Raw genomic sequence first — 72,089 nt, 5'->3', positions numbered from 1 at the left:
ATTCTCATTAGAGATGGATTCATGTTGAATCACTACTCATAAAACATGGGTCAATGAGTTTGACTAAAAATCATATAGTTAAATCCTGATAGCAATATCACAATTTGACTTGTTGTGAAAATTATCTTCTACTTATTAATTAACAGAGTCATCAAGACTCACTTCACTTAGGCTCTACAAGGTCACAGTGCAAAAACCTAAGGGATTAATCTTATTAACTTGATAATTTTTCTTTCAAAGATTATTCCCTATAGTAGAAATGGTCAATATTCTTCTATAATTTATTGATAAACATTCTGAGCATAGTAGCTAACTACAACCAAAAAGTAGATGCAAATAAGTGATGACCAACACTTAGGTTCTTGATACATTAAATGGTAAATTTATTTTTTGTTATGAATGTCCTACAATTAAGTGAATCATCAGTGTATTCTTGAACTTTTAAATGGACCGATGTCTTATCCAATGGGATATAGAGTTAGAGATTAGTAGATTTGGACCTTTTTAATCAACTTGTGATTAAAATTGTCAACATTAAACTCTAATTTTAATTTTTATTCTCATCCTTTTCACAAACCCTAAACCTTATCCATTACAGAAAGAAATTACCTAATTCTTTAAATTAGCATCAATCAATAAGAGATATACAACTGTGTAAATTGCATTAAACTGAATGAAACTTGTTCATTTAGTCCCAAGATTATGGATATATGAGAAAGGAGACTAAAATCAAAGATAATGATAATTAAGGGAAAATCCTTCTTGTTCAAATCTTTATACTACTAATAGAAACTCACGGTATAACTCAGAGACAAACCATAGGTACCAAATGTTCATCTTTTTTATATTCAAGTATGAAATAACTAAACTCATTCATATAACTATGAGACACTTGGATGGATTGCAAAATAATACATGATAATAAGAAAATTCTATAGGCAACTGACCTCTACTCTTCATCTTGGAAATCCTTATATTGGATTGCAACAAGCTACAGATGAGAGGAGGAGACATGTCAAAACATTAATGGATACAAAAACTTTGGAAGATGAAAAAGGTATACATAACATTCTTCCAAAAGATCGATTAAAAAAAGATAAGTAGTTGAGGTAGTAAGTGAACATTTGTATCACTAGCTTGATTTTTTCTTCTCTTTCTCCTTCACTATCCTTCATGAAAATATCTCAACTAGCTCTTTTTAGTAGAGCTTTGATCTCTCCTACCACTTCCTAGATATAAATTTCCCTTTTTGTGGGCCACTTTGTAGTTTGTACCTCTTGCAAATCTTGAGTGGCTTTGATCCACTTGGCATCCATGACTACTTTTGATTCAACAATAATTTTTTTCAATTCTATTTCTACCTTAAAAAGGGAATCAATTAACTTATTATATGGAATATCAGAAGTATCTTCAAAAATTAATACTGTAGCTCCCTAAGTTAAAATTATATCAAAAGAACTAGACCACTTTTACCAATCTATCAATGTGCTAGTAGCATCCAAAATTGATGGTATGCAAGGTTGTATTCCCTGAGATAAAACTTTTAACTTCCCTTGCATAGTTTATAATTTCCCAGTGAAGAAACCCATCAATTCTTTTACTATTTCCAGACCTTCCTTCGCTGTGATTATTATATCAAGAAAATTTGGTTTTTTAGCCATTAGTACAATTAGCATCTCCAAAAATTGATTATATGGCCCCCAAAGATTAAAATTGGGTGATAGCCATGAAAGTGCCTCATTGCAAAATTGCTCAACACTTTGTAAAGCAACATAAAAACTATGAGCCTGTTGTGACATGTTTTTCAAAACTTCAATTTTATGACTCATCAAATTACTAAGGACAATTGTCCTTATATCACCTCCCTACTAAGTAGATTGAGCATCAATGCTCATCCTCCTAGGATCTAATGTCTCCTTTTCTCCCAAATCCTTCGTTTGTATTGGGGATTCAATTGTATCCCTAGCTAGCTATTGTTGATCTTCCTATGCATGTTCTGGTCCTACAACAACTACCTGCTTTGCCTGTATAAGTTGCTCTTTAAGAGATGCAACTTTATTTTCTAATGCTTAGACCTTGGCCTCAATCTCTAAAATTCTCTCCTTATACACATGGTTACTCCCAAGCTCATTTTCATAGAGCTTCCTCATATCTATTTAATCATGTATAGATTTAGAAAGTTTGGTTTCTATTTCCTCTGCCTTGGCTTCATTCATAAATGAAAAGTGTTTCAATGCCTTAGAAATATTTGTGCCAAAGGTACCCTATAGGGTCCATACAATCATATTACCTTGCTCAGTGCTCTGTACATCCATTAATTTTGGCTTATTAGAGGAAGGAGCCATACTCTAGATTGCCAAAGATTTGGTATCAATGTTAAGACCAGTTCCTCTTTGCAATCCATCTACACCAAATGCCTCATATGAAATGGTATTTTCCTACCTCCTTATTTGATCAAGCATAAATGCTTGTTCCAAGTCCCATCCAGGCACTGATAGCATGTCACTTCTCTATACAAGATCCCTAGCCTCCTTTAGAGTCATTACTTCACTATCAAGACATAGGCCTATAGCTTCTCCACTAGTTCTGACTTCTGCTCATCAGATTCTCCTGGTTTCATTTGCAATACTAGCTCACTCTTTTATTTTTATAGAAAGCTCTTGAATTTAGTGGGTTTTATGAATTCATCATCTTCTAGGAACAGTTGGGCTTGGATGATCCTATTAACTAGCCTTGTTGCTTCTAATTCCAAGTCTATGGGCATACTCTCAGCTGCATTTATTTTATTCTAGAGGTAATTTTGTCTTAAGTCAGAAAAATATTAACCATTGCCAAGTAAGATTTGTAGTTCCCTCTATTTTACTTTAGCAGGGACGTGGACAACCTTTTGTCTCTTATTTCCTTTTGTCACCCATTATCTTTCAGGGACATCATCTTCTTCTATTCCAAGGGTTACATCAAGCTTAGTGCTATTAGGGCATACCCTATGTTCTTCTCCTATTGGTCCCTTAGGTATCTTAGCCATGATCTCAGCATGGTCAATGACCATCTTGCTAACCCTCTGAGGATAGGGAATATCCATGTAGAATCCCAAAAATTGGGGATCTATTCTTTTCAACTCTCTCTCCACCCTCAAAAAATCATCTAGCTTTGCTAGCTTGTCAGTTGCCTCACCCTTTGCAACTATGTTTGGAATCACATCCTCATGGGGCAATTCCTTGGTGCTAGCTAGTACATAATTTCTCATTTCTTTAAGGGTAACCCTCATCTAGTTGTCAAGGTCATACATTCTATAGGGACCAATAGACAAATTGTAATGATGGAGATAAGAATGGATCTAATCCAATGCTTCTTTTCCAATTGTGAAATCCCCAATTTTAAACCATCTACGCAAGAAGGTTCCCTTATGCACATTAGTTCCCAAGTACTCCCTATTGACCATAAATAATTTTCCATATAAACTCAATTACACCCAATCTAGGAGGGATAAACTTTAGTAGTATGTGGAGTGGTTGAGGAAAACCATAGACTGTCATTAAAGAAAAGGTTGGAAATAAAAAGATGTCCCAATAGTTATGGTCAAGCCTTTTTCCCTCGGGAGGTAGGGCTGGTCTCAAAAGGCCTCTTAAAATATCAAGTGCCCTAAAGTAACATGGATCTATCATTCTCATCATAATAGCACTAAAATTATTAAAGAATGAAATGGAATCAGAAAAATGATAATTGCTATCCCATACCTGTGTCCATAGCTAAACTGGTAGATCTCCATTTGCATCAAAAGTATGGCCAATGAAATAAGAACTTATATACCCTGCATTCTTGTAAAGGATTAGGTGCATCAACAAAGAATAATGATGAAACTTAAACTCCTTTAGTTCTCCACTCTGAGCCCTGGAAATATTATCTTTCATTACCTCTAGAATGTAGTTCACATAATCATACTCTGCACCATGCTAGGAGTCCTATACATCTATGGAAATTGTAAATTTTGCTCCATATACTACATCAGTTACATCCTTGCCAACCACCTTATAGACACCATATACTATCTTTACAAAATAGTTCTTAAATTTGTCTAGTGGCATCAATTTTTTCCACCTTTTTAGGGTAATCACCCACTTCCTTCAAATCCATGGGAATATGTTGTAGCATAGATTTCCAATAATAGGCCTTGGTATTTGTCTCAAATTTTCTCTGCAAATCCTTTAAATCTATAGGTTGGCCCATAGCTACATCCAATTCAAAAGCCTCAATAAATGATTCTCGGTCAACAATGTAGAGGATGGTTCCATCTTTTCTATGAAAGGATTTAGTGGCCGGATTGTAACAATGAAATAGGGCATTCATCAAGTCTACATCTACAAAGACCTCTAGAAATATCAACTTAGCTAAATTCTTCTTCCATGGGTCACACATAGGAATTTTCTTCTCCCTATTATAATAGAAATACTTGAAAATCTTAGAACTAGCAACATCTTTGCAAAGGGCATATGTACCAATGAAGGCTTGATCATCTATGCCATTAGCATTAGAAGAACTAGGGAAAAGTTTCATCCATTCTTCAACAAAGCTATTTGGTTTCTTCTGTCCTGTTTTCCCACCCTTAGAGGTTGAAGGCTCTATAGTTCCCATGTCTAATGCTTGAATTTCCTCCACCTCTTTCTCATACATCTTGAAACTATGCTAGCAAACAAGATATGGAGACTGGGAATCTATTCTCAAAGCTCTAAAAATAATAATCTGTATTGCACTGAAAAATCTAAAACTACTCAAATTCTCTCTCTTTGCAAATGGTGAACTATAATTGTAAAGTAGGAAAATCTTTACAACTTAATATATGAAAATTAATGTTCACTTTGCATTGATTTTAACATGCTTGAAACATAATATCAAATCATTCTGTTAACTCAAACGAGCGTTGCCATTACTGTCCAACCATGCACCTTTTGTACTGTGCTTAAATCTTATTGGTCAAGAAGTTTGTTGTTGCTTCTAGCTTAGAAAAGTGACTTAACACTTTAATATCAAAATAGGGTCTATGATGCTATGATCATGACTAATGAAAAGACCTCTCATATTATCTTACTACTGAAGAAACAATATCCTGATGTTATGAAACCCTTTAAAAAACCCTTGTCAACCTGTCAAAAACCATGGCAAAACCCCTCTACAATCTTATGATTCTTTTATTTTTGTGGCATCGGCACTGACCTTTCCTTTCTTTGTGATCTTATGAAAAATAGCTTCATAGCATCATAGCTTAACCTTTTGCACCATACGATCTTTCAACCATAGTCACTTTTATTATCTCGTAACATCTCCAGTTACTTTTGAAACCTCTACAATACTTTGATAAACTATTAACTCTTTCTATTGTAGTATTTTACACTTTACAATTTTCATTTGCAATCATACAATCACAACTTTCTTGTAACATCAAAACACATCCATTATTACCTTGAGATCTTACAATGAACCATATATTGTAGGATCAGAGATAGCCATATGCCGCACAATAACAATATAAAATTCCTCTTTTGGTCCCACTGATCCAACTAAGCATCCAGCCAATGTACATGTCATGTCCCCTTTTCAAATAATTAAAAAATAATAATCTTTGCTAAGGCAAGCAGGCCCAAGAAAGTGAAGTTTCGGAAAAAGGCAACCAAATCTTTGGAAACCGTTGGACTAATAAATGAAAATTATTATTAAAATATGTTTCATTAACCTCTCTTGGACGTGAGTTACATTTATGCCCTCTTTTAAGAGTTTTGGAGGCATTTTGGGGGCATTCCAGAACTTGATTTTCGCTCATTCTTTGTTATTCTTCAGAGGCTGCCAAACCTGTGGAGAAGGAGACCCAAGAACGGGAGTTTGCAGGTTTTCAGGGAGACCCAAGAATGGGAGTTTGTAGGTTTTTAGGAAGGCTAAGAATGGGAGTTTGAAGCCATTCCATGTGCATGCTCATACAGAGTTTTCCTTTGTGCTGAACAGTATAGATTTGTGGGTTTTTGGGTGTGTTTTTTGCATGAGTTTGGTGTTTTCAGTTGAGCATTTCATATCAGTTTTGGTTGCTGCTGTATTTCAGACTTTAAGCTGTTAAAATAGAGCTGAATATATGTATTGGGATGTGATTAAACTTCTGAGATAGTTTATTAGTGTTTTTGTGGTGTTTCCGGGCATATTTGTGTTAATTTCGGGAGCCCGATGAGCATAGTTTTTGTCCTACATTTGTGAGCTGTTGTGTAAAGGCTATATAGATCTAGAAATTTCATTTTGTAGGCTGTTATGCTGCTGAAATTTCTGTAAAGATATCCATTTTCAGATTTATTAATAATAGGTGAAGCTGTGAAACTTTTGGCACCGTTTCTGGCATACCCGATTTGGGGTTTCTTGAGAAATTTGGAGGATCTTTGTGATATTAGTTGTTTGATCTTAAAGATCTGATTAAAGGTTGGAAATATCATACAAAATCAGAAAAGGGACATTTCAGTGGTATCAGAGCCATGATCTTGCCAGCCTGAGGGTTTGTAGAAGCTTGCATGTCAGTTTTGACAACTACCCAGATCTTGCATGTCATAATTTATGATTGCATGTTGCTTCTAATCAGATGCATGTCAAAATTTATGGTTGCATGCTACTTATAATCACTTTCATGTTATTTCTTAGTGAATTTGGTGGTTGTAGAATTTTGCATGTCAGTTTTGACAACTACCCAGATCTTGCATGTCAGTTTTGACAACTACCCAGATCTTGCATGTCATAATTTATGATTGAATGTTGCTTCTAATCAGCTGCATGTCAAAATTTATAGTTGCATGCTACTTCTAATCATTTTCATGTTAGTTCTTGATGAATTTGGTGGTTGCATGTTGCTTCTAATCAGTTGCATGTCAAAATCTATGGTTGCATGCTACTTCTAATCATTTGCATGTTAGTTCTTGGTGTTTGAAGAAGTTATATCCTATTGGGGTTACACTCTACTTTATCCAGAATGGATAGGTATAGTATAGAGTCTTAGAGGACACGATCTTGGACAATTGATAACCAGAGTCAAAACAGTAGAAAGGATGGTTATTTAGACATTCGAGATAAACTTATGAAAATAAGCCATGACATGTTTGAACAATTGATTGAGCATCGTCGTATAATGAATGACATGTTGTCTGACCCAGCTAAGGTGGATAAGCTGACTGGATTTCTATTTGGCAGATTTTCTCATAAGACAAATGACACAATTCCCAAGAACTTGCATGAGGAGTTTGAGAAACTAGTTGATAGACAGGTAGAGGTCTCAGATTCTACTCTGCCACAGGAGGTGGTGGGAAAGGATATTACACTGATTGATAGTAAGGGTCAACTTGATACTCAAATTGAGACAATTGTTTACAGGTCGTCAAAGGGTGATGCCACAGGTATTCAGGATGGTATAGTTACAACAGGCAGTGACTACAGTGTAGTGGGTTCAGATGATGATTATGAGGATGTTGTTGTGCAGGATGGTGAGATACCTGGTAGAGATGAGCAGACATTGAGCATTCATGACTTTGCTGAGAAAGAGTACCAGGCACAGTTAGATGCTTCATCACATGAGGTTGAGGCTGGTAGTACTTCACAAGATTTGTCCAGCCAGCTAAAGGTGAACAAAGATAGTATTGTGACTTCATTATCTCATCATGACAGGTATGTGGAGTTAGTTGGTATTGGTCATATTACTCAGGTGAGGAGTTTGCTTGAGTTACCAGTTGATTCTAGTTTATGGATATGGACTCGGGATTGTTATATTGGCGTTTGGGATTCAGTTGACTGGAGATCTTTAACACTTTTTGGTAGCAGTGTTTTTTTGGGTGATATCATGGATTTGATTAGCAGATTACATGGTGTTGTCTTTTCTTATGCCAATATCTTGTCTGATGTTGGTATTAGTTTTTATACACCAATGTTGGGCTTTGTTCATATATCAGTCGACCATACTTGCTGGAATGTGTTGATGATATTTCATATTTGGCAGTGTGTATAGATGAGTCCCAGGATCATATTGGCATTGATGACATCTAGGAGGATGCAGTGGGCAGTTTTGAAGACTTAGTTTCCTTGGGTATAGAGGAGTTGGACAGCAATGCTAATGTTTTTGATACTCCATATGTTGATATGAGCTTTAGATTTGATTCACAGGATATGGATGGTAATACTCTAGAGACTAGTAACTTTGAGGATACTCCTTTAGACAGTGCATCAGAGGAGATTTGTATGAGACAGTCAAGCTAGTGCCATCATGCGTCTAATCAGTTGAGAGTTAGTGACCGAGACATTGCTATCACTTCCCAGCATTTCGATGTTGCTCGTTAGTTGTTAGCAGTTTATGGATGGTGTTCTCCTACTAGTGATGAGCAAGGAGGCTATTATATTTCCTTGACAGAGTTCCACTCTTTATGGGAGGCTATTCAGATTTTGAGACAGAATTATATGCAGTTGGTAGCCGACAGAGATTATCTTATGGAGTGGGGTAGTATAGCATATGATGCATTATTGGCCAAGGAAGATGAGGTGAGTGAGCTTACTGAGCAGCTTGAGGTGACTTCTGAGATTCTTGAGAGTACACAGTTGACTTTCAAGGAGTCACAGTTTCATTTGACTAAGGTGACCATGGAGTTAGAGCAACTACAGTCTTTACCTAATTCTATACAGTCACAAGCTGCGGTGTTTGGTGATCCGAGGATGTCCATGGCCGAGATTTTCAGAGACAGTGGAGATGGGGATGCATACATCTTTGATACTAACATTGGCATATCAGGTTCATTCCCACTAGAGTCAGGTTCAGTTGAGTTGGGTGTTGTAGCAGATTGTTGTATGCCTGAGATGGTGGTGGCCTCTAGTATTGATGGCATGACGACTAGATATGTATCAAAGATCATGTGTGATGTTGGTGAGTTGGCAATTGGCATGGTTCCTACTAGTAATACTACTCCCTTGGTGATATCTTCGGAGGTAGTAGTCAGTTCCAACATGGTTAATGATCAATTGCAGTTAGTTTCATCTGGATTACAGTCTCAGCCACTGACTGAGATTGGCGCATTCTATCGGCATTACACTATGAGGTACGCTCATCCATTTACCTTTGATGACCATGTTGATGAGATGATGATACAAAGATGTACTTTGGTTCCTAGTGCTTATCATCAGTTATGGGATAGTTTGATGCCTCAAGATGAGATTTGTGATGGGCATGACATGGTGATAGGTTCTGCAGTTGACAGCTTGATAATATGTGACTTAGAGCAGGAGTTTGGGAGTGATGCTTCAGTGGGTATTGTTATTGATTCTACTCCTTTGGATATGACATCTCCTAACTTAGCTAGTGATCAGTCATAGTGGGTTGTATCACTTGTTCATGGTGAGCTATTGACTGAGGTTGGTCTTTTTAATCAACATTATATTGCAGGGTATGTACATCAGTTAGCATTTGATCCTTGAGGAGTTGATGGCAGGCAAATTTGGTTTGGATTCCATTTCTTACTCTTTATCTTGCAATGTCTTTTCACCATCAGCAATGCATGGGAGTTATGGTTGTGAGATAGTGGCGGGTGATTTGCAGAGTTGTGTTGACTGTAGGAGTTGTACAGTGTGTGGATTTTCCATACTTGGTACAGTTTCATTCGAGAGCATTCACCATTGTTGCAGAGTTGGATTGTACATTCCGTATAGGCTAGTGGGATGCGTTGATGGTATTTACTATGTTGGTAGTTTGATTTGTCCACTTTACTTGGGTTTTGATGTTCTAAGAGTTTGTGTCTCATGGGTTTTTAACTGTGGTAGTGGTGATTTTGGAGTTTGGTTGAGCTATAATTGCCAGTTTGATTATTTATTCCTCTTGGTCATATTGCAGAGGATATTGCAAGAGTCTGTGTTAATTGGTAGTAGTATAGTTCATGACTACATTTGGGATCCAGGTGGATTGATTGGTTTATTGTTCAGCCATTGCTTGAGGACAAGAAATTTTTGGGAGGGGAGGACTTGTCATGTCCCCTTTTCAAATAATTAAAAAATAATAATATTTGCTAAGGCAGGTAGGCCCAAGAAAGTGAAGTTTCAGAAAAAGGGAACCAAATCTTTGGAAATCGTTGGACTAATAAATGAAAATTATTATTAAAATATGTTTCATTAACCTCTCTTGGATGTGAGTTACAGTTATGCCCTCTTTTAAGAGGTTTGGAGGCATTTTGGGGGCATTCCAGAACTTGATTTTCGCTCATTCTTTGTTATTCTTCAGAGGCTGCCAAACCTATGGAGAAGGAGACCCAAGAACGGGAGTTTGCAGGTTTCTAGGGAGACCCAAGAATGGGAGTTTGCAGGTTTCTAGGAAGGCTAAGGATGGGAGTTTGAAGCCATTCCATGTGCATGCTCATACAGAGTTTTCCTTTGTGCTGAACAGTATAGATTTGTGAGTTTTTGGGTGTGTTTTTTGCATGAGTTTGGTGTTTTCAGTTGAGCATTTCATATCAGTTTTGGTTGCTACTGTATTTTAGACTTTAAGCCATTAAAATAGAGCTGAATATATGTATTGGGATGTGATTAAACTTTTGAGATAGTTTATTAGTATTTTTGTGGTGTTTTCGAGCATTTTTGTGTTAATTTCGGGAGCTCGATGAGCATAGTTTTTGTCCTACATTTTTGAGCTGTTGTGTAAAGGATATATAGATCTAGAAATTTCATTTTTTAGGCTGTTATGCTTCTGAAATTTCTGTAAAGATATCCATTTTCAGATTTATTAATAATAGGTGAAGCTGTGAAGCTTTTGGCACCATTTCTGGCATACCCGATTTGGGGTTTCTTGAGAAATTTGGAGGATCTTTGTGATATTAGTTGTTTGATCTTAAAGATCTGATTAAAGGTTGTAAATATCATACAAAATCAGAAAAGGGACATTTCAGTACACTTCACGATTTGATCAATCAAAGATGGACACTTGTTGCTTACTTAGTAACGTACTATTAAATTTTCATATCTTTTACCACCTTACGATCTTATGACCATAGGTACCTCATAGCATTGTAGCATCCTAATATTTCCTTCATGATCCCATGATGTCCATTGCTTCATAACATCATAACACCTTCCTTTCATTATTCCTGATGCCATGATGACCTCCCTTGTTGTAACTTCGTAGAAAGCAAAAATGAAACCAATTAAATTGTGATACGATCATTTGATACAAAGGAAATCATATGGTCGAGAAGACCAACTTTATCATCCATGATATCACGACACAACTTTCATCTTAAGATCAGAACATTGAAAATTATTCATCATGATGCTTTACTAACCCTCTTATCATAACATCGTAGAAAATGATGTATAAGACAAAATGAAAACCTGCTTAGTTTCAAAACCTAGGGTTAGGGCTTAGACTATGATTTTATGAAAATTTCTTGTAATATGAGATAAAATCAAAACCCTAGGGCACTAAATTTCACACTTGGGATAGCAATGAGAAAAATTAGACAAGGACAAAATATGCTAGGGCTTCCTCTATAGATGAAAAATAAAAACATATAAACCCTAACAATTACAACATTAATTTAGTATTTTCACCATAAATTTTGAAAATTATGCTTACTGAAAATAGGAGCTATCATGTTGATCAATAAAGGAACTTGGCACCTTTAAAATAGTTACCCAATGTGGTGAGAACAATTAGTAAAATTTCAACCCAAAATTGTGTCATGTAACATCAAAGTGAAAGAAAAAGGAACATGACTTCAAATCAAAGATCACTTTGCATGGTTAGAACCTACAATCTACGTCATTATGTCTCATAACTAGCTCGCAAGATCATATTTACAAATCAAGGACACGATGCTCTAAAGGATGAGATTTGTGGAACCCCATGGCAACCTTGAGGGAATTATCTTGGCATGGTGCAATGCTCTGTGGTCACTGAGGAGGTACCAAGGCATGCAAACCATTTGACTAAATGTCAATATGGTCATAGATGCCAAAGACAATTGTAGATAGAAGCGACACAAGGCTCAAGAAACATCTTTGTCACTAGTCAAATAGAGCACAAAGATTCACAGATCATAGTCCCAATGAGGATCGGCTCTTCATACTCCCACCTACCTTCAATCATGGCATCAATAGCTCTAAACTGTAGAAGGCAATGTCTCCATGGTGCCTTATACCAAGATGAAGCTCCTTTCTTCTGTGGTCTTCTTCAATTCTGTGCAAATCATCTAACTAAATGCCTCAAGAAAGGAGACTTGAACCTCATCTCGTGTTGACAGGAAAGTGAAGAGAATAAGGTGAGCCTGAATCACAAACTATGGGCCTCATGAAATTTTCATTTGGGAGATGAAATCTTTGAGTGAAGCGCTAGATCAAATGCCTATGTTAGAGAACCCCAAAGGGAAAATCATTCATGATCTATGTCAAAGGTGTTTGTAGGTGCTTCTATATATGCAAGACAAGGAATGGTTGATGATTTTTTATAGGAGATATGTGAAAGACTAAGTAGGATGATGTGATATCCATGAGGTCCAAAAGTCAAATGATAGCTCTCCAAATTTTGGGGGAGATTGCAAATTATTCCCAATGCTTAGTAGTTATTATTTAATGAGCATCTTTTGTGATGTTTGGTAAATAAATAAAGACATCAACTTCACCCAAGAATCCATATTCAATAAGGAATATGAGCTCAAAAAGGATGAGGGTATGTTGAAGCACTTACATCTTCTCACAAAGATACTCTCCAAACTTACAATAAACATTTAGTGACCATGAAGGAGCATATAAATTGTCTAATGAGATGATTCAAAGTAGATATTTTCCCTATTTAGAACAATTAATGCCTAACTACCAAAATAAATCACCCTATAAAAAGTTGAAAGCCTAGGAGTTTATGTGGTACACTCAGTAGAAAGTTGCACTCTGAGATCTTAATGTGGGACAAAACATCTATGTGGTAAGAAATAGAGGAATATGTGACTTAATAGTCATATTTAGAGTTGGCATTGAGAATGAAACAAATGAAATTTGAAGGTTAAGTGATTTTCCATTCGTCAACTAGAACAACTTAACAACATCCCAATTTATTCAATTTTCCATGTCCCTATATATATATATAAACCTGATAAAGAAGATTGAAGTTATAGAAGTTTTAACTTTGAAAACTCAAAAGAGTGATCAAGTGGAAAGTTAAAAAGGAGGATATTCCAAGTTTTTCCAATCTTCCCAACAGCACATCAAGTTTAATAATGACTCAACATTATGATAATGGGTGTTATTAAAATGAAGATACTTGGATACACAAGGAAAGAAGAAAACGGGTCAATTATAATAACTGAAAAGCTATAGGAAGAGGAAGAGACAAATAAGGTAGAAAAAGAAAGAAGCAAGGTTCTAGTTATTTTTTAGTTTGAGGGAGTAGACTTTGTGCTATGGAAAAGAAAGTCAGGAATGACAGAGAGATAGGAGGGTAGATATTTTTCTAAATAAGTGATTTGTGTGTTCCAAGGAACAATTTTTTCTTTGTTTCTTTGTGTTTAGAGGAGGAAATTTTTAGTATATCAGAACTTTGGGTTTGTGTGTTAACTTTCTAGTCAATGTCAATCTTTGGTTTATCTTGATTGCCTCTAGATGCAGTTTTGACGCATATGATTATTGCCACAATTATTATTAAGACTTTGGGCCTTTTTTATTCATGTGTTTGGAGAGGACAATTCATCTTCCTTTTTGCATTTCTCCTATAATGTAATGGTTGAGGGAATGAGCTTTGTATCATTTACTTATTATTTTCTTTTGGTTAATTAGTTTCTTCACATCTATGTCATGTTTACAAGTGAATGTTTGTCTGCCTTTTGTGTTTTCTAGTTAAAAGCATCCATGTTTTTAGTTCTATAAATTCATTCTAAATCATACATAGGGAGTTGTACTTGGATAAATTTAGAGGGCACTTACACTTATTATTATTAAGACTTTGGGCTTTTTTATTCATGTATTTGGAGAGGACAATTCATCTTCCTTTCTACATTTCTCCTATAATGTAATGGTTGTGGAAATGAGCTTTTTATCATTTACTTATTATCTTCTTTTGGTTAATTAGTTTCTTCACATCTATGTCATGTTTATGAGTGAATGTTTGTCTGCCTTTTGTTCTTTCTAGTTAAAAGCATCCATGTTTGTAATTCTGTAAATTCATTCTAAATCATACATAGGGAGCTATACCCAGATAACTTTAGAGGTCACTTATGCCCTTCAATAGAGAAGTGACCCAATTTTTAGCGTTGGTTTAGTCTTCCTATCTGGGCGTTTTAGAGTTAGTTTGTGTAGATTTCTATGGAAGATAATATATTCACTAACAATGTTCAAAATTACAATTTAAAAATATTATCTTCTTCTAGGCTGTTAGCTGACCTTTTAAGGTCTAATCTTTGAATCTTCACTGGGGCATCATCATTTCTTCATGTCTTTAGCATTTCTACACTTCTTACTTCAATTCATTTCACTTCATCTTTCTACTTGATTTTACCTAATTTTAATACCTTACCCTTCTTGGTAAACTCTAGTCAAATTGGGGCATTCTCTCACTTTTTAATGGTCACTCTTGGATTCTTATTAGTCATCATGAACCTTTCTTTATCTCACTTTGATCATATTTTTCTCATTTCTTCATTTCTTATACCTTATTTCAATTTCAATCCCGAGCGGGCAGGAATATTTTATCATATTCTTCAAATTACTTTCTTGTTATGTCTATCTATTTCTCAGGAGCATATGCTTGACCTTTCCATTTTGTATTTAATTTTTTTTCATTTCTAGATACCCATTTGGGTAAAGTAGAGTTTCCAACTTGCATTGATCCACTATTGGTTTTCTACTTTAGAGTTTTTGAGCACCTTGGGATACATGCCAATGTAGAAAAAGGGTTATTTTGTAATTAAGCCACAATTATGATGCATTAGAGGGTTTAATTTAAATGGATGATTATACTTTTCATTTAAAGCACTCTAGAAAAAGAATCAGGTCAAAAGGCTTTACGGTTTGGAAGTTATTGTAGTTTTAAGTTGCCTGGAGACCCCTTAAACACTAAATGGCCTTGTACGGGCCCAAAAGATGGGAACAAGAAAATATGGTCCATAAGGCTATAGATCTCTTAGAGAGCTTTCTCAAAATCTAAACGATTTGTCAATCAGAGTCCCAGATCAAAAGTTATGCCTCTCGAAAGTTAGACTACCATTTTTGGATTCTCCTAATTTTACACCAACTTCTGAAATGCTTTCTAGAACCTTCTATTTTGGTAGTGGATACCAAATGACATATTCTAAAATTTATTCCTAACCCTAAACCTAATTTAGGTTCTTAAGGGCATTTCTAGCATTGTAAATGCAATTTTTGGTGGAGTTTGGGAGAAGGTACCAGAGGAGGGTTTTTTCTCTAGAATTAGACAACACTGTAAGCCCTTAGGGCACGTCATTGGGTATTTTTTCATTTTACTTAATCTAATAACATATCACTTCTAATAATAATATTCCCCTTTTCCTATTGTGTTCATTTTGGTCTTGGATTATGCCCTCATCAAGTGGTATCAAAGCAGGTTTTCTTGAGTGTAGACAAAGCGCTGACTGTGAGGTAGTTTGCACCAAGACTATGTGGTTGTCAATTTTGATATAGAAGGAAGATGCCTCCATGAAGAGAGCATGGTGGAAGGTCCAAAGTTGTTTCTCTTGAGGTTAGAGCCCTCTAGAGACAAGTTTAAGCATTGCAAGAGGAGATCCATAGAGGGATGAATATTGTCGTAGGTGATAGAAGTGAGGAGGAAAAGGAAGAAGAAGGATATATTAGGTAGGAAGGGGAAGGATACAGAGAATTCTTAAACCAAGTAGAGGAGAACCTTTTTAGGGCCATTTCCAAGCTTGGAAAAAGACCTAAAATTGATGTTGACATTTTTCGAGAAATTTAAACTTGGATGACTTGATCGACTAGATCAATGAGCTAGAGGAATATTTTGAGATGAGGATATCGAGGACCTTGATAGGGTTAAGTTTGTGAAGGAAAAAATGAAAGGCCATGCCAAAATTTGGCAGCAAGAGATTCAGTTGGAAAGAAATAGGAGAGGAAAGGAGAAAATAGAATATGGGATCGCATGGTGGACAAACTAAAGAAGCAGTTCATTCATGTTCATTATGAGCTTGATTTGTTCAAGAAGATGCAAGGGTTAAAGAAAGTGGGAAAATCTATCTAGGAATACATAGAGGAATTTTATCAAGTCCTTATTAGGGTAGGGCATGTAGAATCAAAGAAGGAAAAGGTTGCACATTACCTTAATGGTGAAGACCTAACATTTAGAAGGAGTTAAATCTAATTAGAATGACTAGCATTGAAGAGGCATACTAGTTTGCCTTGCAAGTTGAGGAGAAGCTAAAAAAAAAGTTTGATGGAAGGAAAAGAGGGTGCAATCAAAGAGGAAGGGGTGGCGGTAGGTCATTTGAAGGCTAAAATAAGAACTAGAAGAAAAATGAAAATGTAGGTACTAGCCGAACCCAGAGGAATAAGGGTTTCAACTACTCTCGTGATCAAAACTTTGGAGATCAAAGAGGAAGAGGTAGAGGACATGGACAAGGTTCAAGAAGAGGAGGCTTTTGTGGTGTCTATTTTTATTGCAATGAAGAAGATCATCATGCCTATGAATTCCCTCAATGCCAACGAAGGATAGATAGGAGAGTTGATGGTCAAGCAAGGGTTACTCATGAGGATGATGATGCACAATCATCACATTCAGAGGATGTAGAAAGAGGAGAGGTTCTAATTAATGAAAGGGTCTTACTGAGTGGTGAGACTGAACCTGGATAAAGGAGAAGTTTATTTCATACTAGGTGCAAGTGCGAGGGTAAATGTTGTGATGTGATTGTTGATGGTGGAAGCACTGACAACTTGGTGTCAAAGGAGATGGTCTCAAAGCTAAATCTCAAAAGGGAGAAACACCCCCAACCCTATCAAATTGCTTGGGTTTAGGATGATCATAAGGTCCTAGTTAGTGAGAAATGTTTGGTAAAGTTCAAGATTTGGAGTTACCATAACGAGGCTCTCTGTAACATCATCCCAATGGATGTCTACAATTTATTTTTGGGAAGGCCATGGCAGTTTGATAGGCATGCCATACATGATGGTCATGCAAATACATACTCTCTGACAAAGGATATAGTTTGCCACAAATTGAAGTCCTTGATAAAGGAAGGTGAAAAGGTATGCAGTAGTGCTAGGGTATGTCTTGTTAATCAAAGAAAATTTCTAGATGGCATGAAGCATCAACATATGTGTTATGCTTTAATTCCTAGAAATGATAAGGAAGGTAGTATTGAAGTTCCACTTGAAGTTTCAGGTTTATTAAGTGAGTATGGAGATGCCATCTTTGATAATGTTCCAGAAGGGTTGTCACCAATAAGGAAAGAGTCATCAAATAGATTTAGTTCCTGGAGCTAGTTTTCCTAACAAGGTTTCTCATAGGATGACTCCTACTGAGACTGAGGAGCTAAATAGACAAGTTCAGGAGCTGTTGAGGAAAGGTTTAATTCAAGAGAGCCTGATTCCATGTGCATTACCTATAGTGCTAGCACTAAAGAAGGATGAAGATTGGAGAATGTGTACAAATTCTCAAGCTATAAATAAAATAACATCAAGTATTGATTTCTTTTGCCAAGGACGGATGATCTTATGGACTACTTGAGTGGAGCTTAGTACTTCAAAACTATAGATCTCAAGAGTGGCTATCACCAGATATAGATACAAGAGGGAGATGAGTGGAAGACTACTTTCAAGACCAAGGAGGGTCTATATGAGTGGTTAGTCATGCCCTTTGGACTGACCAATGTGCCAAGCATCTTCATGCAGCTTATGAATGAGGTACTAAAGAATTTTTTGGGAAAATTTGTTATTATCTATCTAGATGATATTTTGATTTTCAGTAAGTCTTTGGATGAACATTTATTGCATATTCATAGTGCCCTTGAAAGGTTGAGGGAAGAGAAATTGTTGATTAATTTGAAGAAGTGTAGCTTTGTCAAAAGGGAGTTAGTCTATTTGGGCTTTGTTGTTTCACTTGAGGATCTCGAAACGGACCCAAAGAAGGTGAAGGTCATCTTGGAATGGTCTACTCCAAGGTTTGCTGCTAACATGAGGTCATTCCATGGTTTGGCTAGTTTTTATAGGAAGTTCATTAGGAATTTCAGTAATATATGTGCACCCGTAACTGAAACAATGAGGTGGGGTAGAAAAGAGTTCAAGTGGACTACAAGAGCTGCAAGGAGTTTTGAATTGCTAAAGAAGAAGGTGATAGAGAAACCTGTATTGGCACTTCCTGATTTTAATAAAGTGTTTCAGGTGGATTGTGATGCTAGTGGTAGTACTATTGGGGCTGTGTTGAGCCAAGAACGTAAGCCTATTGCCTATTTTAGTAAAAAATTGAATGATGCAAAGAAGAAGTATTCTATTTATGATCAGGAGTTCTATACAATAGTTTAGGCCTTAAAGAAATGGAGGCATTATTTGTTGCCAAAAGAATTTTTTTTTCTATACTGATCACTAGGCATTGCAGTACCTAAATAGCCAAGGTAAATTGAATTAGAGACATTTGAAATGGGTACAGTTCATGCAAAGCTATACATTTGTATTGAAACATAAAAGTGGAAGGTCTAATAGGGTTGTAGATGCATTAAGTATAAGATAGTTATTGCTGACAATAATGTAGGTTGAAGTGGTTGGATTTGATGAACTCAATAATTTATATCCTGAGGATCCTAACTTTGCAAAGGCTTGGAAGGCTTGTAAAGAACCTATTACTCTAGACAGGACCAGGTACTAGATTACATGATTCAGGATGATATGTTGTTCAAGGGAAGTCAATTGTGTATTCTAAGGAGTTCCATGAGGGAGAACTTGATCAAGGAGAAGCATAGTGGAGGGATAGCAGGACACTTTAGTCGAGATAAGACCATTGCTATTATTAGAGAACATTATTTTTGGCCTCAATTGTCACAAGATGCGAAGAAGTTTGTGCAAAGTTGTCAAGTATGTCAAACAACTAAAGGATTTATTCACAATACTAGACTCTATCAGCCATTGCCTATTCCATCAAAGCCTTGGGAGGACATAAGTATGCATTTTGTTCTTGGATTGCCAAGGACACAAAGGGGTAATGACTTAGTATTTGTGGTGGTTGATAGGCTCTCCATGATGGCACATTTGATTCCATGCCACAAGACTCATGATGTAGTGCATATTGTAGATTTGTTTTTCAAAGAGGTGGTGAGGCTACATGGTCTCCCAAAAAGTATTGTTTATGATAGAGATACTAAATTTTTTGGGTATTTCTGAAGGACTTTGTGGAAGAAGTTGAAGATAGAATTGAAGTTCAGTTCTTCACATCATTCACAAACTGATGAACAAATAGATGTAGTAAATAGAAGTTTGGGCAATTTGCTAAGGTGTTTAGTAGGAGATAAGCCCAAGGGATGGGATTTGATTCTACCACAAGAAAAAATTTCTTACAATAATTCTGTGAATAGTACTGGTAGATCACCATTCCAAATTGTGTATGGTAGTAGTCCAAGAACTACCCTAGAGCTCAAGAAGATGGAGCAAGGGGAGAGGACAAGTGTTGAGGCAGAAGACTTTGCTGAACATGCCAAGAACCTATATGAGGAGGTACATGCACATATTACCAAGATGAACCTACATTATAAGGCTAAAGTAGATCAAAAGAGGAGACATAAGGAGTTCCAAGTTGGGGATTTGGTTATGGTATACTTGAGGAAGTGGCAATTTCTAGTGGGTACCTACAACAAGCTAAACATGACTCGGGAAATGCATATGAGGTGGAGTTGTCAGATGGGATTCATATTTCTCCTATTTTTAATATTGTAAACTTAACAAAATATCATAATGATGATGAAAATGAGGAGTTGATGCTGGAGCCATGTTCAATTCCTACTTCTGAGAAGGAAGAGATTGAAAAAATTTTTGATAGTAGTGTGGGTCAGAGTACCAGAAACGGGCTGTATGAAGAATGCCCAGTGAAGTGGAAAGGATGATTAGTAGAAGATTCAACTTGGATATCCACAATAGAGGTTTCCCATTTGGGTTTTCCTCTACCAACTATAAAGTGACAAGGTCACTTTTCAATTCAACCTAGGTGTTTGTCTGGAGCATCCAATGGTGTAAGGGCAATCCCGTATCACCCAAAAATATGCTTAGTGTTAGTTTTTATTTAATGTGTTTTCATTTATGGATATCCATTTGGGTCAAATAGAAATTCCAATTCTCATAGCTCCACTATTGGTTTTCTAGGTTAGAGTTTTTGAGCACCTTGGGATACACGCCAATATAGAAAATAGGTTATTTGTAATTGAGCCATAATTATGATGAGTTAAAGGGTGTAAGTTAGAGGGATAATTATAATTGTAATTTAAAGCACTTCAGAAAAAGAATTAGGTCAAAAGGCTTTACGGTTTGGAAGTTATTACAATTTTAAGTTGCCTGGAGACCCCCTAAGAGCACTTCAAAGTCAGATTTGAGGCACTAAACGGCCTCATACAAGCCCAAAAAATGGGGGATGAAAAAAGATGGTCCATAGGGTTATATAATGCTTGGAGATCTTTTCAAAACTGTAAATGATTTATCAATCAAAGTCCCAGATCAAAAATTATGCCTCCTAGAAGTTGGACTATCATTTTTGGATTCTCCTAATTTTACACTAACTTCTGACATGTTTTCTAGAACATTTTGTTTTGGTGGTGGATGCCAAATGACATATTCTAAAATTTATTCCTAATCCTAAACCTAATCTAGGTTACTTAAGGGAATTTCTAGCATTGTAAATGCAATTTTTGGTGGAGTTTGGGAGAAGATATTGGAGGGTTTTTTCTCCAAAATCAAACAACATTGTAATCCCCTAGGGCACGTTATTGGGTCTGTTTTCATTGTATTGAATGTAATAGCATATCACTTCTAATAATAATATTTCCCTTTTCCTATTGTGTTCATTTTGGTCATGGATTGTGCCCTCATCACTTAGTCTATTAGCCCCCTTCTGAACATTTTGGCTAAATTGTTAAATTATTTGCCTAGATCAAATCATAAAAAATTAATTTATTCAAAAATAACCTATGGTTTGACTATAATATCCTAAGTCCATATTTTATTAAAAGATCATGTCCCCTTTTAATTAAATAAAAGATCCCACTCTCACATGTTCCTAAGTTGCACACATAAGTCATTTCTCCTATTTTTCAAATTAAAAGAAAAGACTTTGTCTCATATGAATAGTCAACTCATTTATATTGGAAAAGACAAATGTGCACATGGATAATGCCAAAATTAAACCTCCACACTTGATCATTGATCTCTTGATCTTGATCTCAGTTGTTCATACACCTTCAAAAGGGAGAGCTCTCTTCTCATCTAAGGATCTCAATTTTGAGCTATTGTTATGCTGTAGGTTTTCTCATAGGCTTTCTTGGAGTATTTTGTGGAGAAATTCTATCTTCTATCTTCAAATTCTTGCATGCTCATATTAATTTAGTTCATTTGCATTAGCTTAGTTTTCCTTTTACAATAGTATAGACTAGCTTATATATACCTATATATATTACGCTGAGAGTAATCATTCCCAATGCGCCTATTATCATCAATCCCATCTAAGAAAAAATAATCTTGAGATTCAATGAAAATGGGCACCTCAAGAATATGTATATGTATATGTATATGTATATGTATATGTATATGTGTATGTATGTATGTATGTATGTATGTATGTATGTATGTGTATGTTTATGTGTATGTGTATGTGTATGTGTATGTATATAAAAGCTAGAGGCAGTTGCAGTGCAAAATGAAAAGTATTTTTTAATTCTTCTATTTTTTATAAAGTTAATAATAAATTATTTATTTATTTTTAAATATGGTTGTATAAAGTTACATTAAATTATTAAATAATATTTAATTATAGTTGTATAAAGCTACTATAAAATTATTCTTCAACATTCTATTTTTTAATTCTATATATGGTGTTTAGTTTGCATAACTTAAATTTGTTTTAATTTTAAGGATATTGTACAATATAAAATGTTATAGTCAATTAGTTTAGAGTTAGGGTTAGAATTAGAGTTAGGGTTAGTGTTAGGATTAAAATTAGGGTTAGGGTTAGGTTTAGGGTTATGGTTAGGGTTGGAGTTAGGGTTAGGGTTAGGATTAGGGTTAGAATTAGAGATATAGTTAGTGTTAGGGTTAGGGTTAGGTTTAGGGTTAGGGTTGGGATTAGGATTAGAGTTAGAGTTAGAGTTAGTGTTAGAGTAAGAGTTAGAATTAGGGTTAGGGTTAGAATTAGGATTATAATTATGATTAAGGTTAGAATTAAGGTTAGGGCTAAGGTTAGGGTTACAAATAGGGTTAGAGTTATGGTCAAGGTTTGGGTTAGGGTTAGGGTTTGGGTTTGGGTTAGGGTTAGAGTTAGGGTTAGCATTAACGTTGGGGTTGTAATTAGAGTTAGAGTTAGGGTTGGGGTTAGGATTAGAGTTTGAGTTTGAGTTTGGGTATGGGTAAGGGTTAGGGTTAGGGTAAGAATTAGAGATAGAGTTAGTGTTAGAGTTAGAGTTAGGGTTAGAGTTAGAGTTAGAGTAAGGGTTAAAATTAGGGTTAGGATTAGGGTTAGAATTAAAATTATAATTATGGTTATTATTATAATTAGGGTTATAGTTGGTGTTAAAATTAGGGTTAGGGTTGAGGTTAGAATAAGAGTCAAAGTTAGGGTTTTTGTTAGAGTTATAGCTAAAGTTAAAGTTAGAGTTAGAGATAGAATTAGAGTTAGAGTTAGGGTTAGAATTAGAGATAGAATTAGAGTTAGAGTTAGGATAAACATTAGAGTTAGGGTCAGAATTAGGGTTAGGATTAGAATTAGGGTTAGAGTTAGGGTCAGGGTTAGGGTTACAATTAGAGTTACAATTAGCATTAGGGTTAAAGTTATAAGTAGAGTTAAAAGTTAGAGTTAGAGTTAGAGTTAGAGTTAAAGTTAGAGTTAGGGTTAAGGTTAGAGTTAGTGCTAGAGTTAGGGTTAGGGTTAGGATTAGAATTAGGGTTAGGGTTTAAATTAGAGTTAGAGTTAGGGTTATGTAGGGTTAGGGTTAGGATTGGGATTAGGGTTAGGGGAAGAATAAGAATTAGAGTTAGGATTAAATTTAAGGTTAATATTAGGGTTAGGAGTAGGGTTCGTGTTAGGGTTAGGATTACAATTAGAGTTAAAGTTACAATTATAGTTAGGGTTAGAGTTAGATTTAGAGATAGAGCTAGTATTAGGGTTAGAATTAGAGCTAGAGTTAAAGTTAGGGTTACAATTAGGGTTAGGGTTAGAATTTATATTATAATTAGGGTTACATTAGAATTTACATTTTAATTAGGGTTATGGTTAGAATTAGTATTAAAGTTATGATTATAGTTAGAGTTAGAGTTAGGGTTAGAATTAGAGTTAGAGTTAGGATTTGAGTTAGAGTTGGATTTAGAGTTAAAATTAGAGTTAGAGTTAGGGTTAGAGTTAGAGCTACGATTAGATTTATGGGTAGAGTTAGGGTTAGAATTAAGGTTAGGGTTAGAATTAGGGTTAGAGTTAGGATTACGATTAGAGTTAGGGTTAGTATTAGTATTAGGGTTAGGGTTACAATTAGAGCTAGAGTTAGAGTTAAAGTTAGTTTTAGAGATAGAGGTAGAGTTATATTTAGGGTTAGAATTATGGTTAGGGTTAGGGTTAGAATTAAAGTTAGAGTTAGGGTTCAAGTTAGAGTTAGAGTTAAAGATGGAGTTAGAGTAAGAAGCAGAGTTAGAGTTAGGGTTAGAGTTAGAGTTATAGTTAGAATTAGGGTTAGAATTAGGATTAGAAATAGGACTAGAATTGGGATTATAATTAGGATTCTAGGATTATAATTAGGGTTAGGGTTAGGGTTAGGGGTATAATTAGAGTTAGAGTTAGAGTTAGGGATAGAATTAGGGTTAGTGTTAGGGTTAGGATTAAAATTAGAGGTATAGTTAGAGTTAGGGTTAGAGTTAGATTTAGAGTAAGAGTTAGGGTTAGAATTATGGTTAGGATTAGGCTTGGAAGTAGAGATAGAGTTAGAGAAAGGATTAGAGTTACAGATAGAGTTAGAGTTATAGTTAGAATTAGGGTTAGGGTTAGAATCAGGGTTAAAGTTATGGTTAGAATTAGGATTAGGATTAGGGTTAGTGTTAAGATTTAAGTTAGAGTTAGAGTTAGGGTTAGGGTTAGAGTTAGAGTTAGAGTTAGAGTTAGAGTTAGGGTTGGGGTTAGGGTTGGGGTTGGGGTTAAGGTTATAGTTATAGTTAGGATTAGGGTTAGGGTTAGGGTTGTATATGCTACTTTAGTATGTTAGAAACACTAAAATAGAACAATCAAAAAGCATTTGCATACTAATTTAACATAACTTCATGAGAGACAAAGTGAAGTCCTCAAATGAGAATATGAGCCATGGATAGGCTCTCTCAATGAGGATGATCACTTGATGTAGAGGTGTGTCTAATAGCTAAGATGGCTTGATTATGTATGTATGCTCAAATGCTCAAATGGGCTTCAATGGAAGATTTTTGATAGATTTTGGTGAATGGATTTGATGTAAAAATGGCTTCTCAAAATGGCATTATGGCTTTACTTTCTAGATTGTGTTAAAATGGCTTGAGAGAGGATTCTTTAAATAGGCAAAGGGCTTGAGGGACCAAGGGCTAGGATGCAAGGATGGGAGAAAGCTTATGGAAGGTTTAGATTGAATGAGAGGAGAGCACATGGATTGTGCTTCCTTATAGCCAATCAAGAAGTGACACATGTCACAAGGTCATTGGTTAGAGCAAGAGGGGTTGAGGGGTCAACAAAGGAGGCTCAAAGCTCATAAAGACCCTCATAATGGCTTGTAAGAGCAATTAATGGGCTTGTAAGAGTCATTTATGGCTTTGTGGGCTTCATAAAGTTTTATGGTTGGGATATTTGTGAGAGAGTTGAGATATTTTGACTTGGGTTGGATTAAGAAAGTCTTAAGCTTGACTTAAGAATGTGCAAATGATTAAGGCTTGGATTAGGCTTGGGTTAAGATTAGATTAGGGATGTTAGAGATGGGCAAGTGGATGGCATTTAATGAGGGTGGGTGAAGGAGGAGATATTTGTTAACTTTGGCTTGGGTTAGCAAGTCTTAACCCATGTTTAGGGAATGTGACAAGGTTAGGGGGGGGATTAGGATTAGGGTCAAAGATAAGGATTGACATCTTCTAGAAGAGTCTAGGCTTTGGATGAGGATTAAGACTTTCTAGAAGAGTCTAAAACTTTCTAGGATGAGGATAAATAAGGTTTTTAGGAAATAAATAAAGTTTTATTTATTTCAAGGGTTTGGGTTGAGGAGATATTTATTAAAATATTTTTAATAAACATGAGGATTAATATTTAATCTTAATTAAATATTTTGAGTTGGGATTAGGGGTAGGAAATGATGGGATTAGTCTTTAATTGAATTAAAGAAGGATTAGAAGATTTTGGAAGAGGTTAATGGTCTTAAGGAAATTGGCCAAGTTTTGGGCAAAAAATAAATAAATTATTTATTTTGAGATTTTTGGTCAATTTATTAATTAAATAATTAATAAATAAAGAAATAATGTTTAAATAAAATTTAAACATTTTTGGGAGGGATTCCTTAATTAAATATTTTTAATTAAGATAAAGGGATTTAATGGCATAAAAATAAATAAATTAATTAATAAATGATGATGTCATTAGGGACTTTTTCAAAAAATAAAAATACTTTATTTTCTAAAGGATTTTTTAGGTGTCTACAAGGGTTAGAGTTAGAGTTAAAGTAAGAGTTAGAGTTATTGTCAAGGTTAGAGTTAGGATCAGAATTAGGGTTAAGGTTAGGGTTAGAACTAGGATTAGAGTTAGAGTTATAACAAAAAAATTTGAGTAAGGTTATGTGTTATCATTATAGTTTTAAAGGTTATTTTTGGGGTTACTACTCCTAATTACATATGATGTTAGTGCTATTATTACACTTTAGGTTAGTGTTAAGGTAACTATTTGGTTAATTTTTTATGTGGTTAGTCCTAGTATAATGCCCTTGATTAGTGTTATTGTGACATATTATCAATGTTTTTTATAATGCACTCCCTCCCTCTCCTATCATTTCTCACTCTCTCTAGATATTTCCTTTAATTACCCCCCTCTCTCTCACCCTAATCTCTAGTTACACCCCCTACTCTCTTTCTCTTCCTCCTTACTCTCTATATACAACCCCTACTCTCTCTCTCTCTCTCTCTCTCTCTATATATATATATATATATATATATATATATATATATATATATTCCTCCTATAAGAAAAATATAATATTATTTCTAGTTAATAGTACATATAGGGTTAAGGTTAGGTATATAATTTACTAAATGCTTAGTACAATCACATATTGGGATCCAAGGTTTACAATTTCATTTATATGACACTTAGTGTTACAGTTAAGGTGAATAAGTGGTTAAATGTTACACTAAAACTAGGGACATGGTTAAGGGAAGTATGAGATTTAGGTGTAGTGTTGGAGTATTGGAGTATAACTATGGTCAAAATTGGGACATAGTTTTTAAACATGGTTTGAATAGTGGAAATAATTTAATTGTATCTTGTTCAAGAAAGGAGAATTATAAGTTCCCATGAAATTATTTAGATGATGTAAAACATGTGAAAGAATAGATAAGAATCAATTTTATGTAAAATATTTCTTGATGATGATATGAGAATATTATATATTATAAAATTTTTAATAATGCTAATGCAAGTTTTATTGTAATGATTAATAAATGTAATCAATAAATATGCCTATCATGAAACAACATATATGTAAACTTATGATTTTCTTTCTTGATTAACATATTTAGTAGGCACATCCATATAAGACATCTTTTCTAAAAATAAATTTGATTTTTCTTGTTCTCTTCTTAATGAAAGTTACATAGAGCAATGGAGAAACACAACTACCAATACAACTTATTCGAAGAGGCAAAAGTCTAAAATTGGAGACAAGAATAAACTATATATGAAATATTTATTTGTAATGGTGTAAATACATGTCACATTCTTCAATGATTTGGATTCTATTGACAACTTTATGTGAACAATGATTGTGAAAGACTTATTTCATCATTGAAGGAAACTCATCCACTTTTGCAGATGTGCCACACAAGAATTTTTCTACATCTTTCATTTGTATTATTTATATTTCCTCAACATAGTCAATTGGTGATATTGTGTTCTCCACAACTTTAATTATAGTTGTGCATGCCACTTTAATTACTTGTAGGAATTTGTCAAACTCAGTCTCAAAGAAAATAAACAAACATCAACATATAGAAATAATTAGAATAAAAAAGTACATAAAATTTTTCAAATGAAAAATGCTCAAACTAACATAAATAAAAATGAAAACTATTATATATGAGACATTTAGAATATAATTTTTTAAATATGGTTGGCATTGCCTTCCATTTTTCAAACATAACATCCAAAAACATTATATATTTTTTTATATAAAAAATACTTCAAAAATAAAACACATACATAATCTAATTAAATAGTGACAAAATATAAACTAAATATATGATTAGTCTATTTTAAATAAATTCTCAACTTAATAAAATACAAATTTTGTTGATATGGCGACATTGCTATTCAAATTAATAATAAATTACACACACACACACACACACACACACACACACACACACACACACACACACACACACACACATATACATATACATATACATATGTTTTAGATTTGCATATTTCAAAATAATTTTGGTTTACATGTTTTATATTTGTATGCTTCATAATAGTTTTAAATTTGCATGTTTCAAATCAAGATGTGTGTGTGTGTGTGTGTGCGCACGCGTGTGTACATACATACATACATACATACATACATATATCTTGATTTGAAACATGCAAATGTAAAACTATTATGAAGCATACAAATATAAAACATGTAAACCAAAATTATTTTGAAATATGCAAATCTAAAACTAATATGAAACATGCAAATCTATAACTAATTTGAAAGATGCACATTAAAACATGCAATTGAAAAGTATTATCAAATATATATAAAAAAATATGTGAATGCAATTTTAAATCTAAATCAAACATGCAAGGCTAAACTATTGTATAGAAATCTAAGCAATTTTGATTGCAATTCTAAATCTAAATGAAACTAATTGAAATTGAAATCTAAACCAAAGTAGAATATTATAACTAATTTTGAAACTAAATCTACATCTAAATCTAAATCTAAATAAAAAAATTAATTCAAAAATGAAAATAAAAAATAAAAATCTCAGCTATAAAAAACAATTTCTCCAACTTTAATCTACTCAACTTCAAAAACTTCAATCTACTCCTTCAATAATCTCCACTTCTTCCTCCTTGCAAAAACACAAAATGAAAAATGAAATGAGGAGTTTTTGTTTTATAACTTGTGAGAGGCTCCTCATATCCCCCAATGAATGTCTCTTGACATTCCATGAATTTGTTTCAAATTCTTCCACCCTCCACAAAAAAAAAAGCATAAATGTGCATGCAAAAATGTATTTAACAAAAAAAAATTACATTTTAATTTTTAATGAAATTATTTCATCCCTATTTTGAAACATGCATATGTAAAACTATTATGAAACATACAAATCTAAAAAATGCAAAACAAAATAATTTTAAAATATGCAAATCTAAAATTAATATGAAACATGCAAATCTAAAACTAATTTGAAGCGTGCACATTAAAAACATGCAAATGAAAAGTATTATCAAATATATAAATGAAATAAATTTTGAATGCAATTCTAAATCTAAATAAAAAACTCAAGGATAACCTATTACATGCAAATCTAAACAGTTTTGAATGCAATTCTAGATGTAAATGAAACTAATTGAAATTGAAATCAAAATCAAAATAGAATATTATAACTATTTTTGAAACTAAATCTACATCTAAATCTAAATACATGACTAAATCTAAATATAAATGCAAAACTATTAAACACAAATCTAAACAAATTTTAATATAATTCTAAATCTAAATGAAACTAATTAAAATTGAAATCTAAATCAAAGTAGAATATTATAACTAATTTTGAATTTGAATCTACATCTAAATCTAAATCTAAATCTAAATCTAAATGAATATACAAATAAAAAATAAAAAATACAAATAAAAGTCTCACCTACAAATTTTTTTACTCCAAAACTTCAATCTACTCCTCTTCAAAAACTCCAATCTACTTCTCCAATAATCTCCACCTCTTCCATCCTGCAAAAAACATAAAATCAAAATGAAATGAGGAGCCTTTATTTTATAACTTGTGAAAGGCTCCTCATATCCCCCAATGGACATCTCTTTTCACATTCCACGAATTTGTTTCAAATTCCCCTGCACCCCACAAAAAATAAGCATTAATGTGCATGCAAAATTAATTTAACAAAAAAATCATATTTAAATTTTCAATAAAATTATTTTTGCCCTATTTTTTGGCCCTTTTTTTGAGTCCTATTTTTTGGGCCCTATTTTCTCTCTAGTCCTATTTTTTCTAGCGCTATTTTTAGGCCTATTATTTCGGCCTCCATTTGGCTTCCTATTATTTCAGCCAACTATTATTCTAAGAATGCTTTTTTATTTTATGATTTAATAATTTAATATTTAATTTAAATTTTTGGAACTGATCCCTTTTCTTTTTATTGACAAAGAATCTATATTGACATATTCTCATACTAGACATTTCTGGTACCATTGTATAGAACACCTCTTGACATAATCACTTAGTTAAATTAGTATGGGTGTAACACTCTCATATTCTTATCTTAGTTGCATTTTTGCATCCCATTCTAGTGTAGTATCATTTGTATTTCATTCTTTGAGAGTTATTTGACACTATCACTCTTGCTCTTGTTTAAAGAATCTCCCATTTCATAGTTTACTAGCAAGAATTGCATTTCTAAAACTTAGCTAAGAGCTATTTTCATACTTGTTTGCATGCCTTTTCACTCCATGACTAGGGAGCTCTAAGTCATAATTCAAGTTTTTCAATCCATGGAATACCTTGGATAAAATGGTTTAGAAAAGTGCACTTTCTTGGTGTACACCACATAATTTGACTAATTTAAAGTTTTAATTGTGTCAGCCTCAAAATCAATTCTTTCTCAAACTATAAAATTTGTTATTACTTGACAATCACTATGTTCTTCTACTCGATCATCACTTTGTAGCTTGACATACATTGTACTATCTCACTTGACATCAACAGGCTCACTTGACCATTACTATACTTGGTCACTACTAACAATTCTTCATACATTTTCTTGACAATAACTATCACTTGGCTTGAACTATTTTGTTTGGCTTCTACTTAGGTTCCTTAATCTTCTGCTTCAACTCCATCAACTGAATAATATAGATATTCGATCAAGCTTATCATTTTAAATTTTTCTAACTCTAAGCTTCATCCAACTATATTCTTCACTTCATGTATTGATTGAACAACACATTATCTTGTCAAAGGCTAACTATCAAGTGCCCATAGTGGTTCCATGATACTTAACTTCTCATCACTCGTTAACATCAGTAGCTCAACTTGCTATCTCTTCTTTTCAAATCCTCTTCATCAATCAAATAATATGACACTCTATATTGTTGGTAAATTTATCTCTAGTAGGTTTGACATTATGACTTACCAATAGTTTGACATCAATGACAATATAACAATCATTTCAATTGGAGTTTCCAACAATATTAGCAAAGTAGTGGCTCTTGCCTTTTCTCTAGATTACTATGGTATCTGGCTCAAAGGAATCATGATTCACCTTCCCTTCTTCTTCTTCAAGAACTTTAGGAAATTTGGAAATGATTTCTTGATAATTTTCTATGCATTTATCTATCTTAACCAAATATTTTTCCTCATAGAAAAACCCAACAAAAGTAGGCTCTACTTTCTTCAATTCTTGTTCAATTCTCACGATGTCCTTCCATTTTTGTTAATTTTGTAACTAGATAATCTACAGGTTTGAATGTGTAGACTTCACTTAATCTTCTCCATCTAAATATCATATGAATAGCATTTAATATATTACTATAAACCTCTTGTGATAGGTGGTGACTTCTAAAGAGTGATTAATATTTTATGCTAACTTAACAATTATGTTAGTGGCTAATTAAGGGTTAAACATTCTTCTAAATCACCAATTTCTAGGAGAGGTTATATGTGCCAACTTAGGAAGGGACATGTCCCTTTGAGGGGCATGCCCTTTAGTCATGATATTTAGGAGGGTATTGTTGTAGTTTTGAGGACACACAAATACATTCAAGTTTGCTCCCTCAAGCAACAATATCCAATCAATTTATTGAAGAGATAAAACTACTTTCAGATTGAATAAAGTTTGACAATTACTTCATACATCATAGTTCTAAGAAGTTCATTTTTAGCAATAAAGGATAGATTACAAGTTTGATCAAAGGCATAGAATTTGTAGAAAATTTACATGGTATCAGAGCTCTGGTAGTCAAACCTAGGCTCTGCAAAATTCAATAATTAGACTTTGTGTGTGTGTGTGTGTGTGTTTGTGTGTGTAGCAACTATCTCCTATCTTCAATGGCATATACAATCGGACTTGAGGATAGGTTCGATGGGAAAGAACACTTTGATGCATAGAAATTCAAAATCATGATGATTCTTGAAGAGAATGATGTAAAACAATTTGTTGATAAAGCATCCAAACAACTGCCAATTGAACCTCATAAATCCATTTGGAGCAAAGGAAATAGGAAAGCAATTCAAATCATATTAGATGGAGTAAGAAAATGATATCATACCCATGCTTACAAAATATCAAATTGCATTTGATATGATGAATGCATTATGAAATGCATATGAGGTCAACAATGCAACTAGGGTTCTCACATTGAAAAGGAAACTAAATCACATTCAGATAAAGAAAAGAGAATCAATGAATTCTTACTTCCTAAGGGTTATTGGCATTAGAGATGAACTGTCAAGTATAGGAACCATTATTAGTGACATAGAATTAACACTAATGGCTATAGATGGATTACTAGATTCATGGGAAACTTTTGCACAAGGAATAAGTGCCAGAGATAATTTGCCTGACTTCAATAGACTTAAGAATGATTGTCTTCAAGAAGAATCCATAAAACTAAAGAAAGGAGGGAAACTAAAAATAGAAGATGAAGAACTTCATATTCTTAATACAAACTCCTATAAGGGAAAGAAGAAGCATTTCAAGAAGAAAAAGGGAAATCAAAAGAATGAGAAACCCAAGAAAGATCGATCAAAGATCAAATGTTTCAGATGTGAAAAGTTTAGACATTACAGATATAATTGTCCTGAGAATTCTAAATAGCAAGCAAACTATACAAATGTTACTAGGGAAGAAGATACCTATGATCCTAAGAATCGTGTATTGTACTCATCGTTATCAAATGAAATTTTGAGTAAAGCATGGGTAATTGATAGTAGATCTTCTAGACATATAACAGGATAAAAATAAGTACTAGACTCTATTTTAGAAAAAGTCAATGGCGAAGTTACCATTGGGGATAATTCAGTGCATCCCATCAAAGCAATTGGAAATTGTACCTTGAAGCTAAAATCTAAAAATTTTATTCTTCTCAAAAGTGTACTCTACATACTAGGAATTAAAAGAAATCTAATTTCAATAACAACACTTGAAGATGATGGGCATAATGTTGCATTTTTGGATGACAAAGTAATAACTTGGGCAAAAAACTCCTCAATCAAGAAAGCAAAGTTGATTGGTCAGAGAAAAGGATATTTGTATGAATTGAATTCAAAATCTAGTCTACCTATTTAACCCTTAATTCATGAAGCTGAAGACATAAATGAAATTTGGCATAGAATATTAGGGCATCTAAACTTCAAAACCTTGTCAACTATGGAGAAGATGGTTACTGGTTTACCTAAACTCAATAAAGACCACTCAAGCATATGCAAAGGGTGCACACTAGGTAAGAACACCAGAAGTCCATTTCATGATAGCACTAGAAAAAAAAAAAAAAAAAAATAGAATTAATTCATTCATATTTATGTGGGCTTGTGTTTGTTCCTTCTCTTACAGGATTCTAGAACTATATTTTGTTCATAGATGACTTCTCTAGGAAAACATGGATTTACTTCTTAAAATGCAAAGGATCAGAAGAAATCCTAAAGAAATTTAAAGAATTCAAAACATTAACTAAGAACTTATTAGGACATAAAATTAAAACACTTAGAACTGATAACGAAGGGGAACACACCTCAGATTTGTTTAAAAGGTTTTGTAAAGAATCAGGAATTAAGAGGGAGTACACTGTTCCTTATAATCTAGAACAAAATGGGGTAGTAGAAAGAAAGAATAGAACAATTATAGAAGCTTCTAGAGCTATGATATTTGATCAAAATCTAGAATATTATCTTTGGGCAGAAGCATCTTATATTGTCATCTATATTGAAAATAGAAGCCCACATTCTTATCTTAGAGATAAAACTCCTAAAGAAGTATTTACTAAGGTCAAACTTAATATAAGTCATCGTAGGATTTTTGGGTGTTCTGTATATATCCATGTTCCAAAAGAAAAGAGAACTAAACTAGAACCCTCTGGGAAGAAACATATTTCTGTAGGGTATAATGAAACATCTAAGGCATATAGGATTTTTATACCTGGATAGAAAAGTATTGAACTTAGTAGGGATGTAATTTGTGAAGAAAATCTAGCATTCATAAAAGCATTAAGTTCTGAATAACCTTGTCCTTTGCTTAGTTCTAAAAGTTATAGTGATTTTGAGTCTCAAAGGGAGAACTTAGAAGAAATTGAAGATGAAATTCAAAATCTAAATCTTGAAGAAACTCAAAATTCAAAGAAAAGACCACTTTGCACCATTAAAATGGTTCAGGAAGCATAAGACTTTGTTGCACCTTCTGGAATAGTCAGAGAAACCAAAAGACCTAAAATATTTTCTAGTTATAAAGAAAACATGAATGATTTATTTTAAAACAAAACCAACCAATAATTTTGATGCTATTAAACATACAACTTGGAAAGAAACGATGATAGAAGAATACCAATCTATTATGAAGAATGATGTTTGGGAAATTGTTCCAAGACCTAAAGAAAAATATGTTGTTTCTTTCAAGTGGATATTTAAAATAAAGCATGTTGTTGGTGATAGCATTGAGAAGTATAAAGCTAGATTTGTAACAAGAGGATTTTCTCAAAAAGAAGAGATTGATTATGAAGAAACCTTTGCTCCTATTGCCAGATATACCTTTGTAAGAGTAGTCCTAGCAATCGCTGCATCAAAGGGATGGAAAGTACATCAGATGGATGTAAAAACAACATTCCTAAATGGAAAGATTAAAGAAGAAGTATATCTAGAGCAACCTGAAGGATTTGAAACTCATAATCTTAACATTTTTGTTTGCAGGTTGAAGAAATCTCTCTATGGGCTTAAGCAGGCTCCCAGGGCCTGGTATGAAAGGATTGATAAGTATCTCATCAGCTTAGGATTCTCCAAGAATGAAACTGATCCAAAATTATATTACAAAAGGGATAAAGATGATATGGTAATTATGATACTATATGTTGATGATTTACTAATAACAGGTGATGATCATCTTATAGATCAATGTAAGAAAGATCTAACTAGAGAATTTGAGATGAAAGACTTGGGACTCCTTCATTACTTCCTAGGATTGGAAGTACGATAGAATTATGATAGTATCATACTTAATCAAGGGAAGTATGTATCAAACATTTTGAAGAGATTTGGAATGTGGAATTGCAAGTCTATGTCTTCTCCAATGGAGACTAATCCACATAAACTTAAAGAAGCATCAGTAGAATCACCTTCCATAGATTCTACTCTCTAAAGATAGATGATTGGGTCCCTTATGTACTTAGTAAATATGATACCTAATATTTGTTATGTTGTTAATGCCTTAAGCCAGTTTATGTGTGAGCCAAAGGAGATTCACCTAGTTGCAGTTAAACACATTATGAGATACTTACAAGGCACTCTTAATTTTGGACTCAAATATGAGAAGGTTGGCTTAGATTTACATGGATTCATTGACTCAGATTGGGGTGGAATTGTTAAAGATGGGAAAATTACTTCAGGATGTTATCTTAGTTTAGGATCAACAATGATATATTGGATATATAGAAAGCAATCTTCAGTAGCTCAAAGCTCTATAGAAGCTAAATACATTGCAACAAAAATGCCCTCTCAAGAAGTCATTTGGCTGAGGAAGTTACTTATGGGATTATTTGGGAAAGCCATGAATCATACTATTATTCATTGTGATAATCAAATTTTCATCAAGCTTTTGGTGAATCCAATTTTTCATGACAAGTCCAAGCATATTAAAATCCATTACCATCATGTAAGAGATATGGTAGACAAGAATTTTGTAAAATTAGAATACATTTGCACTACAGATTAGATAGCAGACATACTCACCAAACCTCTATCTAGAGTGACGATAGACCACCTTAGGAGAAGACTTGGCATGGTTGAATTGTAATCCATTTATGTTCTTTAAATTATTAATAAAATAATTTTATTTTTCAGGCTATTGACTGTTATGGGTTCCACCAATTGTATTGATTATTTAAGAGGTGATGATCTCTGAGATAATGAACACTTGTACAAAAGACATTATGAGAGATGACAATCTCTTAGATAATGTGCTAAGTAGTAGAGTTCTACTGTAAGATCTAGATGAGTTCAAGATCATATTGTGATGTAGACATTGCTATGTCTATAAATCATAATCTAGATAAAGGAAGAATTTTATTATTCTCTAGGGTTTATCATATGTTCTAGTAGATTTTAACTTAGGATCATGTTGTGATATAAGAATACTAGTATCTATGAGTCACAACTTGGATAAATGAAGAACTTAAATAGTTCTTTAGATTTATCATGTATCTTATCACTAGTAGTAGTGATTTGTCATATCATAGGTTTAGTAATATGACATTGTATCATGTGTTCTATGATACCACATGCTAAGAAGATTCAGATAGATATAGAGTATCAATTCTTGCTTGTTCATCTTTATTGATGTTGCTAGATATGATATCTCTTTATATGATTATCAAGTTAAGAGGGAGTGTTAAGTTTGTAACCAGATAATCTACAGGTCTGAATGTGCATACTACACTTAATCTTCTCCATCTAAATATCATATGAATAGCATTTAATATATTCATATAAACCTCTTGTGAAGGTGGAAACTTCTAAAGAGTGATTAATATTTTATTGTAACTTAACAATTATGTTAATGGTTGATTAAGTGTTAACCATTTATGTAAATTACCAATTTTTGGGAGAGGTTATATGTGTCGACTTAGGAAGGGACATGTCCCTTTGAGGGACATGCCCTTTAGTTATGATATTTAGGAGAGTATTGTTGTAGTTTTGAGGACACACAAATACATTCAAGTCTGCTCCCTCAAGCAACAATATCCAATCGATTTATTGCAGAGATAAAACTACTTTCAGATGAGAATAAGGTTTGACAATTACTTCATAGATTAGAGTTATAAGAAGTTCATTTTCAGCAACAAAGGATAGATTACAAGTCTGATCAAAGGCACAAAATTTGCAGAAAATTTACAATTTTTGGGTTCTCTCTATATGAACCTCTTCAAACAATTTTTTTTTGATGACATCCTCTTCCCATAGTGATTTTTTTGAAGGGAATTTGTTACCTCTCATTTCTTTTAATAGATTTCTAACCACATTCTCTTGGTCATATACTTTAGGGGTGGAGAAGGGTAGCTTATAATGTCCAAGAAAATCATAAATTTTCTCCACAAGATCCTTCCTAATGGAAAAAGTCCCCTATCTTAAAACTTCTACACAAGAAAGTTCCTTTTCACCTCTTAGGGCCCAAGTACACACTATCCATCATAATAAGTTTCGATAGAAATTCTACAATCCCTAACCTTTAAGGAATATATTGTAGCAACATGTGGGGAGGCTAGGGGCATCCATACACTTGTAATAGAAAAAATTCTAAATAGAAAGGCATCTCCCCAAGTATGATCAAGATTATATTTATCATAACAAAGATTGGGCCTAAGCAATTTTCCAACAATATAAGGAATTCTCAGCTAATCCCCCTCTAACATGTTCATAATAGGAAAGAAAAAATCATTAAAAAATGAAATTGAGTTGCCATAAGGATAGTGGTGATTCCATACCCTAGCCCATAATTCCACAGGTAATGCACCTCCCAAATCTTCAGTTTTCTCGATGACATCTCCACTGATATAACCAATATTCTTGTATAAGATCATATGCATAAGCAAAAAGTAATGGTGAAATTTGAAATTCCCCAAATTGCCATTTTATTCAGCCATGATCTCATTATGCATCACATTTATTATGTGTCGTACATAATCATATTCTATGTTGGTGTAGAGATCTTGAACATTTGTAGCCATTACATAAATATCTGTAGTTACATTCATAGAACCATCCATACCCATCACTTTATGCAAACCATAAACAATATTCTTAAAATATCTAGAGAAATATTCTATATTCTTTGGTCTATCACCAACATGCTTCTTACTCCTTGGAATATGACACAACATAACCTTACCAGTGAAATACTTTTCTTTTCTTTTCAAATGGAGCTTCATACTCTTCCAACTTGATTTCCACACTTCTAGGGCCTTGTAATCCAAATGCTTCAACAAATGTTTCCATTTCTAATGTACATAATATTCTTTTATCCTTTTCTGTGGAAGGACTGTGCAGTAGGGTTGTATGCTCTTATCAATGCCTTCATTAAATTAACATCCATAAAGACCTTAGTTACAATCAATTTTGCCAAATTACTTTCCCAAGGGTTTGAGGTTGGAAGTCCCTTCAGTCAATTGTTACAAAATTACATGAGAAATTCATTCCCATTAGTGTCTCAACACCCAACATCCCTACGGAAGGTGTAAGGATCCCTCCATTCATAAGCATTAATAGATTACAAATTTGAAGACCTTGGGAATAGATTTTGTAATGCCTACCCCTACTCAACTTTTCTATTGTAGTGCCAGATTCTTTTAGGTTATTTTTTTAATTATGTTTTATGATTATCGGCACTTGGTTTCCAAATTAGATTAAATGTATTTCATACTTAGTTTATAAGTTATTTCAGTTATTTCATGATTGTTCAATGATGATTGTATATAGTGATTCCATTTATTTCATGATGTTAGTTAGATGAACTATTTTTATGCAGTTTTTATGGACACTTATTCCATACTTGCATGTGTATGGTGTGCGTATATTTTTTCTTTATGTGTGACATTTCTGATGTGGTTAAGGAAGGGAGTTGTAGTCACTTGCTAGTCAAGATCTACATGATGCACCACTTCCAGTTATTGCCTGTTTAGTTTAGAATATTGTGTTTGTACGAGCGTGGATTTTATGCAGATTGCAAGTACTGGGTATTGACTTCCCTAAATTGCCAAGATGAGTGTACCCTATCACAGTATTTCAATGGTATAAGTGGAGAGATAACACTTGAGTTCAAATCTTAAACCCTAAGCCAATTGTCCTAGAAAATAGGACAAGTATCTGAGTTAGTTTCACCTTTTTGAATTTGTCAAGTGACGTGAATTTGTGATTTTAACCCTAGAGTTTGATTATCTTCATTATCTTCAGTTGAGTTGTCATTTTTGGTTTTGTGGGTATGTGATGATTTTTTATTATAATTAAATCAAATTAAAAGCTAATTTGATGATTTAATTTAATGAAAATGTTATAAAGAAATTTGATATATTTTTTGATCGATAAACAACCGAAGCTTAGGTTAATATTTGTTATTTATTTTAATTAATTATATTTATGTGTTAAGCGAATTCAAACCGTAGACCTCCCACATGAGAGGCTCACAAGTTATCATTGTGTTGTAGGCTCTTACCTAATTTGATATTTAATTATATTTAATTAATTAAGAAATTAATTAAATAAAAGAATTAAATTTAGAGATTTTATCAAAGTTCTATTTTTTGGCATATTTATGTTTATTTTATTTAATAATAATTAATTGAAGAGTTTTATTTTAATAATAAACTCTAAATAATATTATTAATTGAATTAATAAATATATCATTAAAGTGTCTTATGATTTAATAAGAGAGAGAAAACATAATTTAATAAAGTTTATTTTAATTAAATTGCATAAAGCTTATGCATGAAATTAAAATATAATAAATTAATTAAAAAGAGAAAGCAAAAATATTCAATAAAGATATTTTAAATTGTAAAAAGTGTGCATGAAAATGTAAAAGATAATTAAATATTAAGAGAATATTGATCAACGAGTTCCCTCTCGTGATTGCACAACCAGAGCCCCAAATTTAGGGGAGAACTCTTTATCAGAGATCTAGAGCTCATTATGCAATTACACAGGTTTTGGAGGAGAAATTTAGAAGAAGGAAGTTTTTAGAGAAAGGAGATTATTTTGCATGCTTCGTGTGATTGTCATTTTAGCATCAAATCCAGGTAGGATCTTGTGGTTATTTGTACAGTGGTTTTTATCCTTCAAATTGTTGTCTTCTTCGTGTCTGTTATGTTTCTATTTTTAGAATTTTTCTGGGTTGAAACCCTTGTTTGTATATTTATTATTCTTCATTCTCTTCTGTAGGCAATTTGATGATTGAAAACCTTGTGTGTGGATTTGGTTCTTCATTGTTTCCAGGAAACATCTGTATACAAATTGGAAATTAGAAAAACCCTCACTTGTGTTTTATCACCCTGCATGTTCAAAAGCATCTATAATCAAATGGAGGAATCAGAAACACTTGTTTGGGAATTTTGCAATTGTAATTTGATTAATTAAAATTGGGTTGTGGGTTTTGAAAAGAAAACCATGTTTTTTTTATGAAATTTTGGTTGTTTGAGTCAGGTTTCTATATCAGATTTGTATTGGAAAATTTATCATATGTATATAATTACATAGTAATTCATAATTACTATGTAACTATTTTATTAAATACATTAAAACTTGCATGGTGGGTGGGGGGGGGGTGCGCAAGAGGGGCAGTTTTACTTGTTATGGTTTATAAAAACAAATTTTTAAAATTAAAAAAAAAAAAAAATTGGGCAGGTTGGGGCCACCAACCCCCCACCCCCCTTTCTCTTCCCTTTTCTACTTTGATTACCGGTGGCAATAAGGCCACCAATGGAAGGCCTACTGCTAACACAACAAGTACCGTTGAAGGTGGTAGTAGGGATGTCATAGGCTCCCTTGCATAGGCTGACGGGCCTTTAAAAACATTAGTGTTTTTAATTTATTTTTATTTTTAATAAATTTTATTTATTAAAATTTTTGAATTAATAAATAGTTTTTAATATATTTAAAATTATGAAATTTGAAATAAATTAATAAATGTTTTATTGTTGTTGTTGTTAATTATATTAGTATTACTCTTAATTATTATTTTATTAATATATTAGTAGTTATTTTATTAATAATTTAAAATAAGTTATAGGTAATTATTACCATTAATATTTTAATATTTTTTATCAAAGTTTAATAATATTTAATTTTAAAAAATTTAATTAATTAATTATTAAAATGTATTTGTACAACATACTTTGAATTGTGATTTGGGGAGATGGGTTAACTTGAGTTTGGTTTAATGATTCAATTTTAGATAAAAATGATTTTTACTATTAGGGGATTTTTATTATATCTTTTGATTATTTGAGAATAGTAGTAAACTTGATAATTTGAGTAAACGAAAATGTGAACCATGATTGAGATTGAAAACATTATGAACTGTAATATTTCAAAAATGAAAATGAAAACTTGAAAACCTTTAATGAAAATTAAACCATTGTGTTTTCTAAACCTAGTATTTTGTGAAAGTTACTTTTGTATGTACTCTTTTAATGACGTGTGATTTTACTATTGGGTGTTAGGTTAACTTAGCTTGACCAATTAGGATGTTTACCAGAGGCTTGGGAGTTTTATCTGTGATGTCATGATGATGCATTGTATACAATCTTTTATACTCAACCATGGTAAAGTGTCTTGTACGCTCTATGAGGTGTTTTGATCTATTGATTGTTATTGCTTTCTAGTGCTCTTGTGTGAAACTGAGGTGAATGGTGTATCTCTTCTAGTATAACCTTTGAGTCTTCGATCAGTTATTTATGGATGCTTTCTAGTTTCTTGTAAAGGACAGACGTGCTATTGTGAATTATCTTTTGATTCTTTCCAGTCACTTGTATAAGGATGAAATGAAAACTATGATTCTTTAATTTTTACTTTTATGAGCCTAGGGTAGGTAAAGTATATGTGATGTTGAGAAGTGGCTTGCAATGGAGGCCAAGGCCCTAAAGAGGCTGACGGGTAACCCATTGTAGGTTATTTAATAAGTGATAACATTTCATTAAATGGGCTTAAAATGAATTAACAAGATATTGGTACTACAAAAAGTCACTAGGGGGCCAGAGGATTAAAAGACTAGTTGAGTAACCTTAGAGTTGACTCGTTAGTTGCCTTGTCAGTACAAAAGGATACTAGTGCCACATAGAGTCACTAGGGGGTGGAGGATTAAAAGACTAGCCGAGTAACCTTAGTTTTGGCTCGTGTGATGACACTTGCCTATGCATAATAGATTTCCTATGTGTCTATGTTTCCTCTAGGATTAGTTGATACTTGTGTCTTGGTACCTTGAGATAGTTTTCTTTCAGGTGATTCCTTAAACCTAGTTGTTGGTTTTGACTTTTGAGTTTTTTATCCTATTGGGGGCTTGAGACTATCTCCTCAGCACGATGGGAGTGGACCTTTTGGGATTCCATGAGGTCAAGTAGCAATGCTTTTTCTTATACCATTGAGATTTAACTGTCGGATGTTGCTACTAGATGTGGTTGTGCAAATGTTCCTTTCTTTATGTTCTTGTATTTCTATGATGGATGGTTATACTTAGTGTGTTGTATTTGATTTCATAAATCTTACAAGATGATGTAATCTATTTCATGATGTATCTTATTTTAGCCTCTCATACCCTGTTACTTGTATAGTGGATGATTGTACATTATGATTATTGCCAAGTGACATTCGAGATGACTATTTATTATTTAAATGAATTCATACTTGTATATTATTATTGATGTGGATTTATTATATATTGGATTTAGTGTTAATTAAAATTAAATGTGATTAAATGTCACGAAACCCTAAGAATTATAATTTGTATTATGTGTATGTTAATTGCTTCCACTATTCTATAATTGTTGTTGTATCATTATCTTAGAAAAAAAAATGTTTGGCAAACTTAGTGAAACTTTAGGTTAATTTATTTTGGGTCACATGGTAGGGCGTTATAGATTTACCCATTCTTATGTATACATATTGGGCTTTATTACTCTCATTTGTACTACATTTACTGGAATCTCCTCAACTTCATCTTTGGGCGATCCTTTTTCTACCATCTTTTTTTGGTAAGAAAAATGGAAATTTTGCTCTAAAAATCACAATATTTTAAAAAAACTATCAGCTTTGAAATTATGAAAAACTCAAAATCTCTACAATAGTGATCGTTCTGATGAATAAATTATCTTTAATAGTAGTGTACACCATTAACTAGATTTACTTTTAAATGCACAAACATTTCATTTCCTCCAAAAAGCATCTTTCTTACTTAGATTTGGCAACATTCATAAATACAATCATCTACTTTCTTTTTTCACCATGGCATTATGTGATTTCCAAGAACCCCACTTATTCTTCCTTTGTGACCTCCAATTTTTTTGACCCTTTAAAAACTCCCAGTTGAGCAAGTTGCAAAGTAATGGATAATTGTTACAGTGACCCCATCACATCCTCATAGTCGATAGACAATTCCTCAACACCCTTGCGAAGCTATGCTTTCATCTTTTCAATTCTTATTAGAATTTCAAAACCTGTTACATGAGTTTCACTTTTGATGTTATGCTCACCCTTAATCACAACTTTGAAGAATTATCTCAGTATAAACCCTTGACCATTATGATATGACTCTAGAAAAAATTCTTCAAAATAAGCCATTTCTCATTTTTGGAGTCTTTGATTGAGCAGGGTTGCGAAATAATGAATTTTCTATATTTCATATGTACAACATTTGCAAGCCATCAAAAATACAAAATTTAGAATATCGAGCAGGTGATATAAAGTGGGTCCCGATTTCATGATTTCAAATTTGATAGAAACTTCTATGTCTAATTTTATGATTTTGCACAAGACATAATTTTACTTATCCAATTTTTCAGCTTATGATTTCCTAATAACCCAATTTCATGATTTCTTGAGTCATGAAATAGTGTTGTCTCAATTTTTTGACTTCACAAGATGGAGATTTCTTCAAGGTCATAATTGAGAAAATCAATGTAGAAGGAAAATACAAAAATTGTTTCTTCAACCTCATGAAAGAAAAAGTGTTTAAAATAGCTAAGTATATTTATTCATCTTAAATTTGCAGTAAATTAGATGTGATAATAACTTTATGTTGGAGTGTGGTAGGAAATATCTTGACAATAGACCTATCGCTCAAGGTATTAGGGCTCTTTCTCTTTCTAAGGTCTTCCCCAACTACTTCTTGACCTTTTTGGAGAGGAGGACTATCACATCTCAAGACTTCATACCTTTTTGTGTTGTTTCCCAATTAGCAAACTCATCGCTTCTTTTCTCACAATGCCTCCAAATCTATGTATTGATATTGTGGGAGCATGGAGATTGCTTCATAAGACTTAAAGGAATGTATTCAGATCCGTCAACTACTTTCTTGGCATTATTCCTTTATCGATTTCACAAAATTGTTCCAAATGGCTTATGGGCCTTTTAGATCTCCAATTAGGCCTCCAAATCCACTTTTGGGCCTCTAACTCATAAAAATCCTTAATGACCTCACAAGAAATAGGTAATTAGGACACCATAGTCAAAGTTCTTTGACATTCAAAAGGTCTCAAGATTCAACAAGGCATGCAAATATCCAAACCCTAATATGAGGGTTTTAAGGGTGTATTGTGTTTCACATACGAGGCCTAAGATTTGGCTTCTAAAACCTCATTTAATGGATTGGTCACACCTTGTCCTTAAATATGGACATTCTTCATTCATCCCTCTAAGAAATCCATAAAAAAAATTCAACTTTCTTTATCACTCTTACAAGTATTTCACCTTATCACTTTGACAACACTTAGCCAAGTAATCACCAGACTCGCCTATGACTTGCCACCAAAAATTAAAAACTATATAATTTCACCTCCTACCAAAAATGGAATAAATTACAAAGGGTCTACTATCAACTCCCATAAGGCCATGAATTTTTTAACCATGGAATTTGATTCTAGTCCCCATTCTTCTCAATTAGCTTGGTATGGGCCAGAGATTTGCAAATTAAGAATAATTTTTATTTGCCTTATTTGTGCTAACTAGAAACTTGCTAATATATACAAAGTTACAAGAAAATTAAGACTATCTAATATCAAAGGAACTCACAATCTAATGCATTGGAAAGAAAATGTCACTAATACATGAATACACAGTCAAAATTGCTTAAGGTTGATTCACTTTCTTTTCAAAATGTCAACATCCAACCTTGCTATGTAGTTTGTATGGGTGTAAATAGGCCTCTCACAAATTTCACGAATTTTTTTTTGGCATGGGTAACCAAATGGATCCATATCTCATTAAGCTGCAATTCTTGCTCAAAAAGTTGTCAAAGTTGCAACTTGCCAACTTTTGCAACTTTTTACATTTTTTGCAATTTCACCCAATGCATCACACCAAAGTGTGGAGAAGATCTCCAAATGAAATATTGAAGCTATTTGGACTTCTCCTATGCCATTTTACCATCCATGACCCCTAGTTTGACTTCTAGGGTCTATTTTGGCTTCTATGATGCAATTTGAGCATTCTATTACAACTTTTTGCATCTTGTCTTTCACACATGCCATACAGGCTTCACCACATGGGTTTCACCTAGACCCTTATTACACACACATACCCTAATTAGGGCTTACACAACCAAAATTCTTAAGGACTATGTTAAGTCCCAGGTGCTCCTACACCAACACATGTGGAAGGATGGTCAAAGTTAATGCATTTTTTACTGTTGTTAAAAGGATACCATGAGGTCACTCATCAACAAAATTCTTGTCGTACATTCTTTGTATTTTTTTTGTAGGTTTCAAGGATACACACCCATGGGATTACCAATTCAAGCTTACAATGCAGATGTCATATCCCCATTTTAAGATAGAATTTTAATAATAATTAGATAATACAATGTTGTTAAATAAATAATAAAGTTAGATTATACTAATACTAAATTATAAAACAAGGAAATAATAATTTTCTAATCTATATTATTATTAAAATAATATTTATTATGATATTTTAAATAATTAAAAAATAATAAAATTTCAATGAGTAAAGAAAGAAAGAAAATTAAATACAAGAGATAATATTATAGAAAATATGTTAACTTTCTAAATAAAATTTAATAATAAATAAAATAAATACAAATAAGTAAGTAAGTAAATAATATAACATAGAATAATATAAATTAACTAAATCTAATGAAAAGTCAAGAGATGTTTAACAAATAGACATGACTCTTTAAAACTAAGATATAAAAGGGAGAGAGTTTATTTCGGAGAGGAGGGAAAATTAAGAGAAGAGGAGAGGAGTTCAAAAAGGAAAAAGGGAAGAGAAAAGTAATATGAAGAAAATAAGGAAGTGACTTTTTGAAAAGGTATCAATGATATTGAAAGGATGTGAACCTTTCAAAGGGTCATAATTATAAATAGTTGTGACTCTTCAAAAATATTTTGATTATGAAGTATTGGGACTTTTCCAAAGGATGTTAGTTATGAAGTGTTGTGACTTTTTGAAAGGATTAATATAGCTATGAAGTGTTGTAACTTTTCAAAAGATGTGTATATGAAATGTTGTGACTCTTGGAAAAGAAGAAATGAAAAGTTATATCTTTTCCTTTCCTTCTAATTAGAAAATGAAGAGTTTCATAAAGTAAATATAGAGTTGAGATAATCTAGAAGGAATAATTCATTGAAGGGTCGACTAAGGATATAGCCACATGGACCAAGAAAAGAACAAGGTAAGAAAGGTATGTTTATGGATTATATTTATTTAATATGTTTATGAGTTTATTTATATTAATGAATCATACTTGTGGATAATATTGTGTTAACCTATGGGATTAGCACCATGGATATTAATGAGACTCAAAGCATCGAGCATGTGAGTTATTAAGATCTCCATTGTCACCATGGCCGAAAATCAATGTGAACTCAAAGCATGGAGCATGTGAGATATTAAGATCTCCATTGTTTGCCATGGATGAGAATCGATATTGAAGCATGGAGCATGGAGATATTAAGATCTTCATTATCTGCGATGGACGATAATTGATGTGCCAGAATATTCTGATGTTTTCAACATATGCATATGTGAGTAGCCTTGGATAGAGGATGCCCATCCAAGAAGAATCTTAACGGGTGCACTCATGGGAAGACAATGAGGTAGCTATGAGCTAGAAAGCCCAACTTAGAGATGTCCTTAAGATTGGGGTTAAATTAGAGGGTAGATTAGTATATTTAATTTTATTATTGTTGTGATTATAACCATTATTTTGCAGGAATTACTTGTCCCAAACTAGCCCTAGTAGTGGGGACATTACAATAGAGGATGACCTAAGGCCTATTATGCAACAAGATTTGAATGTGGCCCAAGAAAACCAGTTGGATGTTCTCAACATTTATGATGATGCTTGGGAATTGTGAACTAGTTATGCAAGCTTTTCCAATGACAACCATGAATCAGAGCTTGAGGAGGACGAGGCCAAAGTTTGTGCCATCCTTTTAGAGTTTCAAGTGCTTGATGGGAACTTAAATTTTGATGAAATTCTCGACATGATACAAGAATTATAATTTTAAAAATGTTATTGTAAATTTTGGTGAATGATTGGAATTAATTATTAAGTTAGTTTCTTTTTGTAAAGGTCAAAAGATTTTTGTACCCGTTCATTTTCTATAAGAAAGGGTACCATGATCTTAGAATATATATATATGATATATAGTGAAAGATAGAAATATATAAAAAATATTGATAAACATATATGTATGCAACATAGGATAGATATTGCAACTAGTCACATCCCAATCTTATTCTTTTTTTCAAAATTAATAAAAATACTTTATTTATGTTCCAAAGTCTAATAATTGATCATCAATATTGTTATCTATAAATTATCCTCTTGGATTTATATCATTGTTGATAGAGTGAAATTGGGGAAAACCCTTGAATGAGCAAAAATCATATGCTTCTATGTGTTTTGTGTAATCAGTCTTCATATATTGAAGTTAAATACAATTAACTAGGATTTTATGATTTAAAGTTCATCCAAAAATTAATGGTAGTGTGCTTGTCTCCAAGTAGTTTGATATTTATAGTAAACATTAAAAAAGACTCTATTATCCCAATAGAAAAGTACCAGTCTTTTATTTCTTCTGAAGAAAAGTACAATTTTGTGGAAGGTGATATTCTTTATCTTATCTATATACATACATCATACAAAAAATTTATTACATTCCATTACTTGATAACCCTCATACACAATCAAAGCATTCATATTTTAAATTTTTCCTTAAGAAGATACTTTCGAACTCAAGAGTATCAATTATAAAACTTTGCAAAAGCCAACCTCAACCTACCCTTGAGGGTTGAGATAAAGTTACACTTGCCTAGGTCCATAAAGCCTGAAATGTGGAGATTGAATCATTAAGTTTTGGTGCATGAAGTTGTCCAAGATTGTGTTGAGATTCCCAACATCAAGTTGGCAAGGCTTGTGGGAAGTCAATTAATAGTTTTCAAAACCAACACATTGCAAAGTTATGCTTGAGACATGCTTCATTATTTTCAACTTTCTCAAAACTTTACAATTGTTTGACAATCAATATTTCTTACCCTTGCAAAGTTACACTTTAAGGTCATTGTGATTTTGTAACCCTTTAAACCTACCTTTCTTTGGAAATTCCAAAGTTACAATCAACAATTATACATAACTTTCATAGCCTCGTAACTTCTTGGCAATCAAGACTTTTACCCTTGCGATGTTACGTTGAACAACAACTGGGACTTTAGAACCCTTTTACTTGAACATGAGCCTTAACCTATGAGGTTACAATAACTACTTAAAGCTTCATCGTAACCTCACAACCTTTTCTCTCCTACTTTATTTTCTAGTCCCAAAGTCACAATTAAGAAATTCATATCCATCTTGTAACTTCAAAAATATTATTTTAAGCAATATTATTAACCTTGAGATGATCCATGCAACTTTGGTCTTTTCTATCATAACTTCAGAATATGTGACTTTAATCTTTCCATTATCACTGCGAGGACACAAGGTAAGAAAAAATTCCTACACCCACATGATTCAATGAGCATTAATATCCAATTGTTGATCTTAAATCGAATCTTGATTTGGCATATCCACGTGGCAGTATACTTCATCCTTATTATACCTTGTGAAGTTATGATTGACTTTTAAGAATAAACTGTAGTGAAGCTATGATGCCATCCATTTTCTTCTCTGTGGATTAAATTTTGTATTCAGTTTGAATTGCAGCAGTGCCTTGTTATGAATCCTGTGATTATTTTGTTCTAATCAATCTAACCATTTAAGTTTACCTTTTTTATGATTCTAAATCTAAGATAAACTAAATGTGTGACCAAAGATCTAAGTTGTCAAATCATGAATGTAGTCACTCTTTATTTTATTTTTTTGGTTTCTCGACAAGATGTTTTCTTTTTGTGCTCTCATCCATGCATGATACAACAAGGGAGGGTTAGATGATCGAAAATATTGTACGTTTCACTTTATAGAAAATGATTTAGCCAAAGTTATTATTTTTTTTATGTTTTCCATCCCACTTTCATGGTCACTTATGCTTCAATCCTATTTGACCCATTAGTTCCCAGTTGCTAGGTTCCTTGAGTAGGGTTGGGGTTCTCTTTGTAATAAGAAGGGTTGTGGGGGAGATAACCACTCTATAGTTTGGCAGTAAAAGAACCTAGGCCACAATCCTATATCAAGATAATGAATGAAAGATTTTTTGAGATGCTTAGGAGATAGAGATCTCCCATGTATTGAGACAACAAATGGGAAGATTGTTCAAGATGCTTATGAGACCAGATTATATGAATGAACAGTTGTTTAAGGGACAAATGTATCATGTTGTTTAGTTGGTGATGTAAGCTAGATTGCTTCTAGTCCTTTTCCTCACTAAGGACTTACCCAGGCTTCCTTCTAGCCTACTAAGGTCCCCTTTATCACCCTAATGTCAAGAAGATATCTACCCTACCCTCCACACTTCACTATCCATTTACACCAATGATTTTACAACTTGCATCTATCCTAGGGACATTCCCACTTGCTCCTCAACCTTGCAAATTTACCAAAAAAATGGGCATTCTACCTTCTACTAGGAGTGAGGGACTCAATTCAAGGGATTTTATACTTCTACCAGAATTCTAGCTTCAAAATTCATAGCTCTCCATAATGATTCCTTCAAACTTAGCAAAACTGTCCTAATTAGGCCTAGTTGAATTAGGCCTCCAAACTTGGTTTTTGGTCTCTAACTCCAAATTCCCTTTAAGAAGGTGACAAACTAACTTTCAATGTGAATACCCTTTTGGGAGAACTTCAAGATTTTGTGGGTCTCATGTCCCCAACCTAACCGTACACCCCCTTGCTACTTTTATGCCTAAAAATAAGGGTTTTAAGCATTTCTAATTAGAATATGCTAGGGTCTCACGGAATGCATATAAAAAAAAATTAGAAACTTATCCTTCCACAAATGGCCTCCTCACACATCCCTCCTCCTTCTACAACTCTTATATTGAAGTATCTAACACATTCAATCTACTGAATTCCACTTCCTAGCACTGTGATCACCTAGCTATGCATTGAAAGCTTGCTTAGGGCATCACTTGGAATAATGTAAACCAATTTTTCCAAGCCTCTCCTTTTTTATATACACTATAAAAAGACTCCAATACCATGCCTCTCAAAGCCACAATGATTCCATGGTGGAGATTCATGGGGGAGTCATTTCTCACAAAGTTGTCAAGATGAAACTCATAGACTAGCTAGAAACAAAAGATTTTCAAACTATAACCTAACAATCTCCTCTCAGCTTGAAATATAAAGAAAAAATTACTATGAAATAATTAAATAAAAGGATCAATAAAAAATGTAAATGTTTCAATCCATTAAAGCACTCTTGCAATGAAAAACCTCAAGATTATTAAATCTAGAACAACAACTCGTGCCTTTCAATTCTCAAAACTTACTTCTTACAACTTCCAGCCCTTGGAATGGTCTTCCCTAATTTTATTATAGGTTCCTTGAAAGGTTTTAGATATTTATCTTAACTATCAACCTCATTCTCCTAAAAATGCAATATTTTGTCCAAAATTTTGTCAAGCAACTTTTCAAAGTTGTTGACAGCTTTTGCATCTCTTAGCAATTTTGAGATCCACCATTTGGAAACCTCCAAAATGGTCCCCTATGATCCACTTATGATGTATATGAATTATTTATCCTCCATAGCATCAATTCAAATGATTTGACCATTTTGATCTATTTGACAACTTTTGCAACAAATTACATCTTTTTGACATCTTTCTCAACTTTTTGCCAAATGATAATGTATGAGCTCCAACCTATGCAAATGGATGTAAAAACATCATAGATGAAAAAATAAGTTCAAAACCATGCCTTCCTCGGACTTCTAGGGTATATAAGACCCATAACCCTAATATGGCTTCCTAATAATCTAAACACAAGGTAAGCAAAAACAACTTCAAAACAACTAGAATGGATTAACCCTAGTCAAATCCATCTAGTACATGACCTCCTAAGGTCCAAACACAACCAAATGACTTGGATAAAGTCAATACAAGACAAAATCAAACTAGGATTACGAGTTAGCCTAGGTGCTCATGCACTAGCTAGATCAACTAGTTATTTTGTTCTGATCATTTTATGTACTTGTTCTCTTGTTATCAATACTATGGTTGTACTCCTTGTATAACATATAGCTAGATTCTCTCATGAACATTGTATTAATTAATATAAGGATGGTATAAATTCATGATGTAATTTTTGTATTCATTCATGTACAAATTTGTACTCTTGTTAGTATCAGTGATGTAATGCACTTGAATATTTTGAGTTTCTACTATCATATTTCATGGATATGGATATGGATGATGTTGATCTATCTATCTAAATTTCACTTAATTTAAGTATTATTAAACTATTATTTTCCTTGAGTTATTAAAGTATTATAATTTTGACTAGTCTTGTAAATTCAACCTTGACTCTTTTTTTACCGAATCTCTAGGTTTTGAGGGAGCTTCTTATGTGGCACTTGACTTAGAAGTATAGTCCTTACATATGGTATCAAAGAATAGTTAAAATTCTAGGGCCTTTGGTCCACTGTGTTCTAAGTTTCCAAAAGTTTTCTTTGTGCAAGATCTAGTCACTCACCATGAATATTAGAAACAACAGTCTGGGTAAATCTATAAATGATGCCAACAATGAGCCAAACTAGAGGTCGGACCATATCCTAGCTTTCTTGACTTAGAAAAAAAAATCTACTATAGTTGCAGTGGTTTTTTTTATGGAAAGGTCAATGCATGGAATTTATAGAAAATGAATTAAGGGGTACAAAGAATGAGGAAGATTAGAGAAATATAGAGGAGGACCAAAGGGTAGAATCTTTGAGGAGGCTTAAGGAAGAGAAAAATAAAAGAGAAGTATAGTAGAGGGAAGAAGAGTAGAGGAGGAGAAAATATGACTAGAGGTTGGAGGCACTAAGGAGGTTAGAGAAGGAATAAAAGAAGAGGAAGGAAGATCAACCGATAAAGGCCCTGAGGAAACTAAGGAGTTGAGTAAGATGTGATCTAACCACAAAGCTATATTAATGGAACTTGATAGGGAAATTATTGCAATAGAACTCAATAAAGATCTAAAGTAATTTGTTCCTCCTACCTATGATGGAAATGCTATTGGTGATAAGATAATATCAATCAAGAAATATTTCCATGTCAAGAACTTTGTAACAAAGTCAAGGGCAATGTGGGCTATTTTTTAGCTAGTTGGAGAAGTCACCACATGGTGAATGAGATGACAGAGAATAAAGTGCAACTGAGAGATATATCATAGGTATATTTCTTGAAGTTAGTCTATAAGAGGTGGCTTCCACAATTAATTTACAATTAGAAGATGGCTGAATTTCAAAAACTAATTCAAGGTATTATCAATGTTACATAGAGCCACACTAGATTTTATCACCTAGTGAATGTGTCCCCCAGTAACATCATGATAAGTTTTTTATAACCTAAAAGTTCATCCTTGGGCTACATCCTAAAATTGGGAGAGAATTTGAGATGCATGAACCTAACACCATGTAATTAAGACTTAAAAAATATCATATATATGAAAAAAGTATTGGTCTTAGATTGGTTTTGACAATTGAGTATCAACACACTTAAGAAAACTCTAAAGTTGATGTTGAGTATAATATAGATGCCGAGCTATGGTATGTGTCGAGCTAGAAGTTCAACAGGTGCCAAGTTATTCAAGTACTGAGCAAGTTTCAAGTGTTGAATGACAATTGATGCTAAGTGATAATAGATGCCAAGCTAGTATAGGTGCCAAGTAAAGTATAGGTGTTGAGTGAGATAGAGTATCTTATATATGTCGAGCATCAACAATCAGTAAGTGTTGAGTAACACAAAATCAACATAAGAGTTTGTGTCTTCACAAACTCAGATGTAAACCATTTTTTAGCCAACTCAAGATGAATCTCAAAGAATCTAAAAGGTAAGAATGAATCTATTACATTTCCTTTGTAATCAGCATGCAACCAATCAATAAATATGGAAGGAATTGAGTGGGAAAGATGAATGAATCTCGATCATAGATTCATACCTAACCCTAAGTCTTGAAAGCCTTTATAAGGAGGTCAAAACCCCATAATTCACAAGTGGAAGAGAGTAAGAGGTCATGTGGGAATGCATGAGTGAATTCTAGCAAAGTTTTGAAGGAAGTAAAAAGGGTGTGAAGACTTAAAGGAAGAATAGAATTGCAAAATCAAGTTGATTAGAGCAAAGCATCAGCACTACGAGCAGAGTTATATTAGATCAAGAAGGATTAGATCAAATTAAACAGAACAAGGATCTGGAATCAGTAATTGAAGATAGTAAGTCATCATGTCAACACATTCTACTATAATTTCTAAACATTGTATTAGGAGAATGAAAATCCTATGAAGATAGGTTGGCTTAATAGCTATTTTGTAAAACCTTTTACGAGGTGTTAAATCCATTAACAGGGTGACATTCCAAGTGAATGTTTGTAAATCCTTTAACTAGGTCACTTTTAACAGGGCAAACAGCCTTTAACAAAGTAGGCTTTCACAGGGAAAATCATTGATGATGGTCAAACGTTGTAACCTTAACTAGTTACATATTGCTGCAATGATAATTTGTGGGTGTCATCCCCACCCTAGTTTTACCTTCTCATTTTGGAGGGTTTCTAGGTGACCAAAATCTTATGTTATCTATTTTCATGCATGTCTTTACTTATATGTTAATTAGATATGTTAGATGCATGTGATTAATTTTAGTGAAAAGTTTTAGAGGCTAAATAATGTTACTTCTAATTCCCCCCTCCCCCCAAAAGTAAATATTACCGCTTCTAAATTCCAACAATTGGTATCAGAGCTGAGTTCTCATAAGGAGAAGCCTTACAGCTTGGAGAAAAAGATCTGGAAATGGAAGTCTACAAACTTGGGAAGATCATAGAAAATTAGGAGATTGAGATACATCTCATTCTACATTCTCTAGAAGAAGCTAGGGAAGAATTGAGAAAATCCTTAAAGAGAAGAAGAGAGATTGCCATAGTTGAGAATGATACACAAAACAAGGAGATTGACACCTCAAAAATGTTTGCAAATAAACATTCCAAGGAGTTTGATGTAGCAATAACAGACCTGATGGAAAAGAATAGAGCTCAAGTAGAAGAGATCAGAACTCTCAAGCTTGAACAAGAATCACAAGCCATGATGCTTTGTGAAGTGACTGAACAACAAAAAAGAGCCATTGAAGATAAGACTATGATAGAAGAAGACAAAAGAAACCTTGCTAATAGATTGGAGGAAAAGTCAATTGAGCTTGCATGAATTTCCAAAACGCAGCTAGACACCCTAAGCCAGATGATGAATGCACATCATGAGCTGAATGTCAGGGACATTGAGATATCCACATTGAAGACGCAAAATGAACAATTGCAAAATGACTTGAAAAGAGAAAATAAGATGGTAGAGAGCTTCAATAAACCTAATGAGGCCATCAAGTATTTTGAACAGCTTCTAAAATCACCAAGATCCAGTAATGACACTTCAGGACTAGGATACATCAACACTAAAAAAGGAGATTCATCCAAGACTACAGAGGAAAGAAGTGACAAAGGTAAGAACACTAAAACTACTTGTCATTTTTGTGGTAAAAAAAGACATACCTCTAATGTGTGTAGGAGCAAGAATGCCAAACCTAAAAACATGGGTCACTATCACAAGGACATCATGCACATGATTGCATGACTAGAACCATTAGAACACTAAGATTTGAAGTTCACTACTACAATTGCAAGAAGTATGGACATAGAGCTTTTGAGTGCAAATCAAAGCCTATGTGGACACCAAATCAATCAGCAAAGACCAAAAGTCATGGACATCACTACAATTGGGACTACAACACCAGACATAGTTGTCACTACTATCAAGAATATGGACACATCCCTAAAAATTGCATAAGAACACATTTCAATGGAAACTACAGTAGATGGTTGAGCCAAACTACATGCTTCAGTTGTTTAAAGACTGGTCATATTAGCAAAAATTATCCAATAAGTTCAAAGGCACCCAACTCAGAGTTCAATAAAGGAAAAGAAAAGGTAGATTTTGAACACATCAGAGGAGAAATGAATAAAACATGGAAGAAGAAAGATGGAGGCAGCACATCCAATGAAGGGATCATTTCACCAAAAAGGTCAAGTGGTCACACTTCATCCAACTAAGAAAAATAAGGTATGTGGGACTGATATTTAATGTTTTATCATACATCAGTTCCAAGACAAGTAAGTACTAAAAAGGATAGATCAGCATGAATCAAGATGCAAAGTTAAAACTTCAAGTTTTCACAAGTGTTGCCAAGTTGCTTTCAAATGCCAAGTAAAATCCTAGTGTATGTTGAGTTGTTTGCCAAAGTAAGTGGACGCCGAGTAAAGCAGAATTGCTTAAGGAGCTAAGTGGATAGTTGTAAATGCACTGAGCATTAAATGCTATGAAATAAGGGTATATGATCATATTTTGAATCATTTTTCACCATCGAGAGCAAAGAGAAAAAGATGAGAAGAGTGCAAAACAATTTCCAAGCAGTGTTCCAAGCATTTGAGTAGATTTCAATAGAGATTCAACATAGTTTCATCGATTTTAAGGTATTTATACTAGTGCTGAGCTACGCAATTTCAAATTTTCTTTGTGCTTAAACCCTAGATTACACAAATGGCCTCTAGTTCTAGAAAACCTCAGGATAAAGAACCATTTGAAGTTTAGTTAGTGTCAAATGAAGTTAAACAACTTGATTTTTGACCTATCCTTGAAGTTGCATACAAGAATGACCCAGCTGGAGCCCTATCCGTAATTCCTCCTAAGGTAGTAATGGTTCAAGATGTAAGGAGATGCTATAAGTATAAGATAGGTGCTATTGGAGACATGGAAATTAGGGAGGCATATGATAGATTGTGTAAGAATGGAGTTTTGAAAGAAGAGTTTCAAATTATTGAGAAGAAGGGCTTAACCCGTGCCCTAGAGTTCCCTACCATTTTTAAGACTGAATGGATTAGAATTGTACTCAATAGGATTCATGATGGAAGTTTGTGGTTAGAAGATGGGGCAATTAAGATATCAAAAAGGATTATCCATAGGGTAATAGGGTATCCAACCCTAGATCATCCCAAGAAACTGAGGAGTGACTAAGAAGCTATTGAGAAAAATACTGGAGCCAAGTGGAACAAGAGAGGCATGACCATTGATACATCATTTCCCACAAATTCTACCAATCTAGCAGACTCAACAATGTTCCATGTATTGTAGTAGATGTTGGCTATAAACTTGTTAAAAAGGATCATACCTATGATCTAGCAGAACTATAATTTTAATAGATCATTGAAAATTTGGGAGCTATAAGAAGAACAGAGGGAGCTCAATGCAAATTCAGAGCAATTTTGATATGTATATTCTTTTATATACAGAATGAATTTCCTTCTTTTGGAAAGGTTAGCTAGAAGATAAATAGATCCACAATAGCCCAGGTGAATGAATATATTGAACAAATGGGGGAAATTTTTGAGACACTCATGACTAGCTATTTTGAAGATTTCAAGAAACCTATGAAACAGAGACTGAAGATACCTATTTCATTAGTTGAGCAGCATATAAATGATATTTTTTTTCTTGTTGATATTAATTACACCTACATCCAAGTAGCCATACCAAGGGTAAGATGGCTTAGACCACTTGGGTATGATATAAATATTGATGAGACACCTGCATCAATAACAACACTACTTGCAAAAGAAGTGGATAAAGATGCCCAACATTTTGGCACATATTATGTAGTGAGATCCAAGGTGGATATGGAGCTAAAGACTACTTCTACACTAAAGAAAATGGATAAACTAGTAAAGAAGCTCAAAGAAAAATGTGGAGAAGGCACAATAGAGGTAGAGGAAGAAGAAGAAGATGAAGAACAAGAACAAGAACAAGAGGAGGAACAAGGGCAAGGGCCACTAGCATTAACCCAAGGCATGGGTGAAGGTGTTGAGGAACAAGAAGGTGCCAAGAAGGAAGAGGAAACACCTAAAGCAGAGCCCAAGAAGAGGAAAGCACAGAAACAACCTATTGCACAGCCTAAAGGCAAGAAGAAAGCAAAGCCAAGCCCAAAAAAGCCTACCACAAGGGCAGATACAAAAGCTACAAAAAAGTTAGCCAAAGAACAAGAAAAGAAGAAAACTACAGAATAGGGAGGGCTAGCAGACAAAAAGAGGAGAAAATATGTGGCACCTCCAAAGTCAGATGAGGAGAGAACTGAGTTTAATGATAACATCCAGTTCAAAGTGGTAAGTCACACCATAGAATCAGATTTAAAAACATTTGTGATAACATTAGGGACAATGCAGACTTTTCAGGACTTAAAGGTATTGATTTTAATAAGCTGACAAGAGAAGAGAAAAACATAGTGGAAGAATCAATTTACACTATGATGGCCAAGTTCAAGAATACTCCACTTGAACTTGATAATACTATGCCTAAGGAGCTATATTCAATTGTAGAGAATAAATGGCATTATAGCCTAAATATGGAGAAGGAAATAAGAGATTCAACATTGGCTCATGTGATGCCTGAACTAACAAAAGGCCAAATACGCAAGGCAAGTAAGAAGCATGGGAGCAAATTTGCACCCAAATACAAAGCCTTCAGCATTTTGCAAAATAAAATTGAAGATGTTCTAAAGAAGTACAATCTCATGTGGAAAGTAATTTATGGCCTTCAAACAATTAAGGACAAGAAGATCCCTTTGAGGGAAGGAATGATGAAGATAATGAAGAAGAAAATGACAAGGAAGAAGGAGAAAAAGAAAAGGAAGAAGTTACAGTGGAGAAGGAAACACAAAAGGGTGATATGGCAACAGTTAAGGAGTAGCAACAAGAATAGAGTGTGCAAGACATACAGATGCCACCACCTAGTCCTCCACATGCAACACCTACAGCTGTAGAGACAATAATTGTAAAGGATGTTCTTGACACCTCTAATTAGATAATCAACCCACTGACTACAGAAGATCTTAGAAAGATCCATCACCAGACCACACTACAAGCACAATTGTGTACCAATCTAGTCTTGGTGAGTGTAGAGGAACTTTAGAAGGCAGTAACTGAGATGACAAAAGATAAGGTGAATCCACAAGAACCACCTTCACATACTCCTACAGCTACAAGTGGACAACCACAAGAGCAACCAGCACAAGATGCATCTACTAGGGTTGATTCCACATTCATAGTGACTTCAATTGCCAAGAAGCAAGCAAAGGAGAAAATAGGACAGAAGGATACCTCTAATCCTATAGCACAGATTCAAGGTGCACCTCCTCAGATCACTATAATTGACCAAGGAAAAATTGAAGAGTAAAAAGAAGAGGAGAAGACCCCTAAGGAGAAAGAACAAGAGGCAATACAAACATTGCATAACTTGCCTACTACAGTGACTCCCACTAGAACAACATAATAGTCGAGCACTAATGTAGTACCTTGGCAAATATTAGCACCATGCTCGAGCTCTACCAAGGTAGCAAGGGTACTTCACTATGGAGACCCTACACTTGATGAGGAAATAGTGATACCAAGCTATGACTATGAAAATATGAACATAGAGCAAATCAATCAAGTGCAAGAGGCATTGGAGAAGAAGAAGAAGCAAGAGATACTCAAGAATGAGTATAAACAAAGGCAAGCATTGATTGAAATCAAAGATATCTTTCTTGATGCATTCATCTTGCAAGTACCTGATGAGACAAAGCCCATCATGGAGCAACTATCCAACATAGTGGACTAGGTACAAAATGAAGACCTAGACGCCAATGCCAAATTTCTTGAATGGTCTGAGAAGAAATTCTAGATGAAGGCAAATTAGAAAATATCTAGTGAGATAGCATTGTCATAGGTAGTGCTGGCTAAAAAGATTGAAAAATTGAAAGCAGTACTTGAGAATATATTCTTACTATACTCCAAATTGTGTGATTCTCCATACTTCACACAAGAGACCAGCCAAAGGATATTGAGCTTGGAGAGGAACCTCAAAGTATCTAGCATGCAGCTACCAAAGGATCCAACTCAAATTGAGAAGCATTTTGCTACAACGCTTCACACACAAAAGGAATTAATTGTACTCATAGTAGATGAGGCAAACACCAAGGCCAAATTAATATAAATCCAATCTACCATAACCCCTCACATGGAAGTTTTGCATAAAGAAATGGCCTATCAGAAAATGACTTGAAGAAAAATCCCAATCTTTCTACATTGGAAGGCCTGGTACACCTTGCAGCAGAGACAACCATCTAGCTTAAAGCACTAGAAATTGCATTAGACAATTGAGATGTTGCTTTGAAGATCATAATAGAGGTAAATAAATCCTTTTTGGCTAAGTATTCAATTAATTCATAAGAACCCTTTGACATAAGTGTCAAAAAGGGAGAGATTTAACAAATTAAGGAAGATTAATATAAATGAGACCCAAAAAGGGGGAGATACCCAAAGGGGGAGATAATAAAATTTTGAGTTTTGAGGAGAGATAACGATATAAAGCCAAAAGGAAACAAAAACTACAAGGGAAGATGTGTGAAAGGGGGAGTAAAAATAGAGCAGATAGAAATAGATTAGACAAGGAAAGGAATGACAAGGCAAAGATAAAGAGTATTGGAATAATCAACATGAGACAAATTCAGCATAAGGAGTTTTGGATACAGAAATGGCACATTAGCTCAGGGGGAGTTACAAGTTTTGAGGTATATAGTCTTCTACAAAATTTTGAACAAGTTTTTGAAGTTTTGTACATATGTCGAACAAGATTTATATTGTACTCATAAGAGATCAAACTCATAATGCTTAGTTAAGTGTTTTTGAAACTCATGTCAAAGGGAAGGATTGTTGGTCTTAGATTGCTTTTGACAATTGAGTATCAGCACACTTAAGAAAACTCTAAGGTTGATGTCGAGTATAATATAGATGTCGAGCTATAGCATGTGTTGAGCTAGAAGTTCAACAAGTGTCGAGTTATTCAAGTGTTGAGCAAGTTTCAAGTGTCGAGTGACAATTGATGTCAAGTGATAATAGATGCCAAGCTAGTATAGGTGCCGAGTAAAATATATGTGTCGAGCAAGATAGAGTTACTATAGGGTCCAAGCAAGACAAAAATCCTATATGTGTCGAGCATCAACAATAAATAAGTGTCAAGTAACATAGAATCAGCATAAGAGTGTCTTTACAAAGTCAGATGTAAACCATTTTTGATCTAACTCAAGATGAATCTTGAAGAATCTAAAAGATAAGATCGAATCTATTACATTTCCTTTGTAATCAGCACGCAACCAATCAAAAAAATGGAGAAAGCATGCAACCAATCAGGAAATATGGAAAGAATTAAGTGGGAAAGATGAATGAATCTCAATCATAGATTCATACCTAACCCTAAGTCTCGAAAGCCTTTATAAGGAGGTCAAAACCCCATAATTCACAAGTGGAAGAGAGTAAGAGGTCATGTGCGAATGTATGAGTGAATGCTAGTGAAGTTTTGAAGGAAGTAAAAGGGGTGTGAAGACTTAGAGGAAGAACAGCATTGCAGAATCAAGTTGATTAGAATAGAGCATCAACACTACAAGCAGACTTATATGAGATCAAGAAGGATTAGATTAGATTAAACAAAACAAGGATCTAGAATCAGCAATTGAAGATTGTAAGTCATCAGGTCAACACATTCTACTATACTTTTTAACCATTGTATTAGGAGAATGAAAATCCTATGAAGATAGGTTGGCTTACTAGCTATTTTGTAAAACCTTTCACAAGGTGTTAAATCCTTTAATAGGGTGACATTCCAAGTGAATGTTTGTAAATCATTTAACCAGGTCACTTTTAATAGGGTGAAAAGCCTTTAACAGGGCAGGGCTTTCACAAGGTAGATAATTGATGATGGTCAAACTTTGTAACCTTAACCAATTACATATTATTGTAGTGATAATTTGTGGGTGTCATCCCCACCCGATTTTTACCTTCTCATTTTGAAGGGTTTTTGGTTGGCCAAGATCTTATGTTATCTATTTTCATGCATGTCTTTACTTATATGTTAATTAGATGTCTTAGATGCATGTGATTAATTTCAATGAAAAGTTTTAGAGGGTAAATACTGTTACTTATGATTCACCACCCCCCCCCCCCCCTCTTAGAAGTAAATCTTCCCACTTGTAAATTCCAACAAAAAGACTACAAGAAATTGTAAAAGAGAGCATGTATCAAAAATATAACACCTCTCAAAATTTTATGATGATAAGAAAAAGAGTGGATAGAGACAACAAATTCATAATATGAGGGGTAAGGACCAAGGAATTTTAGGAAGAAATTCAAATAATAAAAATCCAAACTAGAATGTAAACAACAACACAAATGACAATAATAGAAATAACAACAACAAAAATGGAAACTATAGGATTAAAAAGAGGAATTATAACAAGAAGAATAGATCAAAGGGGACACATGGACTAGGTTTTGGATGTTACACATGTGGAGGAGATCATAATGCTAGAAAATTTCATCAACGTTTAGTTGGGAAGAGTTCACAAACTCAACATCACATCCACACACTTATTGATCAAAATACTTAGACAAACCTTCAAGCCACAACCTTTCAAATGGGGGGTAATCTCTTTAGTCATCTTGTTTGTCTTTTAATTGACACTAGAGATACTAAATGTTTTGTTGATACTAAATTTGTAGCTATATTTCCTATTAGAGTAGGATACACAACTAATCCTTGGATAGTAGAATATGGACATATAATAGAGAGTCGCATGGAGTAGTTCTTGTTTCACTATGAGTTAAAGCTTCCTAGTTTTTGAAAGTGAATATATATGTAGCTCATTCAGGTTCATACAGTGTCACTTTGGGAATCAACAAGTTAACAAAGCATAGAGCCATTATTAATCATAAAGAGAAATCAATTGAATGTTTGGATGGTGTAGAGAACCTATAGTTTTCAACCATGTAAAGTGACCCCTTGAATTAAGAAATATTTCTTCCATGCAATTGAAGAAGGAAAAGAAATAAGGTTGTATTCTATATGTAGCATATATCAAGGATACCTTGCTTGGATGATTATCTTATCTTATGGGAATTCTAGGATGTCTTTCTAGATGAGCTACTAGAGTTACCTCCAAAGAGGGGGTTTGAATTTTCTATTGATTTGAGGTTAGGTACCAAACCTCAATCGAAGGTTCCCTACCACATGACTACCAATAAGATGTATGAGTTGAAGGTGAAATTACATGAGTTTTTAGATAAGAAGTTCATTTTACCTAGTGTACCACCATGAGGAGCCTCAATAATATTCATAAAGAAGAAGAATGGTACTTTAATGTTGTGTATTAACTACGAGATGTTGAATAAGGTTAACATAAAGAATAGGTACACTCTTCTTTAGATAGATTAATTTTTGATCAAATGAAGTGATAAACTTATTTTTCCAAGATTAACTTACAATGTGGATACCACCAACTATGAATTAAGGAAGAAGACATTTTAAAACTACATTCTTGACATAATATCTACACTATGAGTTTGTGATTCTACCTCTTAAGTTGAAAAAATCCTTTAAAACCTTTATAAGTCTCATGAACAATGTCTTTAGAGACTATATGATTTATTCCAAGAGCATGGAAGAGCGTAAGGAATATTTGTGTATAGTTTTGCAACACTTGATGGATAAGAAGTTATATGGTAAGTTGTCAAAGTGATCTTTCTACCATAAATAAATACATTAGTTAGGTCACATCCTTTCAGTGAATGGGATTACACTAAACCCCACCAAGATTAAGGTAATTTTTGAATTGCAAACACCTCAAAATGTGAGTGAAGTTAGAAGCTTTACGAGATTTTTCGAGTACTAAAAGTAGTTTGTGGAAGGTTTCCCCTAGATTGCAACCCCTATTACATCCCTTTGGAGGAAAGGAAGGACATTTGAGTGGACAAAAGAGTGTGATAATTCTTTTTAGTTATTAAAAACTAGACTCGCATATGCTTCTATACTAATCCTACCAAATCCTATTAGATACTTTACAATGATAACAAATACTTTAGGTGATTGTAATACCCCTCCTTTTATATCATGGTAAACTAATTTTTTAAAGTTCTATACAACTTTTCTATAGATGTGTTAGCCCTTAATTGATATTTGAAATGAAGTACTTTGATATGTTGAGTATTAATTATGGCAAGTTGTAACAATTTCCTACTTGCAAATATGGTGCTTTAATTGCTATTAGTTAGTCAATGAAATTACTTTTTTGATGATGTCATATGATGTTTCTTAGAAATATGTTTATTATGTCCTCATGATGATGAGATGTTCATGTTAGAATATGATGTTATTTATATTTAAGATTTACTGTTATACTTACCCCATACTTGCGTGTGTATGGTGTGTGTGTCTCTTTTATATTGGTGTTTGATGTGCCTGATATGGTTGAGGGAGGGAGTCATAGTCACCTGCTAGTCAGGATCTACATGATGTACCACTTCCCTCTATTGCCTATTTAGCTTAGATAAATATGCACATGTACATGCTCATTTTTTATACAGATTTGTAGGTACCAGACATGGGCTTCCCTAAATTGCTAGGATGAGTGTGTCCTATCGCAATAACTCAATGGTAGGAATGGGAAGATAATGTTAAGGTCCAATCTTAGCCATAGCCTAACTACTTGTCTTGAGAAGGAGGATATTTATCTAACTTTGCACCCTTTTTTGTTTAATTTGAGTTTTGGTCTATTTTAGTAATGTTGCTTTTATGTGGTTTTGCTTATGTGATTTATTTGGTAAATGATTTAATTATAATATTTGGAATAATAATATGATATTGAGAATGATTGAATATTATTTGATTAAAAAGAAAATATTAAAATATGAGAATATTTAATTAATTAAATATGTGCTTTAATTTAAAAGACTTAATTTGGAAGTCTAATTTAGAAGATTAGTTAAAGAGAAATTAAAATATGATGATAATTAATTAGAAATTAATTAAATATGTGCTTCAGTTTAAAAGATTTAATTTAAATGTCTAATTTAAGAAGTTGGATATGGGCTTTAATTATTATTATTAATTTAGATAATAAACTATGCTTTAAATAGTGTTGGCACTAATTAATAAAGTGAAGGAAAAGAAAATAAAAGAATATTTTAATTTAAAAGTTCTTTAAGTGAGCATGAAATGATTAAATAATTAAAGTAATTATTATTTAATAAAGTTAGTGACTTTTAGTAATTGGGGAATAGAAACCCTAGTTAGGGTTAGGGTTATTTATTAGAGGGATTGCAGTTCATTTGAGTAACATACAAGTTTTGGGAAGCAAAATTTCGAATTGGAGCAAAAGAATTGTTAAAAGTTTCAAAGGGTTTAGATTTGCATGCATTCATACATTGTCTAAGACTTTAGCTGTTGTTTTGAAGCAGGGTCTGAAAACATATTGTAGAATTTTATTGAAAGATCTGTCAACTTCATATCTTCCTAGATACTTGTATAATGCTAATTAATTTATTGTATTGATTTTTGGACAAAGAATTATGTTGTAGATTTTGAAAATACAAACTTAATAATAATAAAAAATAGAAAATTTAGAAAATTATTATGATTGTATTCTTTTGTAAGACTCTTTCTAATATAGAGAAAATTCAATTGCAGAAAATGGGAAGAAACCAACAAATTGAATAGGTAGGGTTTCAATTTTAAATCTGCCATTAGAACCATGTGATTATCATGATTTTTTTAAATAAAGATAAATATTCTTCTTATAACTAAAATAATTTGGTTACAAAATGTTTTGGAAAAGAAAAAGATTAATTGTGAGGAAAGCATGTTGTAACTAAACTTATACATGCATTTGAAAACAAATATACTAAAAATAGAAAACTAAGTATATTATGGTTGCATGATTTGAGAGATCAAAGGCATGCAAAAATACTAATTGCATGTTTACATTTATTTTGTAAAAATACAATTTAATTGAGTGATTGGTTTCTAGATTTGATTGTGTTATGATGGTAAAAATCTTAACACAATCAAATCCACAAACAAATCACTCAATACAATGGATTGTGGAAATATGATATCTATAATTTAACTCTAGATTTATTTAAATTTAAAAAGTAAACATTTTTTTAATGATTAATTATTAATTTCAGAAATTTAAAAAATCTTTTAAATTTTTTCATTTATTTATTTTAAAAATTAAATAAATAAATACTACTTATTTTCTTATAAGTGGGTTTTTAATATTAATTCTTTTTAAAACTCCTAGTGGGTTATAACTTGTTAAATATCTATTAATGCAAGTGACTTCTTATCAGTTGGGTCCCCCTCAAATTGACAAAAGTTGGATGCTCATTGATATAGTTGTACCATTATCATTCTTATTCTTATCTTAGAGACTTCTATTTAGTTGATGTATATATATATTATCACGTGTCTTGTATTTTGATGCACTTGTATCTATTCTCGCATACCCTGCGACATGTCAATGGATGTTATTCATTATATGTATTTCATTATATCAATTATATTTATACATTTTCTTATGAGATAATGTATCTTTTTTTTTTTATGACCATGAACATTATAATTGAGACTTAAACTTCTTAATAAAATTTCCTTGAACGTGGCTCAACATGAAGGAACCCTTCAGGAATGAAATTTGTATTGTAGTTGAATGCATGTAAATGTTGTGTTTATGTACATTTCTTCCACATTATTTTGGATTAAGGTAAAAACAAGTTTTGAGGGGACCCGAAATCCCATACAAAAAAAATACAAAAAATCTACTAAATATGTATATTGCTTCTACAGTATTACTTTGATGTTGATAAATTTTTTTTTTAAAACAGTTCAATAAACTTTGTAACATATTAGGTTTATTTCTTTTAGGTTCCCACATGGGGCGTTCCATTGATGGTCTTGGAAGTGTACTGATACGAGATGATAGGGTAGTGGCTTACGAGTCACATAAGTTAAAACAACATGAGCTTAACTATGTTCCACACAACCTTGAATTGGATTCTATCATTTGTGCCTTTCAAATGTGGATGCATTACTTGTTGGACAAGCCTTTTAATATGAAAAATGACTACCAAGGACTAAGATGTATTTTCACCTAGCCCAACCTAAATGCCAGACATAGAATATGGTCAGAATTCCAGAGTAAGTATGATTTTGGTATAGAGTACAAAAAAGGAAAATGGAATAGAGTGACAGATGCACTTAATAGGAGGAGGCATATTTCTACCATCTCTACCGGTAGGAAGTGTTTTAATGAGAATGTATTGTTGAATATGCCATGTGATAGTCATTATGAAATGGTTTGATTATCCCTAGGAAATGATCTATCTAATTCTCATTTTGAAGGATATATCTTTGATGAGGATGACACCTTGAGGTACTAGGACAACCTCTATGTCCTCAACCAAAAATATTTGAGGAAGGTAGTACTTGAGGAGGTGCATTATACTCTATATACATGTCATCTTGGGGTGAATAAGTGTTATGCCCTTAATATTGGTGTATATAGGGTTATGAATAGTCAACTTATGGCTATCTTAATCCTTAATTAAGTCATGTCATCATTATTATATTATTATTTAGGTAGATAGGTCAGCCTAGGTGCTATGTAGGGTTGTGTCTATTCAACCTAAGCATAATTAGGTATATATAGGAGGTTGCGAGTCTTATTTCAACATCATATTGTGAAGTGTGTTCTCATTGGAGATACTTGGAGGTTACCCCTTCAAAGTGGCCTATTACTCTCAGTTATTATCAAGTATTTATATAATATTTCATATTATTTATTCTATTGTGCAAGTTATTTCATTACAAGTGGTATCAGAGCATGATCTTGGTACCATAGAGGCAAGATTTTTTCTCAACTTGGGGGTGATTTTGGGAAGAGCATAACTTTCAGATTTTTTAGTGAATTTTTCAAATATTTTAAAAGGGTTTTTGAAGACCATATTAAAGAAGATATAGGCCAAAATTTATAGGAATTGGAGAAAATTTGAAAAAATTATTGCATAATTACTATTTCTACACAATTTATTGAGATCTTCATATCTCTCACATCCTGCCAAATTAGAGTATAACTTGTATTGGGTTTTCAAATACATAGTAGAGGAGCCTAAATTCAAAGCTTGAAGAAATTGAAAAACAAAAATAAGCAAGATATTGCAAAATTAGGAAAATTCTCTCTCAAGGCAGCAAATTTGCTAAAAAAAAATTAGATTTTTTCTGAGTAAGGGTATCTTGGCCCTAGTAAGTTAAGTTATAGTGAAAAATAAATAAACAAATTAGAGAATTTACATTTCATTTGTGTGATTTATTTCAAAAACATTGGTTTCCATAATGACGGGGCCTTCAACAAGAGGCAAAAAGAATGCTACCACATTGGGCAAATCCTTTGATCAAGATTGGGAAGCAACAGAGGATAGTAATCCCAATGAGGAACTTAGTAAGTTTGAGGAAGAGGTTAAGAGGGATATGTGTGACCTACGAGGAGATATATTAGATATATGCAGCATGTTAAGCACCTATATGAATGAAACAAGGAAGGAGCTCTCAAGAAATCAAGGTGAAACCTTCAACTCAGCTAATAATGACACAAATTTTATTAATCGTACGGGATCTAGAAATTTTTTCCAAAGGTGGATATGTGCAAATTTGATGGCAAGGATCCTCTAACATGGATAAATCAAATGGAGAGTTTTTTTTAAGTAAATCAAATCCCATATGGAAAAAAGGTCATGATGGCTTCGTTATATCGAGAACTAGATCAATTAATTTGGTACTGTTGGTTTTGTACTCATAGGAGGAAAAAGGGACTCACTATATCATGGTCAATTTTTACAAAAGAACTCCAAGCACAATATAGCAATAGTGTGATAGAAAACTTCTTTAGCCAACTTACTAAGCTTCAACAAACATGATCAGTTAAGGATTATATTCAAAAATTCCAAAATCTATCCTTAAGAGTGGATACAATTATAGGGGAGAACTTGAATGATTTATTCTTGGGTGGTCTCAAGGATCACATTCAACATGAGGTACGCATGTTTTGTCTTGGGCAGGTTAGTAAATGGGTCTTTTATATTGGTACACAGGGTAGAGGAGAAGTTCTTGATTCCTAGAAAGCAAGGGACGAATGTGAAAAGAGAAAAAGGATATTCAACACCTTCTCTTCCTCAACCTATTAGATTGACTCCACAAAAAATTGAGGAGAGAAGAGCAAAAGGGTTGTGTTTCAATTGTGATAGAAAATATAGTCATGGACATAAATGTAATGAAAAGAAATTGTAAAGAAGCATAAAGTAATAGTGTTGATCAACTCAGGTAGTACTCATAATTTCATCAACAAAAAGTTGGAAACTCTTCTAAATTGTTTTATATATCCAACCCCATATTTTCAGGTTTTGATTACAAATAGGAGCACAATTAGTTGTTCGGGGAAGTGTTATAGCATCAAATTATCCATGGGAGATTATCAACTTGATACCCCAATATATGTAATATATATGGGTGCAGCAGATATTATTTTGGGATTACAATGGCTTACTACATTGGGAACGATTGAGATGAACTTCCAAGAACTATTCATGTGATTTCAATCAAAAAGAAAGGTAGTTGAGCTAAGGGGATTGAAGGCAAAATCCCCATAAATGGTAAGCTCTCATCAAATGCAAAAGATTCTTAAGAAAGGTGTGGATGGATTTGTGGCCTAGCTATGTTTATTAGAAGTCTCTCAATCTAATGCTCTTACTCATCCAAATTTACAAGCAATAATTGATTGTCACTCAATGATTCTTGGAGATATGCCTAAAGGACTTCCTCCTAAGAAGGATCATAACCATGTAATACGACTAGTTCTAGGGAACCAACCACCAAACATCAGGCCTTATAGGTACCCGCACATACAAAAAAGTGAGATAGAATTTTTTTTGATGAAATACTAGATATAGGAATTATCAAGCATAGCTAAAGTGTTTACTCCTCACCTATTGTGATGGTGCGTAAGAAGGATGAAACTTGGTGCATGTGTCTAGATTACAGAGTGCTCAACAAGTGCACCATTAAAGATAAGTTTCATATTCCAATCATCAATGATCTTCTAGATGAAATAAATAGAGCTATGTATTTCACCAAGTTAGATCTTAGATCGGGTTATCACCAAATTCGGATTAAGGAGGACGATATTTGTAAGATAGCATTTCAAACTTATGAGTGTCATTATGAATTTTTGGTGATGCCATTCGGTCTTACCAATGCACCATCTACATTCCAAAGTTTGATGAATTCCATTTTTAAGAAGTTCTTGAGAAAGTTTGTGTTAGTATTTTTTGATGATATATTAATTTATAGCAAGGCTTGGGAAGAACATTTGCAGCATGTAGATCAACCATTACAATTACTCGAAGATCATCAACTCTATACTAAGCCATCCAAGTGTGCTTTTGGCCTTGAGGTGGAGTCTTTGGGACACATAGTTTTACATGGAGTAAAGGTGGACCCTAAAAAAATTAAGGCTATCATGGAATGGCCTATTCCAAAAACTATTAAGAAGTTGAGGGGTTTCTTGGGATTGACATGATACTATAGAAGATTTGTGAAAAATTATGGCTATATAGTAGCACCCTTTACCACTCTATTGAATAAGGATTCTTTTCATTGGAATGAATTTGCTAATGTATCATTTGAGCAATTGAAGAAGGCTATGTGTACAACTCCAATGCTTGCCACTGCAAACTTCACCAAGGAACTCATTGTGAAATGTGATCTTTCTAGAAATGGGATAGGAGAAATTCTCATGCAAGAAGATCAACCAATTACTTTTGAGAGTCATCAATTAAAAGGTAAAAATCAACTCAGACCTATTTACGAAAAGGAAATTCTAGCAATCCTTCATGCAGTTAAAAAATGGAGGCCTTATTTAATGGGTCGATACTTCAAGGTTAAGATAGATTATGATAGCCTAAAATATTTTTTGGAACAAAGACTATCATCAGAAGAGTAGCAAAAATGGGTCACTAAGATGTTGGGATATGACTTTGAAATTGTATACAAGAAAGGGAAGGAAAATATTGTGGCCAATGCACTTTCCAGGAAGGATGAAAAAGATGAAGCCTTATTGTGTGCCATTTCAATATTACAAGAAAAGTTGGTAGTAGAAGCCAAAGAAGAGTGGCAAAATGATGTTGCAACATGTAATCTCATCCAGCAAATAAAAAGTGACCTAGTAGTTTAGATAAGTTTTGTTTAAAGGGGGATATTCTTTGGTATAAAGAGTGCTTCTATCTCTGTGAGAATTCCACTCTTAAATACAAGATTCTCAAAGAACTACATGAGTCCCCAATTAGTGGTCATTCAGGATTTTTTAAGACATATCATTGGGTCGAGCAAGATTTTTTTTGGGAAGGGGTAAAAGGTGATGTTCAATAATTTGTGGCTGAATGTTTGGTTTGTCAAAGAAATAAGGGGGAAACAATTAAGACACTAGGTCTCTTTCAACCTTTATCTATTCCTAGCCAACGTTGGGAAGAGGTATCCATGGACTTCATCACAGGGCTTCCCAATCTAAAGGTCATAATGTCATCATGATAATAGTTGATTGCCTCACTAAATATGCACATTTCATTGCATTATCACATCCTTTTATAGCAAGTATAGTGGCAAAAGTTTTCTTGGAGAATATGCAAAAACTACATTGTACACCTAATGTTATTGTTAGTGATCATGATCCTATCTTTGCTAGTCACTTTTGGAAAGATTTATTCTCATATTTGGGTACTCAATTGGCTCATAGTTCTTCATACCATCCTCAATTAGATGGGAAAAATGAAATTGTTAATAAATGTTTGGAGGGATATCTACATTGTTTCACTTTAGAAAAACAATCTCAATGGATAAATTGCTACCCCTTGTAAAATGGTGGTACAATACCTCTTTTCATAGCTCATAAAAAATATCTCCATTTTGGCACTTTATGGATATCATCCTCCTTCCATCACATCATCATTGAAGGTGTCACCAAGAGTTTAGGTAGTGGAGGACCACTTGCTTCATCAACAATAGGTACTTTTAGGACTCAAAGAGAATTTAGCTATGGCACAAAATTGAATGAAACAACAAATAGACCAACATCGTAGTGAAAGAAATTTTGAAGTTAGGGACTGGGTCTTCTTGAGGTTGTAGCCTTATAAACAAATATCAATGAAGCAACAAAAAAAAGAATAATAAGTTGTCTCCAAGATATTATGGGCCATACCAAGTCATGCAAAAGATTGGTAGTGTTGCCTACAAGCTTGAGTTGCCACCAACAACAAAGATACATCCAGTTCTTCATGTTTCTTGTTTGAAGAAGGTAATTGGGCAGAATATTCCTACTCAAATAGTACTACCAGAACTTAATGAAGAAGGAAGAATAATTTCAGAACCAGAGTGCATTCTTCAAACACGTACGAAGAAGTTGAGGAACAGAACCTTGACTCAATATCTCATCCAATGGAAGAACAGATGAGGAGTTCATTAAAAAGAATCCACACTTGGTTAGCATTGAGGAAAATGCTTCTTTCAAGAGAGGGGGCATGCTACGCCCTTAATATTGGTGTATATAGAGTTATGAATAGTCAAGTTGTGGCTATCTTAATCCTTAATTAAGTCATGTTATCATTATTATATTATTATTTAGGTAGGTAGGTCAGCCTAGGTGTTATGTAACGTCATGTCTATTCAACCTAAGCATAATTAGGTATATATAGGAGGTTGTGAGTCTTATTTCAACATCATATTGTGAAGTGTGTTCTCATTGGAGATACTTGGAGGTTGCCCCCTCAAAGTGGCCTATTACTCTTAGTTATTATCAAGTATTTATATAATATTTCATATTATTTCTTCTATTGTGCAAGTTATTTCATTACAATAAG

This window comes from Cupressus sempervirens, chromosome 3, assembly GCF_028749045.1.
Source record: "Cupressus sempervirens isolate cs-2001-9-10 chromosome 3, ASM2874904v1, whole genome shotgun sequence".
Classification (NCBI taxonomy): domain Eukaryota; kingdom Viridiplantae; phylum Streptophyta; class Pinopsida; order Cupressales; family Cupressaceae; genus Cupressus; species Cupressus sempervirens.
Note: the sequence above shows the minus strand (reverse complement) of the source record.